The sequence below is a fragment of the Acomys russatus genome, chromosome 11 (assembly GCF_903995435.1).
Source record: "Acomys russatus chromosome 11, mAcoRus1.1, whole genome shotgun sequence".
NCBI lineage: Eukaryota > Metazoa > Chordata > Mammalia > Rodentia > Muridae > Acomys > Acomys russatus.
The window spans coordinates 62,593,571-62,664,066 of NC_067147.1; the positions used below are offsets into that span (position 1 = coordinate 62,593,571).

Below are 70,496 nucleotides of genomic sequence, written 5' to 3' on the forward strand. Positions count from 1 at the left end.
CACAAGAAGTCAGGAAGGTTCCTAAAAAGTGAAGCCATGCCAGCAGACCCAAGTGTAGACAGGAAGTTCGTACAGCCTTTAGAGGGTATTAAAGGAGGTAAGCCCAGAATACCCGCTTCTGGTGGACCCCACAGGGCTGGTGTGAGCAAGCTTACCTGCATGGCTGGATGACAGCTGGAGGAGGAGGAGGAAGAGCAGGGAGGGGAGGCAGCTTGGCAGAGAACAACTCCAGAAACTGGTCATCTTCATGGTTACTGGGGACTGAGTCCCTGGCAGCAGGGTCAGGCCACGCTGAGGGCCTCCAGCTGCATGTCCCTTACTGCAAGAAGCCTGAAGGGAGATTCTGGGAGGGCACTACCGTCCAAGCCCAACCTCCATCCACGCATTATCACAGCTGGGCTCAGAGGAATGGCCCCACATCACCCCGGCCGGATACTGGCACAAAAGGACTACAGAGCCACTGATGACCAGGGTTTGCCTCCCCACCCCACCCATCATAGCATTGGAACAGTGGCTGCCTGGTACTGGGCCATTTCTCTCCCCCCCCTCCCACCCCACCTCTCCCTGGATCCAGTCTTGGGAAAGACATGTAGTGGCTGGTCAGTGGCAATCAGAGGGACTTGTTTGTGGGTCTGTAAAGCTTGCTTAGTTCTTGCCACCAAAAGAACTATCTAGGGGAGAGTGATGACTGAAAGCTCTTAAAAAAAAAAAAAATTCAGCCTTGACTCGCTATGCCTATTGTCTTTTTGTGTGTGCAGCAGTTCCCTGTATACCATCCTGGTCGCAAACTAGTAATAGCACAGGATGACCTTTAACTATGGCCTCCTCCATCGCCATCTTTATATCCTGACTACTGAGATGATAAAGTGGCCTGTAACCACCACAGTTAGCCCAGGCTCCTCTTCCTCTTCCTGTACTCCCACTCCCCCTCCTTAGAGTTGGCTGCCCTGGAACTTAACATGTAGACCAGGCTAGCCTTGACCTCACAGAGATCCACCTGCCCCTGTGTCTTGAGTGCTGGGACTAAAAGTGTGCCCCATCATGTCCAGCCTCTTCTTGTTTGCATATGTATATACACACATTTGTAGCATGCTTCTGTCTGTTGTTTGTTCAAATGTGCGGGGGCTGGAGAGATGGCTCAGAGATTAAGAGCACTGGCTGTTCTTCCAAAGGTCCTGAGTTCAAATCCCAGAAACCATGTGATGCTCTCTTCTGGCATGCAGGCAGAACACTGTATACATAATAAATAAATCAATCTTAAAACAAAACAAATGTGTGTGCATACACATGGAGGCTAGCTGCTGACATCAGTGCTTTCCTGGGCCATGCTCCATCTTATTTACTGAGATAATGTCTCCTGCTGAACCTACCTCCTGAGCTAGGATTATAGGTTTTCATAACGTTTTAAATGTTCGTGCTAGGGGTCTGAACTCCAGTCCTTATGCTTGCTTGTATGGTAAGTGTTTTCTCCCCTGAGTCATCTCCCCAGCATCACCACTCTCTCCTGTGGCAGATCCAAACCCATCTTTATGCTTAGACATGGGGCAGGTCACCTGAGTTTAGTTAGCGTCTTGTCACCAAAGGATGTCTGTGATTTTGTTGTTGCTGAGAGTTGAGTTTTTGTTTTGTTTTGTTTTGTTTTGTTTTGTTTTGTTTGTTTGTTTGGCTTTGAGGCTTGGGTCTTACTCTGTAGCCCAGGCTGGCCTCAAATTTTCAGGGATCCTTTATAGTGCTGGGATTTCAGGTGTGAACCGTTAATGCCCAGCTCTCAAAGGTTATATTGAGAGAGTTACAAGGTAGACATTAGAGAGACAGCACTGATTAGAAAGAGAAGCTGTAATTGTCGTCCGTCAACATGGGCTTCAGGAACAGATCCAGTGTGCAGATACCTGCCCAGCCTTGGCGTTGCTCACAGCTCAAAATGGTATCTGTATTGAAAATATGACCTTTTTGTTCTGTTGTTTTGAAACAAGGTCCAGCCTGACTTGTAAGCCAGGATCTTCCTGCTTTGGTCTCCCAAGTGACAGCGTTATAGGCCTATGCCATCATGCCAGGCATGGCCTGGTTTCTTTTTTACACATAGAATTGGTCTGGGTTGTTGTTGTTAGTATTGTTGTGTTGTCTGTGTACACATCTCTTTCTTGTATCCTAGACGGCATGCTGCGTTTGTTCCTGATGATGGCCTTCCGACTAAAGGGAGGTAGAAGCTCAAAGTCATTTTAATTTGCATTTATCAGGACTTAAATAGCACCCTTGTTATTTCACACAAGTGCCCAGTCTCTCGTTACACAGACTTTCCAGACGTATCTGACTAGGCATTTCACAATGTTTAGGTTGCTTCCATTAAAAAAATAATCTGCTAGACTGAAACATAAAATGTATTTAGTTAGTCTAAACTAATAACTATTTAACAGCATGGTGTGTGCTGGTCTTAATTAGTAAAATGTAATAATAGTATTATAGTGTTTAGGGCTCCCCAGAACCAGAGTAAGGAGATATGCATTAATGTAGACAGGGTAGGACACACAGTCTCCTCCCAGGGACACAAAGGGCTCACGTCCTCTGACCAGTAAGTTGAGTCTTGATGTTCCCAGTCCTGGCTTCATAAGATGCCGATTATGAGGAAGGAGCCCAGGTCTAATGTTTGACTCTGCTAACAGCTGCCTAACAACGAAACCCCGAACGACTTCCCTGATCACACGCCGATGAAGGTTACTCTGCCTGTATCACAGTGGTGTGCTTGAGTTAATCCGAAGAGTCCACTGGGACGCCATGACTGCTAGACTGTCAAAGGCCCAGGTGGCCACCATTTAGTGAGAAGCTTCATAGGTCTGCAGGAGAAACAATGCCAACACGAACCAGCCTGATGCGATTTCCTATCAAATGGGTGCTCTGAGTGCCACAGGGCACCTGCAGATAGAGAGCATTAACTCCTAATTCTGGCTTTCCCTTTAGCTGTCAAACTCTCACTGGCTGGCCTAGAATTCACTACATAGCTGAGAATAAACCCTGGTCTCCTGGTTTTACTGCCTCTGCCTCCCAAATGCTGAGATTACAGAAATGTTTCACCATGCTTGGCAGGCAGGTACCTCCCCCCACCCCACCCACACACTTAACAAGAACGGAGGGTCTGGGCCTTGAAGCTGACCTTCAAATAGAAGACACAAAGATTTGAGCTCTCCAAACTCCAAACAACTCTACTAGGCCTGGAAAGGGTTGAAATCATACATCCCACAAAAATGGACTCTTTCTGTTTTTCTTCATCTAGGACTCAAATAGGAAAATTGTCTAAGTGACCAGTTACTTTCACAGCTAATTGGACATTCTTAGCCCATGTCCCATGGCTTTTATACATTTTAAGATGGCCATAAATGTACTTTGGCCAAATTGTAAATTAATCTATTTTCCTTTTATTGGTCTGTTTCAAATTATTTTTTTAAAGATTTATTTATTATTATGTATACAGTGCTCTGTCTGCATGTACACCTGCACATCAGAAGAGGGCATCAGATCACATTATAGATGGTTGTGAACCACCATGTGGTTGCTGGGAATTGAACTCAGGACCTTCGGAAGAGCAGTCAGTGCTCTTAACCTCTGAGCCATCTCTCCAGCCCCCTCAAATTATCTTTAAAAACATGGGGAAGCTAGTTGAGGTGGCCTATAACCCCAGCACTTGGGAGGCAGAGCTCTGCGAGTTCAAGGCCAGCCTGGTCTAGAAACTGAGTCAAGGACAGTCAAAGCTACACAGGGAAACCCCGTCTCGAAAAACCAAAAACCGAAACAAAACATAGGGAAAATATACAGTGAGTCTAAAAGGTGAAAGAGCAGCGGTGTGGCATTTGTGTACTTGCTGCAGTGTAAGTATGGTGGGTGGCTGCACTCTCATTTTCTTGTGTTTTTAATAAACACAATGTAGAAAAACAGTTATATTCTGCTGTGAAGAGACACCATGACCACGGCAACTCCTGTGAGAGGAAACATTTAATCATGACGTGCTTGTAGGTTCAGAGGTTCTGTCTATCCTCAGAGTGGCGTGTAGCCTGGCAGCACAGAGGCAGAAATGGTAGCTGAGATTTTCTACATCTGGATCCACAGGCAGCAGGGGAGAGTGAGGGAGACACTGGGCCTGGCTTTAGCATTTGAAACCCCAAAGCCCACCCCCCAGTGACACACTTCCTCCAACAAGGCCACACCTCCCAATGGATTATTACTATTATTATTATGAAAAGCTACTGCATTTTTGTTTTGCTTTGTCTCCTTAAATCACGTAGCCGAGGGAGTCAGGAGAGCCAAGCACGTGCTTGCTTTCCATTATAAATGTGAGGGACAAGTGCTGGATTTAAGCAGAACCGAGCAGGGCCTATCCTGTGGAAGGAGCGTTTAGCTGTAGGTGTGGGCGGGTGTGGCGGAAATGTCCGGAATAGCTGAAAACTAGAACTGAGATAGCTGAAGTATCCGGGATAGCTGAGAATTAGAATTAGAATTAGGCACATTTTATTATGCCTTCCCCGACAGGTAAAGGATTTTTTTTTTTTTTTCAGTTTGGTCTACAAAACAGGTTCCAGGACAGCCAGGGATACAGAGGAAAGCTCTGTCTCAAGAGAAGGAAAACAAGGGATGGGATAACAACTGAGATGTAATATGAATAAATTAATTTTTAAAAGTTAAAAAAAAGGAAGGAAAACAAACAAACAAAAACATGTTTATTGGCGCTGTAGTCACCGTGGGAAAAGACTGCTAGAAGGAGCATCCCGATCTGGATCGAAAAGCCAGCATAGAGCGTTTTCCTTCAGCATCTTTCCCCTCTCTTCTCTGTCTCTGCATTCCCGGGATGCCTTTGCAGCCGGCCCTTGCCGTGGGAGGAGGCAGAAGAGGCTTCCAGTCTTCCTAGCAACAGTGACGCCACGGCCTGACGCCAGGAGCCTTTCGGAGAGTGGGCCTGCCAGCGGCTGCCAGCGTCGCCGTGACTTCGGTCCCCTCAGGAGAGACCTTGCTAGACTTTTCGCTTCAGACTCACCGCTCTGCTCACCTGCTTCTTCTCCTCGGCCAGCTTCGCCTCTGTTTCTGTGCAGTGTGGGATGTCAGTCACCACCATGCTCTGACGCCAGCGACGCCCGGGGCGGGCTGCTTCCGAGCTGAGCAGCTGTCAGGTTGCAGACCTTCTTGGAGCCTCTCTGCTTTGCTTTCTTTTCTGAGGAATCAACCCAGGACCTAAGAGACTAAGCAGACACCCTACCTCTTAATTAGGGCCCCGTTCCAGTCCATTTTTTTCCTATTAGAGAAAACTAGAAAACGGTGTGATTATGTGGCCTGGAATTCCTAGAGCTCTTTGAATTCTTATTCTAGTATGATGGCCCTCATTTCTTCCTCTGTGTCAGGAGTGGACTTCGCAGATGTGGATTCTGGGTCTACATCTTCCTGGATGACTGAGGATCCTAATCCTTCTGTCATTTACCAGACGGGAACTGTGAAAGAACCAGCCTCCCTCCCTCCACCTTAGGCTTAAAAGCTCTCACATACTAAAGACAAATCTGGGCTACTCCCCACCTGTAACTAAGGATGGGTCTGCACTACCTGTTCCATGGAGCTGCAATCCTGCCTTTGTTCCAAAAGGTTACATGACCACCGATGACTCCCTGTTGTGATTACTTTGTTTTGACCACCTGTTCCGCTTTGCTTGTAACCCTGTCTGCTTTCCCCCATTTGGAACAGCCACCCCCCACACACTCCCACCCCTCGCCGCCGCCCCCAGACGCTGAACTTTGTCTTCTCACAACCAGACCACTCCAACCCTGCCTTAGAGGGAGGCCATATACATGAATTAAAAGGCTAGCTTTAATTTACCCGTGATTTGGGTCTGCTGTCTTACTTCTCCCATCTGGGACTAACCTTAACCAGTCACTTCATGAAACAGAGGGCTCGGTGAGACAAGGGACACAGAGTGCTGAGTGCTGAGCCTGGCTCTCAGAAAAGCAAACACATACTATGCAGAGCCGCGGCACAGACTGTTAGCCTGTGAGGGTAAGACTTTGTCTTATTGCTTTCTGGATGCCAATCCAACGCCATCCTCACCTTCTACCAGGCATGTAATAGTAAGGACGTGTAACAGGATGTTTTTGAAAATAATGAACTACAACCTAAACATGTAAAAAAGAGTGAGGGGAGGGGGGTGTAGAGGGAGGAGTGGGGGGGGTGTGAACATGGCCAAAATACACAGAACGAATGTATGAAATTCTCAGTGAATTAACAAAGATATTATAAACATGAATGATTGGCAAGGGGCTGGGACGTATAATAGCTCAGATGTAGCCTGCAGAAAGCCCTAGCTCTGACAGACATTCAGTGCCGGCCTCAGAGGGTTGAGGCCAGCCTGGGCTAAGTGAGTTAATTTCTCAAACAGATAAACAGTCAGACAAACCAAGGACAAAATTTTCCACCATCTCATCTCTAACACTTCTTTTTCAGGCAGTGATTTTTTTTTTGTCCTCAGATACCTTCCTGAATTCTAACCCTAGGTCAACAACAATGCTTTCACTTGACCTGGATCGCAGCTGACTTATGCTTTCCCAGCCTCCTCTTCCCTATTGTACCCCCGAGGGCCTCCAACATGCTAGTCACATGCTGTGCTACCTGTCCACACCTCCAGCCATAAAGAAGGTATATTCGAGCCGGGCGTGGTGGCACACGCCTTTAATCCCAGCACTCGGGAGGCAGGCGGATCGCTGTGAGTTCGAGGCCAGCCTGATCTACAAAGTGAATCCAGGATGGCCAAGGCTACACAGAGAAACCTTGTCTCAAAAAACAAAACAAAACAAAACAAACAAACAAAAAAAGAAGGTATCTTCAATACATTGGGTGGAGGAGAGTGCGGGAGGGAGGAAGAGGTGTCTGATGATATAGCAACTTTGGTTACCTTTCAGGGGCCAGGTACAGAGGTGGGGTACCCAGAGTTGGTGCTTCCTCACCACGTCTTTCCTCTTTCCTTATTTTCCACATCCATTTCTACAGCTTCCAAGACTCGCCAGTCGGTTCTTACACCCTTCTCCTTGAGTCATTTCCTCTGCTACTCCAGGAAGAAGACATTAGTCTCCCCGACAGGTGGCTTCCTAGCCCCAAGGCTGTTCAAGCAAGGAGCTTCAGAGTTCTAGGCCAGTCTAGCTATTTGGTGAAGAACTTTAAATTAAGCCTAGGTACTTGGTGCTTTTTTGTTTGTTTGCTTTTGAGACGGGGTCCTAGAACTCTGAAGCTGATGTTGAACTTTTGATGCCTCTACGTCCCAAGTGCTAGGATTTCAGTCATGCATCACACATCTGGTTTATCCAGTGCTGGGGGTAAAAGAAAAATAAAACAGAACACGCACCCCTTTAGCCATGCTAAGGACAACATGCCAACTGAGCCACTCTCCCTCCTGATTTGTGCGTTTGACACTGGGTCTCACTCCATAGCCCAGGCTGGCCAGGAGCTTGATTTGTAGATCAGGCTATCCTCAAACTTGTGCCAGCCCTCTTGCCTCTGCTTCTGAATACCTGGAGACACTGTTCTTTGCCACCATGCCCAGTTCAACATGTCTTGCTGAGTAAATTATATGACTGCCATCTTGGCTAAGGAGAGCAGTATAATCACCGCTTGTCCTTGGTTCTCAGCAGTGCTCTCTGAATGCCTGACGTTACCAAGGTGCTAGAGTAAGCAGGTACATTGAGCTACGGTTGTGCCCAAGAAAAAGTCACATTAAAGGAGAGAAAACCCCTATATGAACATATTTGTATTTATTATTAGGCAATTTTATGTGTGTGCATACAGTGTTTTGATTGCTCCCATCCCCTACCTCCTCCTCCTCCTCTTTTTCGTTTTTAGATAGGGTCTCTTTATTATGTAGCTCTGACTGCCTTGGAAACTGCTATGTAGACCAGGCTAGAAAGCAGTGATGAAAGATACAATCTGGCTAACAAGGTGAATAAAGTTAGTATAGGTTGGACATTAAATATCAAGATCTCTACAACAGATGATGTCACAGATGGCCTCACTGTCTACCATAAAGGCACAATCAGAATTATTCAAAGTTGTATGAAGTTGGTAAATATGAAATCAGAGGGCTCTACAACAGTGGTGGAGGTCTGCGGGTCTGGGCAAATGGAGAGTGCCAGCTTGGACTTCTTTCTACAATTGACAGAAGGCCACTCCATCAGCAAGAAGGTGGACCCCGAGCCACTTCCTCCCCCAAAGCGGTGGAAAACCAAGAAGCCGTGAAGAGCTGTGCACTGGTCAGCCTGCATGCAAATTCAGGCCAAGACAGTCAATCTTCTCTTTGACGTCGAGGCATTGCCATGGGCATAGTTACTGGCAGCTGCTCAGGGAAGAAAAGCTGATAGTAGGAACCAGGCAAATTTCATCAAAAACTGTGAGTTCCAGGTCTAGGAACAATCCCCTGGGCAAATGTTCGCCCACGCCTATCTTGCCGGAGAAGATGTTGAAGGAATCATCTCTTCCCACTATGGTCTTCTTTCACTTGGCATGGGGACATCAGGCTGCATTTCCATGTTCCAGGCAGTAGAGCTCTTAGCAGGCACTGACAATCTGGACATCAGCCTGCCCAGTTCCGGCACAGAGGAACTCATGGGTAGTAGCTACAGTTTAAGATGTGTGGGTGACAGAAGCAGACACAGTCTCAGTTACTATCCCTGACAAGCTAAGGTAAGTAATGCGATAGTAAGATTCTTATTTATTTATTTTTGTTTTTTGTTTTTTCGAGACAGGGTTTCTGTGTGTAGCCTTGGCTGTCCCAGACTCCCTTTGTAGACCAGGCTGGCCTCAAACTCACAGAGATCCGCTTGCCTCTGCTTCCCCAGTGCTGGGATCAAAGGCGTGCGCCACCACACCCGGCTATTTATTTATTTATTCGCCTGGTGAAGATTCCTAATGTAACTCAGGACACTGTTGACTTAGTTATGGACTCACACCACAAAGGTTGAGATGGCTTAGCCTGCTGACTACGGTAAGCAGGGAGCCTTCGTAAGAACCAGCAAACTATAAGGACTCTGGGACCTTAAGTCCAGCTGAATGATGGGACAGTAGGAGGAAGGGCTGATGTGGCCCCAGGGACCCTGAGTTACCCTGAACAGAATAGGCATTTCAAGTACAACCCCCACTGCTTCTCTGTAGGGTCTAAGTGCAGCCTCGGCAGCCTTGAACTCTGACCTTCCTGTCTCATTTCTCAAGTGCTGGGATCACCGGTTTTTGTCATCATGTCCAGCTTCTAGTACAGAGCCTGCTAAACCCGGGTTTAGCTAGGAGTTTACACCTAGATAATATTGTACTCCAATCAGAGCCAGTAGCTGTCTTAACGCTTACCAGAAATGAGAAATTTGCTTCATTTTAGTGTTTTTGATATATTTTCACAGTGAGCATATGGATTTTACAATAATAATTTTCTAAAAAGATGTTACACAACAAACAAAACTGGAAGAAAAAAAGAAAACATTTGCTCTTTAGACTTGCTCCACTTCTAAAGACTTAGAGTTGCCTTGTAACTAATGCCATCTAATGGGCTAATTAAGCAATCAAGCTGTGCACACAACGGCACACACTTATAATTCCAGTGTTCTGGTGGCCGAGGCTGAAGGCTCGCCTAGAGCTTGTGACTAGTGTGATCTATATAGTAAGACCTTGTCTTACACACACACACACACACACACACACACACACACATTTTCAGCTGTATAAGAACACAGAGAAAAATGCATGGATGCTGGAAACGTCAAGGGAGAGGGTGAAACATTGCACAGCCAAGTCACCTACTGAAGCTGCACTGAGTTCATACTCAACGAGCTGTCAGATCATCAGTTGCTGGGGAGATGACGACATGCCAACATTTGCACGCCGCTCGTCAGAAGGAATATCGGGAGACATGCCAACATTTGCACGCCGCTCGTCAGAAGGAATATCGGGAGACATGCCAACATTTGCACGCCGCTTGTCAGAAGGAATATCGGGAGACATGCCAACATTTGCACGCCACTCATCAGAAGGAATATCAATCATTAATATGTGTCAGAGTTTTACATCCTTGGAACATTTTTCTGTTGTTGTGTTTATTTCTCATAATAGTATGCATAATGGCAGATAAGCTGTATTTATTCTCATGTCACAGATGAAGAAATAGAGGCCAGAGGGACTGTAAGAAGACCATAAGTGCAGTGATCACTGTCCTTCTGAGGTCAGGGCCCCCGCCTTAGGTCACTAGACTAGCCTTCTTCCTAAAATGTTTTTGTGGACTTCTCTTCCGTATCCACTCTTAGTGCCTGAGCCAAGATTCAGGAAAGAGGAGTTAAAATATTCTCTATCACATGATGTGATAATAATACCACATAATTCTCTATCCCAGTTCTTTCCTCAAGATACTTTTACGTATATACACTCATGCTCACCATGTCTGAGATGCAGTTTATTACATCATTGTCAACACTCGATTTAATTTTTCTTATTTATATGTATATGTCACCAAATAAAACCTCAAGTGCCAGGGATGGGTTACATTTTTTTTCTGCTTATTGGCCAAAGGGGTCCTGTACACCACCCCCCAAACATCACAGGTTATTGCCACTTTCTACTGATTGATCCCCACAACCTGACGGTAAGGCTCTGATGGGGAAGACACTACTCGTGTATTTTGTTGAACATGGAGAAATCCTGATGGTGCCCAGCTAGAAATTTCACATCTACTGACTAGCATTCACGCTGCTGGAAGGTTCTCTGCATGCTACTGGGGGAGAAACGTATTTACTGGTATCACCCAGCTGTAAACCTTATGACCTACAACAGCAACCTGTGTGTGAAACAGAGCAGTGCGGCAGCAGCACAAATGTTATGGGAGTAACTGTTGGCTTGAAGGAGGATAGCCTTCATGGGCTCATCTATTTGAATGCTTAGTCACCAGTTAGTGGAAAGGTTTGGGAAGGGTTAGGGGGCATGGCCTTGTTGGAGGAGGTGTGTCACTGGGGTGAGCTTTGGGCTTTCAAAAGCCCACCCACCCACTCCAGGCTCAGGCTTGCTCTTTTTCTACCTGTTGCCTGCAAATCAGGATGTAAAACGTTCAGCTATTGCTCCAGTGCCTGTTTATCTGCTTCCTGCCATGTGATTGCTGTTTGCAATTGATATCTGAAAATTGATGCTGAGAAAGGGAAAGCCAGTTTTCTTCAATGGCATCAAGTGGGTGTATCACACTCCATGCTCAGACGTAGTTGGTGGACACAAAACAGGATCCTTTTTTTTTTTTTTTTTTTTTTTTTTTTTTTTGGGTGTACCTTTTTGTTACTTTTATCTTATTGAGTTTTGTTTGTTTGTTTGTTTTAATTGAGAGAGAGAAAGAGGAAAGAAAATGAAATTTGGTGAGAAGTGAGGTGGGGAGGATCTGGGAGGAACTGGGGGAGGGGGAAACAGTATGGTCGAAATATATTGTATGAAAACAACGATAATAAGGTTAATATATAAGAGGAAATTACATGCATGGGGTTTGTGCACTTGTATGCAATGTTAAAAGAATATGTGAGAGCCAGGCGTGGTGGCACATGCCTTTAATCCCAGCACCTGGGAGGCAGAGGCAGGCGGATCGCTGTGAGTTCGAGGCCAGCCTGGTCTACAAAGGGAGTCCAGGACAGCCAAGGCTACACAGAGAAACCCTGTCTCAAAAAAACAAAAACAAAAAAGAAAGAAAGAAAGAAAGAAAGAAAGGAATATCTGTCCCTCTTTTCTTTTCTTTTCTTTTTTTTGGTTTTTTGAGACAGGGTTTCTCTGTGTAGCCTTGGCCATCCTGGACTCACTTGGTAGACCAGGCTGGCCTCGAACTCACAGCGATCCACCTGCCTCCGCCTCCCGAGTGCTGGGATTAAAGGCGTGCGCCACCACGCCCGGCTTGTCCCTCTTTTCATAATTAAAAGCATAGTAATACTACGAGAAAAAAGTCCCAAACTTTTTTTTTTACAGCAAGGTAGTGAGTGGTACCTTCAAATATGGGTTTCCCCAAAGTTTCAAACATTTTATTCAATAACTTTAAGGTAGTGTTTAGATACAGCATGGCCCTTTAATGGCCACAGGAAGAATCAGTCAAAAGTTAAAACTAAAAAGAATGCTTCAGGAGCCTAGGTTGAAGCATTTGTCCTATCTTTGCCCAGCTTACCTTCTCAGCTCTCACACATTAACCAGCACTGACTTTGCACTGTTGAGTCATAGACTTGTAGAATTAGGGGCTTCATCACCTCTAATCCCCTTAGGGAAACGGCAAGAGGATGATCCATGGACACTTGTTCATCCTGCAGTTTTGGCAGACAGCTCTTTGGAGGTCCATCTGCTCAAGGCCTCCCATTTTTTCCTGACATTCCCTTATCCCCTGGCTGTACTTAATACACAGAGAGTGAGAGTTGGACGCTGGCACAAGTGAAAATTTACTACCCATGTACCTGGTTTTGGAGCAGGAGCTTGGTATAAACTCAAGAGCCACGATCCTTTGATGGGCATTTTAAAGAGACAGCAAGCGGATGATAATAGCCAGCCAGGCGCAGTGGTGCACACCTATAATCCCACACACGGGAGTCTGAGGAAGGAGGGTCTTCAGTTGGAGCCGAGCTGGGGCCACATTCGACCCTCAGAACCAAAACAAGAAAGGAGAAGAGAGAATGGGAGGAGAAGAGGGAGTGGGAGGAGGGAGAGCAGGGGAGGGAGGAGGAGCAGGGGAGGGAGGATTGGCTATGCTCTCTTCTTGGTAGGAGATGTCTCACTGTATTGTAATCAGACTTGGGCCACAATTATTAGCACGGCTGTGTGGAGTAGAACTCGTATATGTACCTGAGATCACACAGTGTGACCAGGGCCAAGAGATTCTGCTATTTCTAATGCTGGAAAGAAATTCCAGTTTCCTAAAAACAAGAGCTGCTGGGCAGGAAGTAAGGTACCTGGCATGACAGCATCCTGGTTGGCATTTATAAATGAGGCCAATAGGCAAAGAGATTGATTGATAAAAGATGGCATACAGCAGAGGAATCTAGTAGAGAGGAGCTCTGCCTACCGCCCAGCCACACTGCTGGCAGCTCTACAAAAAGATGAATCTACTCCCAGAAGAACCGTTATCCAGGTAACCATGACCCTAGTGGTTTATCTATAGCAGTGCTACCGAAACACAGAGATAAGTCAGGAAGACACAGACCAGGAGCCTTGCCGATGTTTCCCACAGCTGCACCTCAGGTCAAGTAGGGTCTTTGGAGTCAGTGTTTTCATTTTCCAATGCCACATGATTCTAAGTTTCTTGTTAAAAGAATAGAAATAGTAGTATCTATGTCAGAAAAAAAATCTCTCCCTGCCTGGGGGCTAGACTTACATGGAGTAGCTCCCACAACTACCTTCTGCAGTCAATCTTCCTGGTATGTGTAATTATTAATTCATTTATTCATTTTTACGTGTGTGTGTGTGTGTGTGTGTGTGTGTGTGTGTGTGTGTGTGTGTGTAGGTCAAAGGACACTTGTGAGGCTTGTTTCTCTATTTCAAACATGTGCATCCTAGACACCAGTCTTAGGTCTTCAGGCCTGGTGACAGGTAACTTTACCTGCTAATCTATCTCACAGGCCCCGTTTAAAATTTCTGAACCCCACTTTTCTCCCTTGACATGTGGAGATATTATCATGAAGAAAAAAAAGAACAAGACAGAAAGGCCTTGGTGTGGCTCACTGCTAGGGTGCTTGGCTGTATGTTTAAGGCCCTGGGTTCTGTTTCCAGCAAAACACACACACACACACACACACACACACACACACACACACACACACACACGAGAGAGAGAGAGAGAGAGACAGACAGACAGACAGACAGACAGACAGAGACAGAGACAGAGACAGAGAAACAGAGAGAGAGAGTAAATTATGTACCATTAAGGTACTCTGTTTTCACACAGATTCAAGTGTAACAAATATTGAAACCATCTGAAGGTGTGTGTGAGTCATACTGTTGTTCCAGGGTGGCAGTTTGAAAAGACAGGCAAGGAAGAGTAAACCCAACAGGTGTTTGTTTACTCTCAGCTGCTAAAGCACAGCTAGTGGCACACCTGTTCCTGGCTGTCTCCTCTGCTGGAATCCCAGCGGCTTACGCAGCTTATGCGGTTCTCTGGGTCTGGGCAGGACCTGCTTGTCTGCTTTGCTGTGATAGGCTCACCAGCTCGGACTTGGTCAAATTCACAGACAAAGCCTGCGTGGAATACCTGCGCACGTTTTTTAAAGGTGTTTCCATGAATAGGATTTTTAGTCTCTTTTCTCAGCTTTCCTAACTTGACTCCTAAAATATCCATTTGCAAATAACTTCTCATATTTATAAACTTAGTTTCACATGTCGTTTTCTGCAATTCCAAACCTGCCAATAGTCTAAAAGAACCAAAGTTTTGTTTCTCACTCACTTGCATTTTGTGGCAAAATTGGGAATGAGGCTACTTACAGACTATTTATTCCATGCAAAGTGAATACGTTTTACATTTAATGCAGAAATATAACTGTGCAGGTTATGGGCTTCAGATTTGGATACACATATTTATTTATTTATTTATTTAATTTGGAGACAGGGTCTCATTATGTAGCCTTGACTGTCTTGGAACTCACTATGTAGACCAGTATGGCTTTGAACTCACAGAGATAAGCCCACCTCTGCTTAAGGAGTTCTGGGATTAACGGTGTGTGCTACCATACCCAGCTACTTTATTTTTAATTACATATGTGAGTATGTGTATGCCGGTATCCTTGGAGGCCAGGAGCTGGAGTTACAGGGAGTTGTGTGCATGCCTGATATGGGTGCCGGGAACCAAACTCGGGTTCTGTGCAAATGCTCTCAATCACCGAGCTTCCCTCCAGTTCCCTTGTATGAGGGTCCATCCACCCACCCCACCCCCCCCCCCCGCCACATCATTATGTAAGCTTCTAATAGAAAAACGTAATAGGGAACAGAGAGAGTCCTTCTACATTTTCTATACGAGCGCACACTTCATACTGTAGGACAACCTTTAACTCAGAAGGACAACGGAAGGCTCAACAGCTTCTGAGATTCATTTCCCTCCTAGTATGCAGGGCCTGACTTCAGCGACTGAGAGGATAAAGAGGGGAGAGTGTATGAATTTCAGAGACAACCCCCTGACCAAAGGTACCAGAGTAAACTTTGGGATGATTGGCTTGCGTGTCTCTGTTCCCACTGTCTACCAAGTCGGCTAGCTGGAGAGGAGCTGCAAGGTAGCACTTTAGGGTGTTAATCTGCAGCTTTCTCATAGTACCTGTTCTCTGGACAAAGCACAGCTTAAAGCTCCTGTCTATGTCCACTGGTGTTGGTGGTAACAGGCAACGGAACCTCGGGGTTGCAGGTATAGACTGAGGTTGACCCGTCTGTATAGCCAAGTACATGCTCAGAGCCTCAGGAGAACACACTGCGGTACAGGGGTCCTTTTGGACATTGTACGGTCTCATCCCTTGAGGGTGCCTCATTTTACTCTGTAATAAACTCTGTACATCTTCTATGCTTAGAAAAAGAAAATAAAAGAACATAGTAATTCTTTCTTTTTTACTCTTACTCGGAGTATTCTAAGTATTATTAGCCAGGTGTGTCTAGTTTTATTAACATTTTAGTTATAGTGTCTCTCTCTCTCTCTCTCTCTCTCTCTCTCTCTCTCTCTCTCTCTCTCTCTCTCTCTCGTGTGTGTGTGTGTGTGTGTGTGTGTGTGAAGAGAGACCCTGCTGCCTGCCTCGGCATGTGTGTTGAGCTCAGAGAACAACTTTTGAGATCCATTTTTCTCCTAATATGAAGGAACAGGGAGTTGAACAGAGGCTGTCAGGTTCAGCAGAAAGTGCCTTTATTCATGAAGTACTTACTGGCCTTAGCTATGTATATTTAATATATGTATTTCTTAGTTTATTTTGAAATACTTAAAAATCTGATAATTTCACAGTTCTGGGAGTATAAATGCTCACTAAGTTTGCGTTGGTAAAAACTGAGCCTGGTAAAAACTGGTCCAGGTCAGTTACCTACACTTACCTATCCCGAAAAGACATGCTTTGCTGATTTATTATTGCTTTGGTTACTCTAACACTTAATTACATCAGCTCATTCACTTATTACATAAGAGCTTACGTGGAGACATTATTTATAGAGAAGCTTCACTCTGCCAACTTGGTAACCTGGTTATTGGCTCCGAGTGTCCCCGAGACAGAGAGACGTGAGCTGGAGAAAGGGTTTCACACTGAAGTTTTGTGAATTCCAGCCTAAGCACAACACTTCTGTGTTCTATGCTGGAACAAAGTTGCAAGGTCAGAAGTGTCAAGGACACAGACTTGCTGTGTCTGAGCGTTCGTGACCTCTGCTTCTGCAGTTCACATGCTGAGCCTAAGGCATGCAGTATGGTAGTATTCAGAGCTGGGCCAGTTTTTGGAGGGGGTTAGGGTTCTCATAGAGAAAGCCCACTTGGGCTGGAGATTTGGCTCAGGGGGAGAATGACCACCTAGCAAACTCACGACCTGGGCTGGGTTCCTCAGCATGAGGTGGGGGTGCAGCGAGTAGGCAGGGGAGCTTGTGTGTCCCTGCCATAAGCACACTGTAGGCAAGTAACTAGGAGGCTGCTGTCCATGAGGGAGCAATGGGACCTCAAGGTTGTACTCTTGACTTCCAAATATGTCACCAATACATTTCTGGGACTTTTTTGCCAGGCGTGATAGCGCATACCTTTAGTCCCAGCACTTGGGAAACAGAGGTAGGTGGATCGCTGTGGGTTTGAGGTCAGCCTGGTCTACAAAGCAAGTCCAGGACAGCCAAGGCTACATAGAGAAGCCCTTTCTTGAAAAGAAACAAAAAACCCAAACAAAAACTATTTCTGGGACTTTTTTGAGGACTGCCATGGGGTGAGGGAGAGGGACACTGTTTCACACTGAAGTCCAGCAGCCTGGCCTGGAACTCACTGTGTAGGCCAGGCTGGCCTCAGACTCTATCATCTTTCTGGCCTCAAGTTGCCAAGTGCTGAGATTATAGGCACTAGTTACCACACACCTCTCTGAATGTGTTTAGTTTCACACACACACACACACACACACACACACACACACACACACACACACACACAAAATGATGCCCAGAGTGTAAATAAGACCAATGCTTTAATTCTGAAGCCTTAAATAACACAAGTGATATGGGACAGAAAGCTCCCGGAAGACATGTCTTTCACCTTATAGATGAGAATGCTTCCCACTCCTCATCAGGCTAAAGAAAGCAAAACAGAACAGTCAGCCTTTGGAGGAAAATTCTGTGGAGAGTGGGCTTTGGAGGAGAGCAATGCATCAAGACCAAGCCAGAGTCTCGGCGTCAGTGGCACATGCCTACAATCCCAGCACTCAGGAGGTGGAGGCAGGGAGGATTAGGAGTTTAACGTTATCCTTGGCTACCCATCAAATTTGAGAGTTTGAGACCAGCCTGGGCTACATGTTCAAGACCCTCTCGACAAAACAAAAACGCCAAAAAGCCAATACTTCAAACCCAACAATAACAACACAACCCTACAGACAAACAAGCACAAAACAAATACTAAACTCTAACTTAAAGCTAAAAAAAAAAATTTTTTTGTAGGCCACCTTGGCCTCAAACTCTATGTAACACGGACTAGCTTTGAGCTAGTCATCCTCCAGCCCCATCTTCCTAACCACCAGGGTTACAGGCATGTACTCGGGCAAAACTAAAGTTGGAAATGTAATGTGAGGAATCTGAATGCAAGGCTAGTCATGATGGTACATAACTGTAGCCCCAGCACGTAAGAGGTAGAGGCTGGAGGATCACCACAAGCCAGGCTGTCCTGTTCTATACGACAAGTTCCAATCCAGACAAGGTTAAACGGTGATACTGTCTACAGAATAATTAACTTGGAGGCAGAGTAATGAGCTGAAGGCCAAATTACTGCCTCTGCTGATTTCTGGTTGTGCTACCCTTGGCTTGCTTTTTACTTTCTCTAAAGCAGTTTAGTTCAGTCGAATATAAGAACATCGACAGTGACGTCTATTTACTACATGTGGTGGTGTGAGGGTTAGATGGCATCTAACCCAGAGCCCAGCACTTTGTAGATCATCAACCAATTGGGCTACTCAGGGTTATTGTGTTTCCATGGCTTCTGATACTGTTAAGCTTTATGCTCTCTGGGATGGGCAGAAGGAGAGAAAGAATGGGGAGAAAGAACTAGAAGAGGGAATATGGGAAATAAAGTAAACTAGAGCGTTGGCCATTCTCAGGGAATCTAAGTAGAAACTCCTCTGTTTCCGTGGAAAATGCCGGAAAACCGCAAACGGGAGCTATAGCACTGCAAACGCACACCTGGTGTAGAATGGACTGTGCCCAAGATTTTTGCAGAAGAGAGAAGTTTTTTATACCTGTTGTAGAAGGGAAAGGAGGAAGTGGAGGGCTAGAGGTATCCTGGAGCTCTTAGCATGCGTGAAGTACTAAGTTCATTCCCAACATTGTGGCTCCTGCTAAACACACTATCTGCAGGAAGAGCAGGGCTAGCACGCTGCGATTTGGGGGAAGGTTCCAAACAGATGTTTTGATGGACAGGGAATTCTGGAAATCATCCTGGAGAACAAAAAGGTATGAAAGGAGGAAATGGCAGCTACGGAGTGTTCTAGAGGTGAGCAAATCAGAGTGCTCATCCAAGGGTTTGGAGAGCAGTTTGTGATCCCAGAGGGCACGCTTGCTCAGATGTTCTATCTACTGTAGCAGTGTCCTGCTGGGTCTGGCCAGGGGTCTTGTGAAATAAGCTTTGCCAGGATCACGTGGTAACTCTCAACATGGGTGGTGTATGGCTAGACAGAAGAACTAGCCTTCAGACCTGGCACAGAGTCAGGTAGCTCTTCTTTCTGACTGCCTGGGAGACTTCTCTTACTGGTATCCATACAATGTCAGTTGGCCGCCGGGTGTGGTGGCGCATGCGCCTTTAATCCCAGCACTTGGGAGGCAGAGGCAGGGGGATCGATGTGAGTTCAGGGCTAGCCTGGTCTACAAAGCAAGTCTAGGACAGCCAAAGCTACACTGAGAAAGCCTGTCTCAAAAAACCAACCAACCAACCAACCAAAAAACAAACGTAGGTTGGCCAAATTTCTTTGGCTTTGTCCTATTGAGAGGGCAGGCCACTCAGAGAAGAGTGTCTGTCATCTCCAGGGGTTAGAAACCTTTCCTGCGCTCCTGTTGGATGTCTAGCGCAGTGGTTCTCAGTCTCTCTCCAGGCAATATTTAAAAGCTTATGGAATTTCTTTCTTCTTGTATTTAGTGGTGTGAGAGGTGGTGCACTCACAGGCAGAGGCGGTGTAAAAGCTATTCTTCTGTCAGATAAAGAGTTATCTCTTATGCAGGTTTTCAGAAGTCCCCTAGGACATTCATGTAGGTGAAAACTTGTGTTTAATTATCCGAGCTTAGAACGTAATAAGGTTTTTTTTTTTAATGGTCTGAATATGCAGTGAACTTTCTAGGAATGCAATTACCGTTCAGTATGAGTTTACAGAAGCTTGACTTTGCTACCAAGAGGTGCTCGGCTTTTTCTGAAGTGACTTCATTGAAGGCAACATGCCGGAGGTAGTTGAGTCACTGGCTGTGCACCTGTACCAGCGGGTGTTGGTAGACGTTCCATTTCTGTGGTTCTATGGAGAGGTGTAGGCATCTGCCTGCTTCGAGGGAAACTGGGCACTCATACACTAAAATACTGTTGTTACAAATTGCTATACTCCTCCTTAAAGATGAGGAAATATTTTGATCTTTTTAGTCACGTGAGCAGGGAAGTGATGTAATCTGTGATTATAAGTTCTTGGTATAGGAGTCGTTACAAATATTTGTTCTAACACAGGGTTGAAGACTGAGAGCCTCGGTTCCCCTGGGTCTCACAATATCTGGTTTCCTCCCACCTTTCTGGAAAAACTAGTCAGCAAAGGAGTGTCCTTTCTTCCTTTTTTTCCCTCGTCTTTCCGTCCATCATCATTATTAATGACTATCGCCTTGGCTGTCGGACCTCTCAGCCAGGGTCTCCAGTTAAAGACCCGCCCGGTATGATAATACAGACCCTCGCTCTCGTAGAGGTTCTTTCTTTCTTTGTGTCCCCTCCTTTCTCCATCTCCCTCAGTTTCTCTCCTTGATGCCCCTGGTCTTTTGCTTCCCGCCATAAGCCGGCAAGTAGTCGCCTACTGCAGGACCACAGAGCCACCCTGGGCTCCCGGTTCTGGCTCTCCCATTCCTTTTTCCTCCTGCTTAGGTGCCTCCCGGCGGCCTCCTCCACCCTCGGCCGCTGCCCTTCCGACCCTTGCTTCTCCTTTCTCTTTCAAGGTCTGTTCTCCAGGTATATGGCATCTGCTTCCCTCCTTTCCCAGCATCCAGGTCTGTCTGCTTCCTTTTGGACAAACATCCTTTTCTCCACCTTCACCCAGGCTCCGGTCCCGTCGCCAGCTCCTCTGCTTTCGGGTAGAGTCCGGCCCCCACCCGCTCCCCATCCCAGTCTCCAGCAGTCTAGACCGCAGGTCTCTGGGCAGCGCTTAGTCCCCGCCCGCGTGCGTGAGCGCTAGTGTTCCCTCCATCCACCTCTACGCCCTCCCGCGCCGTGGGCGGTCTAGGGAGGGGCCGGGATCCGGGGCGGCTCCATGGGCTCGGGTTGTGGGAGGCGCCCTCTCCCGGTCTCTTCCCCCCTTCCCCCCGCCCCGTCTTCCCCTGCACCCTCCTTCTTCCCTCCGCCCGAGAGCTTTCCCGGTCCCCGGCGCCGCCTCCTTCCCTCCCGGCACCGCGCTCTCGCGGCCGCCGTCGCCCCGGGGAAGGAGAGACGGGGGTGGGGTTTGCGGGTAGCGAGCGAGGAGGGGAGAGACCCCGGCCGGGCTGGAGCCCGGATTCCTGGGGAAGAAGGACAGGGGAAGGGGAAGCTGGAGGGCCGGGAGGGAGAACCGGGATCAGCGGCCCGGCCTGGGGCCTTGAGGCCCAGGGAGAGCCGGGGAGCCGGACCGGCCGCCGAGGTAAGAGCAGGGCCCCAGCAGCCGGGTTTGGAGAGGGGCGCGAGAGGAGGCCGGTGGACGCTGGGCAGGGACAGGGGTGGTGGTGACCGATGGGCCCGCGGGACCCTGGAGCGTGGGTAGGTTGGGCTAGCGCTAGCCACAGGGGCCGCGGAAAGGAGGTGGAGAGAGGTGGAGTCCCGGGAGGGTGGGGGGCTGAGGGAGGCCGGAGGAGGGTGGGGACAGGCGCTCTCTCCTCCTCTCCCCCAGCCCGTGCGGCTCCGCCTCCGCCTCCTCCGCGGGGCGCCCTCCGCGTCCCGAGCCGCACGGTCGGAGCCTGTGAGGCACGCAGAGCGAGATCTGTCCGTCGGCTGGTCCAGGCCGCTGCCGGCGGGCTCCGCCGTGCTCTCACGGCCGCCTTTTCCTCAGATGCTGCTGCTGCTGCTGTTGGTGCCTCTCTTCCTCCGCCCCCTGGGCGCTGGCGGGGCGCAGACCCCCAACGCCACCTCGGAAGGTGCACCCTCCTCCGGCGCCCCGGACCTCTTCCACCCTACAGCTCCTAGTCCTGCACGTCTCCTTTTCCTCACCGTTCTCGCGTCAGGACAACCTCCCCATTCCACCCTCCTCCGACAGCCTGGCCCCTCAGCCACTTCACTACTCCTGACCTCCTTTCTGTCACCCGGCATCACCACCAGCATCCATTTCCTCCGCCTCACGTTGCTACACTACACCTCTCTTCTGTGACCCCGAATTATTTTCTTAGCCCCACCTCCCTTTCCAGGGCCCACATTACTACAGCGCCTCGCGTTCCTTGCTCCACCTTGTTGCTCAGATGGGTTTGTGTGGTCTTACTCCCCTTCAGACCCCGTTTCCTCATTTTAAGCACCGAACATATGATTTCTCCGTAGCTATTTTTCTTGATTACACTTCGCTATAGGTGTAGTCCCGCATCAGCTTTAGCCCTAACCCCCGACTCTAGGGTTCTGCAGCTTGGGGTTCTTAACTCTTCCCACTCCCACCTTCCAGTTGTGCCCTACCCCCTTCTGTCCCCATCCACGACCCTAGCATTGACCACGCCCTGCTCTCCCCCCACCCCCTCACTGCGGCTCTGCCTTCCCGCTCCCACGGTTCCCCTGTGCCTCCCCCATTCCCTCTCAGGTTGTCAGATCATACATCCACCCTGGGAAGGGGGCATCAGGTACCGCGGCCTGACTCGCGACCAGGTGAAGGCCATCAACTTCCTGCCCGTGGACTATGAGATTGAATACGTGTGCCGGGGGGAGCGCGAAGTGGTGGGGCCCAAGGTGCGCAAGTGCCTGGCCAACGGCTCCTGGACGGATATGGACACACCCAGCCGTTGTGGTGAGTAGCCTGGGAAGCCACCCCACCCCCCACCCTTTTCCTTCCGGCCATTCCTCTCTCAGTTGCAAGGCAACCTTAGCTGTTTTGCAAGTCAGCAATTTTAAATCCAGTGGAACCAAAAGTCACAAATACGTTTAATGAATGAGTACTAGGTAGGAGGAGGGGTGCTGCTGTGAGCAGCTAGTGGGAGGGAGCAAGCTAGAGCCGGCACACTCACGTCATTCTCCTCATTGGGGCATTCATCACTGGATGAAATAACTTTGATTTTTTTTCATCTGAGTTGTTCTTTGAGGATCATTAGTGAGAGATTTTTTTAAGTCATAAAACGATTTTTTATCACATTTTCTGACACGTTTGTCTCTATAAGCCAGTCAATATAAGCCAATGTCAGTATAAGCCCGTCTTGTAGTAGTCTAGACCAGCCATACATAATAAGAAAATTATGCCTGACCATGCATCCAAATTAACATACATCTACACATTTCAGAGGCAGAGAACTACCACTTTACTGTGCTGTGAGCAGTTCCTATTTTGTGTGCTTATAGCTCCATCTGGGGTTCCTACAATAGAAATGCTGTGTCTTTTTTCAGAAGCTGGGAGGAAAGGGGGAGGTGGGGAGGCATACACATTGCACCCCTGATTTCCAGCGGAGCAGCATGCTTGTGAACCCAGACTCAGACCTGAGTTCCCCGTACTCCCCAAGTGGAAGGACCCTCTACATCTCGCCTTTCTTCTTGTTTTCCTGTCTCTCCACAGTCCGAATCTGCTCCAAGTCTTATTTGACCCTGGAAAATGGGAAGGTTTTCCTGACGGGTGGGGACCTCCCAGCTCTGGATGGAGCCCGGGTGGATTTCCGGTGTGACCCCGACTTCCATCTGGTGGGCAGCTCCCGCAGCATCTGTAGTCAGGGCCAGTGGAGCACCCCCAAGCCCCACTGCCAGGGTGAGGGGAACAGCAGCTGCCTGCCTGCAGCTGATGAGGGTGCTTGTACTAGAACGGGAGTGGGGTGGGGGAATGGACAGGGGGAAAGGATGGGTGCCATGAAGAATGTCCCGGGAGGACTTCGGGAAGATGGAGGTGAAAGCCCAACTCTTTATACCTCTCACCTGCCCAGACTTGGCTCCGCAGCCCTTTGTAGTCACTTCGTTGGGTCTCCCTCCGTTCCCTTTTCTTTTAGTGTGCTCTTCCTGCTTTCAAATCTTGACCCCCCCCCATTCTCCTTTCTTTATTAATCTCACCCTCCCTTGCCTTCTTAAAGTTTAAAGACTCCCCCCGTAGACTTAGGGCATCACTCTTCTAGAATTGATCCTTCGCTTCATTCTATAATGGGATTAATGCAAATATTCAGAATTAAGTAATGCATTATGTTTAGAAAAAAACTGTCAGTGAGATCTGGGGTTGGGAACGTATGGAAAAGGCAGAAGTGGCGGTAGAATGGTCAGATGATTAAGACAGCTTTGGGAAGACTATGGGTCTTGTGTATACCTTTTATGCCTTAATCGTCCCTTGAAGGAATAATTGCTTCTGTGTTTGCCACCTTTTTGCCATCTGGTTCTGCAAACATCTCCCATTTCTGGGCACCCAAACTCTTGTATATACTCTTCTCTCCTGGAATGAAAATGAAGCTTTAGGGTCCCCCCGTTTTGACTAAGTCTTCATTTTGAGCTCTTAAGAATGTGTTCATGTGCTAACCAACTTTAGAATTTACTAAATTAAGGTGTTTAAACATCAGTCGTTTAAACCCAATTATATTTGTAATTTGTAATGTTTAACTTAAAGAGACCATATATATATATAATATTCAAGCTCTACAAACGCCGACCCCCCCCCCCCCCTTTACTTGCTGGCACAAATTCTGTTGGCCTTTGAAAATTCGAAGAAAACACTAAGTCCTGACTCGCAGCCCCGCCTTGCTCTTATCCCCAGGCACCCTTCCCTCTACGCAGTCTCCGCTCCGCATGAACAGGTGTGGGAGGGGGCTGGGGAATCAGGCCTGGGAAGCTGGGCGCCACTGGTAACTCTTCTCTGATCCCCGTCTTTCCTGCTGCCAGTGAATCGAACGCCACACTCAGGTGAGATCGGAAACCCCGCGTGCACTGCCGCCCCAATCCCCTCACTCCCCACCCTCCACCGGCAGGAATTCTTTCCATTCATCTCCCCATCCCACCCCATTCTAGTTTGCGGTCAGGCCCTCCTCTCCCTACCACCAAATCGCGGTTTTCCGCCCCTTTCCCTGCCTGGCCACGCTCCTCCCCGGCTTTGTGCTCCTCTCGGGCGGGCGCAGCTTCCAAAAGCGCGAGGCCCGGTAGGGGGCAGTCGCGCGCCGGAGGACCCAGGTCTCTCCTTCGTGGGGTTCAGGGACCTGTTCCTGACGCCCCCTACGTAGGTTTTACAGTCGAGGTCCTCCCATCGATCGAGCTCACCCCGCCCACTCGGGGCCTCCCATCCTCCGTAGACCCTTCCCTCAACCGCTCTATCCTTCTAATCCTTACTTCTCCCTACCAGCCTTCTCTTTCTGTACACGTATCTTTCTGCAAAGCCTTTCCCAGCGCTCTCGCTCTTCCCACCATTAGTCCTTCGCTCCGTTTCCCTTTAGCCCCCTTTCAGAACTGTCACCAGCACCCTCCAGCCCCCATCCTACCCACCTCGCTTCCCATCTTTGCTCTGTGTTTAGCCTCTCATTCCAAATCCACTCCGTACCCTCCCTTCCAGTCTCCTTAGGCCGAGACCCCCTCCCTTCCTTGCGCTCTCCCTCCTCTTCCCCTCCCCTCTGGGCCTCGGCACTGGCTCCTATCCCCGCCCCCTTCCCGTGACGTCAAGGCCCCCTCCTCGCTCCTTTTCTCCCTCCTCCCTTCTGTCGGTCGGTCAGTCGGCGAGGAGAGTCCGCGGTGGCGGGAGCCAGCGCCGCCTGGCCCTGGGAAGCCCACGTCTCAGCCTTCCCCGGGCTCCGGCCCCCTCCTCCCCATGAGACCCGGGATGGAGGCGCCTCCCCGACACCCTCCCAGCAGCCTTCCCCAGAAGAAGTGTCCCCCCTGAGCTGCCCCCACCCCAAGGAGGCCTCCCCCGCCCCTCCTCACCATGGGCCCGGGGGGCCCCTGTCCCCCGGTGGGGTGGCCGCTGCCTTTTCTGCTGGTGATGGCGGCTGGGGTGGCTCCGGTGTGGGCCTCTCACTCCCCCCATCTCCCGCGGCCTCACCCGAGGGTACCCCCGCACCCCTCCTCAGAACGGCGTGCGGTATACATCGGGGCGCTGTTTCCCATGAGCGGGGGCTGGCCAGGGGGCCAGGCCTGCCAGCCCGCGGTGGAGATGGCGCTGGAGGACGTTAACAGCCGCAGGGACATCCTGCCTGACTACGAGCTCAAGCTTATCCACCACGACAGCAAGGTAGCTGGGGTGAGGGACAGACCGGCTGGGGTGGTGGGAAGATGGGGCTGTGCATCCTCTCTGGGATTGCGAAGCAGACCCCTCCCGAAAGTGACTGGCTGGAGACGCGCAGGAGGTGCAGGGGCTTAGGGATGGCTCAGTGGCTGCCAAGGCCGATTCTTGTGCAGGCAGTAGAGACTCACAGAAGTGGTTGGGGGGTCTTAGGTTCTGCTCCTCTGGAGTAAGCTATCCCTGGCCAAGGTTGGGGGCTGGAAGAAACGTCAGAGGTGGGCAGTTGGCTCAGGGGTTTACGTTTGCCATGGTAACAAGGTAAATCTTGGCGTAGGTTGGGGCTGGAAGGAATAGGGAGAGAGGGGGGCAGGATTTAGAGACAAGAGGGTTCTACTTTCTACCAAAACAAACAGCGAGGTAAGGCTGCCTGTCTCCTCTTATCTACCTTGTGGGGGATTCCTTTGAGAATGCGTGGCCTACAGCTTGGGGAAAGCTTTAAGAGATAGACTGAGGCACTGGGAGGGTATTGGGGGTCCATAAAGAGCCCCTACCACAGCATTGGGGATGGAGAGTCAGTGTTCAGGGAGGTCAGAAAATAATGGAGCCGGAAGGGGTGGGGAGGAGGGTGGGGACAGGGAAGACCCTGGACTTCCTGTGGAACTTGAGGGTCCTGATTTTAGCTTCTGGTTTATTATGGCCTGGTGGGTCTGAAAAGAGAAACAGGATGTAGGGTTGGGAAGAGAAGGACAGCAGAGGGTCATGGTGAAGGGAATCTCGGTGTTAGAGGATGGTCTATCATAAGATTTCCTTACCAAGTCTCTCCCCAAGTGGGACCTGACATGTCAGAAGGAAGAAAGGTTTGGGCCCTTTGTGACATGTGGCTACAGGGACTTGATGTTGGGAAAACAGTACAGGTGGGAGATTTGGCCATTTTATTCTTGAGGGGTGTGTGTGTAACATTGGTATGCACCTAAAAATAGACATGTACCCCCAAAGGGGGCAGAAGGGAGCCTGCGGCAGGGTTCTAGAGGAGGGTTGTCAGGGGCTTGGAGAGGAAAACAAAATACAAAAAACAAAAAAACCAACCAAACAAAAAAACAAAACGAACAACAAAACTTCCCTTGGATTGTTGCCTTTTCTGCGGTTCTCAAACAACAGTGAACAAGACTCACTACTTGTGAAAACACTAGTTTTACACTAGTTTTCGTCAGGAAGGAATCCCAAGTAGCGTCTTCATTTTTATCCACAGAGACCCTGCCCAAGGAGATGCCTGCATATAGCTTACCCCAGGATGCCAGGGAAGAGAGTCAGGGTGCAGGGGAAAAAAGAAAAAAAGAAAAAAGAAAAAAAAAAGCATTAGTTGTGAGGGTAGGGAGGCAGGAAGAGGAAGAAGGGTCTTGATCTATTCTGCGAGCAAAAATAGATAATTGGCTCTGAGGGGGAGACTGTAAAGAGAGCAGGAAGACAGGGGAAGCCTGGCTCGAGCTCAAACTCATCCTCCATGACAATTGATTCCCTAGAGGTGTTGGGGGAGCAAATGGGGTGGGGGGACCTAGAAGGAGGTAGAAGTGAAGGAGGGGGCCATGTGGCAGAGGGTAGGTCTAGATCCTTGGCCACTGTGGGAACTCCGTGGAGGGGGGCTTTGCTGTGATAAATGGGGTGTGGGGGGGATGTAAGAACAGGTGGAGAAGTGAAGCAGAAGATGGCACACACATTAGGACACACACACATTAGGACACACACACACACAGTTTTATGTAACTGTAGGTTTCTGAGTATCCTGTTAAATCTTTCTTCAGAAAAATAGTGGAAGGGCATTTATTGGCTTGGGAGGAGCCGGGCTCTGTATCTGCTCTAATGGAAGTTCAGAAGCTCCCCACCAAATGGTTAAAAAAGGAAAGAAAAAAAAAAAAAGAAAAAGAAAAAGAAAAGGTAAAGATGCTAAGTAGGGAGGCCTGAAGTGTTCCAGACCTACAGGTGAGCCCTGCGCTTAATAGGGCGGGAGAGCAGAGCTGGCGGTGGCAGGGTTCAGAGTACATTTTCTTTTGGATGCTCAGATTTGCCAGCTCCCTCTGGGCCCCCTGGGCTCCGTGTCTCCAGCTTCTCACAGCGCCTCAAATGTCAGGCCTCAGTGGGGGAGCAAACAGACTCCAGGCATCTTTATTTCCTTGCTAACCCCCTGCACCAAGTTCACTCTCTCCAGTCCCCTGCACCTCCTGCCTGTCCTCTCTGCTCTGACTCCTCGCTGGCAGTCGTTTCTTCTCCACTTCTTTGGGGGGTGTTGGGGGGGGGCTCCAGCAGCTTCTGAAATGTCATGCCTCAGCAGGAGGGGAACAGACAGCGGGGGACCCACGGCTGGCCCCCCACTTCCCTTCCTCCTGCCTCTTTTTTCCTCCCCAGCTTCCCCATTGCCCTTGTGGTTCTTTCAGGTGCCTCTGACGTCATCTGGCTTGTAGAGTTCCATTCTATTAATTTTTCTCTGATCTTCCTCATTTTTAGGTTCTTCCTCACTGCCCCTCTCCCCTTTTCCTAATGGGCTTGTCAAATGTCAGGGCTCAGCAGGGAAGGACAGGGTTGCTGAGCAGACCTCCCCCTCCCCCATCTTGTTTTTCTTGTTCTCTCAGATCGGAGGTGGGAATTTCCTTGAGGAAGCTGTCTGGGGATCTGGAAAGGAAGCATTTGTGTTCCCCGCAGACTTTCTGGGCAGACGTTCAGGGCCTATGAACATGGGACAGGACGGGGTTGAGGGGGCAGAGATGGCAGAAGATAGTGAGCTCAGGAATGGCTGGGAATGGGAGAGGGCAGGGCATGCGCTACCCTGGAAGGGCGGGCACGCGGTAGGTGGTATGGCTAAGGTGCCAGATGGAGGACGAGAGAAGGGAGCGCAACGAAAAGAGAGAAACTTGAGCGGAGATGTTCAGGGAGGAGAATGTGACGGTAACAGTGGAAGTGAGTAACTGAGGAAGGTACTAGGTTATCCAAGGCAGTAGGCCTTGCAGGATGTGAATATAGAGGGGGCGGGTGCTGGGGATATGGGGGATAGCCTCCGTCTCCTCCTTCCTCCCTCAGTGTGACCCAGGGCAAGCCACCAAGTACTTGTACCAGCTGCTCTACAACGACCCCATCAAGATCATCCTCATGCCCGGCTGCAGCTCTGTCTCTACACTCGTAGCTGAGGCTGCCCGGATGTGGAACCTCATTGTGGTATGGAAGACAGGGTGAAGGGGAGGCAGCGTCTTCTCTTGGGGCTGTGTAAAGTAGAGAGGTTGTGGTTACGTTTAAAAGGACTAGTGTAGTGAGAGGTACCACTGTCGGGACTCGGCCTTCTGGTAGCATCTCCTGAAGGAGCTACAGGGACCCATTGATGGGGACTCAGATTGGGGTCTGCGTGTGCATATGTGTGCATGTGCGCCTGTGCGCACGCGTGTGCCTATGCGCACGCATGCATGTGTGTATGTGCTTGGTCTTGAAAATCACTTTTCCTGGGACAAAGGTGAGGACGTTTGGAAGTAATGAGAGGGAAAGTTGCAGCCAAGAAAGGGCTAAAGATCCCTAGTGTCTTCTTCATTTTTTTTCATGGACACCTCCCATCCTTCTGCCTCAGCTCTCATACGGCTCCAGCTCGCCAGCCTTGTCAAACCGACAGCGTTTTCCAACCTTCTTCCGAACACATCCCTCCGCCACACTCCACAATCCCACCAGGGTGAAACTCTTTGAGAAGTGGGGCTGGAAGAAGATTGCCACCATCCAGCAGACCACAGAGGTCTTCACCTCCGTGAGTCCAGACAGGGGACGATGGGACGTGAGGTCCCAGGGGCATCTGCTCTGCTGGGGGGGATGTCTTGATGCTTTTTATCAAAAGGGAACACATTCCAAGTGGGCGGAGGTGCTTGTTCGTTCTGTAGCCTGGGGAACCACAGGAGCTGAGAGTTTTGTAATCCTCTCCACTGTTGTGTTTTGTTCCCCAGACTGATAGGACTCTGTTCTATGAAAGCAGGTTTAATTCCTGGTTGAGGCAAGAGGGAATAAGAAGTCTGGTTTTAGGGAAGCAGCGGGTTTCCATGCCTTCAGGGGTGGAGAGCGGTTGGCCTCTGAGTGTGGAGCTGCTAAATGGGGTGGGATAGAAGAGCGTACAGGCAGGCAGATAAGAGACAAATGGCGGCCGGGCATGGTGGCACACGCCTTTAATCCCAGCACTCGGGAGGCAGAGGCAGGCAGATCACTGTGGGTTCCAGGCCAGACTGGTCTACAAAGTGAGTCCAGGACAGCCAAGGCTAACACAGAGCCCCTGTCTTGAAAAACCGAGAGAGAGAGAGAGACAGACAGACAGACAGACAGACAGACAACTGGCAAGTGTGTGCATTTGGGAGTTGACACAGGGAGGTGCTTACAGACTAGAGGAGGGAGAGGGAGGTTTGCAGAGGTAGAGAGGAAATGGCAGGGCTCCACACTTGAAGACAACAGTCCAGTTCTTCTCTTTGGGTCTTCTGTGGACTCATTACGTTGAGCGGCCCTTTAATCCTTCCTCCTTTTCCCTCAGTGACTCAGTCCGTTTTCCTGTGATCCTTTTGTCTGTCTGCCCACTTGCCCCTGCAGTTAGCATCATAATGTCTATTCCAGAACCTGCTGTGCTTTTTTGTTTCGTTTTGTGTTTTCTTCTCAGTGTCAGGAATGGGGCGGGAGGGGCGTTGTCCCAGGAAACAGACGCTGAGGAGGGGTTCTTCATGCATCGTGGGAGTCGCCTTCTCAGACTGGGGGTGCTTTTCTTTCATCCTCTCCTTATGGGGTGCAAGATAAGGTTCAGACTCTACTTCTTTGCTGTGAGTGTTCAGCCTGTTCTCACTGACGAGCTCTGCTTTGCCCCTTGTGTCTCCCACCCAAGACACTGGATGACCTGGAGGAGCGAGTGAAGGAGGCTGGGATTGAGATCACGTTCCGACAGAGTTTCTTCTCAGACCCAGCCGTGCCTGTGAAAAACCTGAAGGTGGGTGGGCCAGGGTGGTGGGTGGGCTCAGGCTGCCGCGGGGGTCAGTGTGGGAGGTGGGTCGGCTGGAGAGGAGCGCCCGGTAGAGGCCGTTGCTCATTCTGTGTGGCAGCTAAGTCTCCCGGGAAGGCTTAGTTAACATCTTCCAGTTGACATTTATCCACTGCCCATTGAACGTTTCTTCTGCGCGCTAAGCGCTTGGAAGCGGCGGAAATCAACGCTTCCGAAGCTGTGGCTTAACCCCTCAGGCGCGTTCAGCGTCCCTCGGGAGCTCTGGCTCTGTCTCTGTTTTATAGCGTCAAGACGCTCGAATCATCGTGGGACTTTTCTATGAGACGGAAGCCCGGAAAGTTTTTTGTGAGGTGGAGATGGGATCTGGACCAGGGAGGGGCTGGGTGGGCTCTCTCCTGGGTCCTCCTCACTGCCTCTCTGCTCAAATTGATAGCAAATGGCCTGAGGTGATAATGAATGCCAGGCCTGTCTGCAGGCCTGTGGCTCCCTCGCTGGTCTACACGCATGTACTTTCTTGTTTTGCTCCTTTGTGTTTTAACCCCATCTTTTCTGAGTGGGTGAGGGAGGCATCTTGCTGAGCCTTTGCTATGATTTGAAGAGTTTTTTAAAAATACTGTTAAATTTTTAGATCAGCATGCAAAATAATAGGCTTCACTGAAGATTAAAAAAAAAAAAAAATCCCGTTCTTTGATTCTCAAGAGACCAAACAGTGTTTAGTGAGAGATAACACTACCTCCCCAGAACCAAACCGAGTCCCTTCGACTGCCTCCCTCCCGCGTTGCGTGCAGGTCTACAAGGAACGCCTCTTTGGGAAGAAGTATGTCTGGTTCCTCATCGGCTGGTACGCTGACAACTGGTTCAAAACCTATGACCCGTCCATCAATTGTACGGTGGATGAGATGACGGAAGCCGTGGAGGGCCACATCACTACTGAGATTGTCATGCTGAACCCTGCCAACACCCGGAGCATATCCAACATGGTGAGGGTGGGAACTTGAAAACTGGCACCGGGGTGGGAGGGGCTGTGAGAATGTGGAAGGGGGGCAGGGCACAGGAAGTGAGGATAGCCCTGGAGTTAAGTGACAGGAAGGGGCCGGTGCCCATCCCGTGCCTGTTTGCGTCATGTTTCTCGTGGGTTCTACCTGTGCTGTGATTTCCTTGGGCGAGAGGGAAAAAGAGTGGGATGTACAGTAGGCTTCTGGTGAGTGGAAGGACTGTTGCCATGGAAACAAGCAGTTAGCGAGGAGTCAAATGTGGAAGGGAAGTTAATGGTGATATAAGCGCACACCTTTTCCAGAAAGCTTCTCTTGGGCACAGATGTGTTTTCATTATTATTATTGTTGTTGTTATTTGTATGTGCGTGGCTGATGTTCGCACCTCAGAGGGTTGGTTAATATTCACTTTCTGGGTTTTTTTTTTTTTTGAGACAGAGTCTCTCTACCTCTGGCTGTCCTAGAACTCAGGCGATGTAGATCAGGCTGGCCTCAAACTCTCAGAGACCCTTCTGCTTCTGCCTCCCTAGTGGTGGGATTAAGGCATGTGCCAACATTCCTGGTTTTAATATTCACCATTAATCGATGTGAAATTAGTTTTTAATAATTCTCTCCCTTGCTTTTTTTTTTTTTAAAGGAATTTTGGGTGTACATGGAATGTCAGAACTCCTTTAGCCCTAGGTAGGCACTGTGAAGGCACACTGTCACTGTCTTGATTTGAGAGGGAGGACCAGGGTAGCGCTGTGTCTGGGGCCATGAGTGAGTGTGGGTGTGGGTATGTGGGATAGAAACGGTTGACCTACGCTCAGCATCATACCCACAGTGCAGGGGTCTCGGTAGCTCCGTAGGTAGAGTAAGCTGTGCGTCTCTTTATTATCCCTGTTGTGACTCCAGCTGTGAAATACTTGCTTTCAGAGAGGTGAACTAATGATACTTTTAATAATGGTTGGTTTTATGAGGAAAATCAGGACTTTTTTTTTTTTTGATGTATAATTTGAGGATCCTAAGAACAGTACTCTAAAATAGGTCTGTTATTTACATCTTATGAACTAGAAAACTGGAACCAGGAGGGCTTAGTAGCGACCTGTCCTGGGTCATGCATCTCCTAGTACCCTGCTGAGTTGAACTCCAACCTGCTCTGCATCATCACTTGCCATGGGAAAATACAAAGCCTCACCAAAATCGTTATAATGTACAAATGCTGTTCAGATAACGATGGTGTCTGATCAAAGGAGAAATGAGATTCGGGAATCTGTTCCTGCACTAGGTTGTGATAAAAGGTGGACTGACACGTGGGTTCTGGCTATAAACTGTGTTCTGGAGTGATCTAAGGGGGTGTTATGTGCAATTTACTTCAATTAAAGACTGCGGTGAGGAAACACTAGAGAAACACTTTCCTACACAGGACAAGCAGTAGTTCTCCCGAACCCAGGGTAGTGGAGTAGGTGACCAAAGTCAGAAAGGCTCACTCGTGTGTGCGCCAAGCTCCCATCTCACACTGAGACAGAACTGACACGAGAGCTTAGAGGTGAGTGAAGGTGTTGATTGATAGTTGGGCCTTGGGGTAGGATGCTTTTTCTGGCTTTAAAAGCACCTTTACAAAAATGGTGCACGGGACCTTCGGGAGACCCCAGCTGAAGATGTCAGGTGGAAAAGCCCAGGTTTTTCCATAGAGGGGGAAACAGCCTTTTCAGGTGACTAGGGAAGATTATAGGTGAGTCAAACAGCACTAACAGTGGGTCAGGGCAGGAGTGGGACTGAAGGGGCAACGAGCAGAAGCCTGGGGATGTAGAAAAGTCGCGGAGCTGCCTTCATCCCAGAAGGGTAGCTCAGGTGTGTTTGGCTCAGTTCCCAAACTTGCATCAGGGCCACCTGGTAAACTAGGTTAGCACATGGGTTTCTGAACCCTTTCCCTGGAGGTACCTAGATCCCTAGAGGTGGAACTGGGGCCTGAGCATTTCATTTCTAGCAAATTCCTGGAGTTTGTGATGCTGATGATCTGGTGGACCATGAGAACTATAGGGCAAGGAAGGACAACGGTGCCTCTAAATATCTCATGGTGCACAGTTCAGTCCCCAGCAACAAGACTCTCCTGCATAAGATGTCAGCAGCATAGGAGTTGAGAAAACTTGGTTTAGAGAAAGAATCTTAAGGAGAGTTTGAAGCCAGCCTGGGCTAGTGTGAGACCGTATGCACCCCCACCCCACACCCTCTACCAAAGAAAATAATAATAGAAAGGAAGAAAAAGTATAACCATTGTCTTTGTCGACTCAAGGGAAAGACTGGTTTTTTGTGGGTTTTGGTGGTGTACTTCTTGGCTGGCTGTACGTCCTGAGTGAACTGAGACTCCGGGGATAATATCACGCCAGCCAGATTAATCCCTTCCCAATATGGTGATTTTCTGATGTAATCTTTACTTTGAACTGAGGATTGGCTAGACCTTAAAGCTGAAGGACTTACTGCTCAGAAAGTGTTAGCTCGATGCTGTCTGTGGGCACTTGTCTCTCAAGTGGCTTTCAGCACAGCAGAGGCTCAGGGTAGTGCACAGTACGCACAGCAGCTGGTGCCAGACGCCCTGGGCTGGAATCCCAGCATCACCACTCAGCTGCAGCTACAGGAGCCTGTGTCCCTGTTTCCTCATCTCTAAAACAGAGATGATCATACAGTCCATTCGTTGAAGTGTTTGTGGATTAAATACATTGCTTATATGCCTGGCACAAAATGGATGTTAGCAGTCACCATCACCCCATTACCCTCCCCAGCACCATCATCATCTTCCCCAGCAGCAGCAGCATCCTTTTTTCCTCCTCCTGTATAGAGAGGGGTGGTGTTAGTGAAACATTAGAACAAATAGTTTAAGAGGATTTGCTGAATTGGAAATGTGTAGTTGCTTTCAGTCTTAAGCACTGGACAGTGTGGGAGTATGAGGAAAAAGTGAGCTAAGTTTTGTATTGTCTTCCTGTCTTTGCTTTTATTTTATTTTATTATTTTTAAGCATGTTTGAGTATGTGTATGGAGAGTGGAGGTGAAAGGCATCACATCCGCGGCAGCTGGCAGCTGGAGTTCCGTGGGTCCTCTGCAGTGGCATCTGCACTCTTCACCTCTGAACCGTCTCTCCAGCCCACCTGCCTCCTTTTGTTTGTCTTGAGATTAGCGTGTTACTTTGTAGCTCTGGTTGGCTTTGAACTTCTCTAAGTACGCCAGAAGCATCTTAAACTTGAAATCTTGACTGTTTGTGTCGGCCTCCTAAGTTTGATATTATAGGCGTGCACCATTGTGGGCCCCCCACCCCCTTTCTCTCTGAAGTAGTTCTTACCCTGTTGCCCAGGACACTCAAGACAGACTTACGTGACCTCAGCCTGCTCGGTAGCATGGTAAGCAGCTTGGACTGCAGGTGCTGCCTGCCTGTTTTTCTTTGCATCTGAGAGCGGGGGTCATGTATAGCTACAATGTGTTAGAGTAAATGGGGCCTGTAAGATGGAAGGTATCAGGCCAGAATTACAGGCCTGAGCATTGGGAACAAAGCCAGGGTGCAACCAGGGAAACTCACGGAGAGAACGTGTGATGTACTTCATATCCAGCGTTTTATGTGTTCTTACTAAATCTTTACAGGAGCTCTTTAATGCAGTATTATTCCCATTTTAGAGCCGAATAGCCAGTTTAGTGAGATTTAATAACTTGCTTGAGATTTCTTAGGAGGTAAGTGGTTCAATTAGAATTAGAACCTATTCATCTACTTATCCATCCAGTGGACTTCCTTTTCATTTAAAGACGTTATTGTTTAAAATTCACAGCAAGATTGAATGGAAGGTCCCGAGTCCCCATAGCGTCCGTGTATGACCTTTCTGTTTGATCTCTACTGTCAGATTCCACCACCACATGAATGGATCTTCATCAACAGGGCATTGTCACCCAAAGCCCTTGGCTTATATCAGGGCCAGCTGTTGGTGCTTTGCACTCTGTCCATCTTTGCAGTGTCATGAAGTGCATAGAGTCCCAGGGTGTTTACAGTGCGTCCGCTGTGAGCTGTGTACAGTGCTAGATACCCATGCTTGCGAGAGGGATGCAGCCTAGTTCTTCCCTGGCGCAGCTGAGCCTACGCCTTTGTGTTTCAAGGCCCAGGCTGTTCTAGAAAGCTGAACAGAGGGGCCTGGAGAGATGGCTCAGGGGTTAAGAGTACTGACCGCTCCTGAAGATCCTGAGTTCAAGTCCCAGCAACCATATGGTGGCTCACAACCATCAGTGATCTGATGCCCTCTTCTGGCCTGTAGGTGTAATGCAGGCAGAGCACTATACATAATAAATAAATCTTTAAAAAAAAAAAAGAAAGAAAGAAAGAAAAAGAAAACAAAAAAGATAACTGAACAGAAAAAAATGTTTTGGGGAGGAGGGGCATGGGAACAAGGCTAAATATGTTTAAAATTACATCTTATCCACTTATTTTGTATATGTGTGCCGCACCAAGGCTCACAGAGGTTACTTTTGGGGGTTGGTTTTCTCCCTCCACTATGTGTGTTCCAGAAACCCAACTTCAGTATGTGCTTTTGTGTGCTGAGTCATCTCACTGGCCAGGAGCAAAGATTCCTCACCACGTACCATTCCTCCGTTAGAGTATGCCTGTGCACGTTCTAAATCCAGCCGTCTGCGTAGCGACTCCGCGCCGTACACATGTGTTGCCAAGAAAAAGTTAAATGTTTTCCTGTGAGTCTGTGGTGGTGAGGAAGGGGAGGTGTGATGCTCTCTGTTACATGGAAGGCGGTTCTGAGAGGGTCGGGAATCCATCCGCTCATAAGTAGAAAGCCAAGCATGGTTACTATTGTAAGATGCTAGGTCTCCTCCACCCATGAGAGTTAAAGGGATTGTCCCTCTTCTGGATTTCTTAGAAGGCTGAGTGCTAAGCGGGTTGTGAGTGGGACTGAATATGGACTTCTGTGTTGTGAAGGGTCTTTCCGGTTTCTGTCACCAGTGTAAGGAGGAAGCAAATGGAAGTCATACCAAGATAGCAAGCAGCTAGCACCCTAAGGAACAATCCTCTCAGTTGGCAGGCAGAGTGCAAAAGGCCTTTTCTGGATCTTTAAAATTGGAGGAGCTGTTAGCTCCTGGGTCAGCTCCGCTGTGAAAGTCTGGAGGTTGGGAGAGCGCCAGCACTGCTGCTTTTCCTTGCAATTACCCATCTCTTCCTTGGCTCTGTTTCTTTCTCCTTTGCCGTTCATTTTCCAGAGTGTTTATTCATCAGATTTCTCTGTTGTTTGTAGTTCTGAGCTAGCAGCTGTACACTCTTAAGACCATTGGACTCAGCTAAATCCCCGCTTTAGTCTTGTAGCTTCCAACCCAAGATAGACACATGGGTATAGCTAACGATTTTGTCTGTACATATGGTCTACCCGACAACACGAAACACAAACCATCCGCTCCGAGTCACAGTGTCTGAGCCAGAACCGAGGCCTCTCCCCCCTGCACCCACACACATTTTCAGTGCTTTCCTCTTGTTCTTCCTTCACCCAGACATCCCAGGAATTTGTGGAGAAACTAACCAAGAGACTAAAAAGACACCCCGAGGAAACTGGAGGCTTCCAGGAGGCGCCGCTGGCCTATGACGCTATATGGGCTTTGGCTCTGGCCTTGAACAAGACCTCGGGAGGAGGTGGCCGCTCGGGTGTGCGCCTGGAGGACTTTAACTACAACAACCAGACCATTACAGACCAAATCTACCGGGCTATGAACTCCTCCTCCTTTGAGGGTGTTTCTGTGAGTTACAGCAGCTTCTGTCATGCACCCTATGGAAAGGGACACTCCCCCCCCCCCTTTTTTTTTAGTTTTTAGTTTTTTCAAGACAGGGTTTCTGTGTGTAGCCTTGGCAGTCCTAGACTCGCTTTGTAGACCAGGCTGGCCTTGAACTCACAGCGATCCACCTGCCTCTGCCTCCCCGAGTGCTGGGATTATAGGCGTGTGCCACCGTGCCCGGTAAAAGGGATCCTTTTGGAGAACCTCCAGATGCGTGCAATCTCCCGCTTTCTTGGTTGCTTTTCTGTAAAAGTCGGGGTTAGACTAGGGGAGGAGGGAACCCTCGAGCTGGAAAACCATACAGAAGATGACAATGGAAACAATTGCTGTCGTCTAGTGTTTTCCAAGCTGCGCCAGGTGTTTATGGGGCAGATGAGAAGTGTAGGGTTTTTAAAAAAAGAGATGGCATCTTGAGAGTTAATTTCCTTCCTTTAAAGTAAAGAAATTAAGCACCCAGTAGGGTTTGGTGGTCGCTCCTAGCCCTTTGTCTGGGGACTCTCTCGTTCAGATCTCAAGGGCTGAAGCTTCTTCTCAGAAGAACTCTGTTTCCAGAATCTAGGGTATGTGCATCTGGGGTGTGTCCTACATGCAGCAGATGCCATAAATAGCCTTCATTCAGAAGCTCAATTACAGCAAAACCAGAAGGTTTCTGAGTCCCCTGATCTCTTCTCCTTCTGCTTTTATCCCTTCCCCCCTTCTTCCTCCACATGTTTCTCCTCAGGGCCATGTGGTCTTTGATGCCAGCGGCTCCCGGATGGCGTGGACACTTATCGAGCAGCTGCAGGGTGAGCCCAGGCTGGGAGGCTGGGAAGGGGCAGGCGGGGTTTGGGCTAAGTGCTCTCGAGAGCAGTGAGGAGTCTCGCCCAGACAGCCACAGCCGGATACCTTTTGGCTACAGTGCACTGTGTTCATTGGGCTTTAAATAATGATAAAAAGAACCAGTGTTTCTCAGCGATTCTGTTCTTTCAGAGGGGCATGCAGGTTAAAGAAGAGATGTTCTTTTCTTCCCAGTGGCTTCCGTTTTAGTCCCAGAAGTTGCTTGTCTGAGGCTGGGTTGGGGGTGCTAAGAGAGCTGCTGGTGTGCCCTGAAAGATCATGGAAGCTGGGCCTGGGAAGCTGGCTCCTTGCCATGTGAGAACAGCATTCCAGGCAAACAGCCGGCTGGGCCTTTTCTAGATAGCACTTCCCTATGACTTAACCCTGAGGGCCTACTGTGAGCCTCTGTGAGCAGTCTCTCAGTTCCTCCCGACTCAGCCTCTTGTGCTGTGGCCAAGAGGCCCATTTCTCAGCCTCCCGTGAAAAGTTTCGTTCTCTGCCACCAAATCCTCTCAGATCACTTTGTATCTGGGACAAGTGCGACTGGACTTCAGCCAGGGTGAATGGGTGTGAGTTGGGTGTTTGAAAGCAAAGTTGTATTAACTGTGGCCATTCTGGAAGGGAAGTCTTAGGAGTGGCTGCATTTCACTTAGTGGCACTTTCAGATGTATCTTATCCAAGGTATCAGAACCCATGCCAACGGGAGAGAGGTTTCTAAAACTAAAGCCACTGTGATGGTGAGGGGCAGGGACTGTGCAATTCTGTCTTTCACAAGAGGGAGAACAGGCAGAAATTGTTTAAAGCTTTGGAAGTGAGAGACATGTTGCTGGGAGAGGCTGTAGAATAGGTGGTCAGGGTGCCAAGGCGCCTTCCTCTGCGAAGAGCCTTAAAGGCCTCAGGGTTAGGCCACTTACTCAGATTGCCTTGGGATCCACCTTGCATTGCTGCGAAGTTAGGTTGCCCATCGCAGACTTGGGTCTTTATAGCATCCTTGAGTTGCTTCCGTCAGTGACATTATATGCTACCACGGGGAGCAACTCTGAGGGAAACAGAAGCTTGAAAATGCCTAGGGTGGCGTCTCCCTAGCCATGGTAGCTCCTGTCCTTTGCTCAGGTGGTGTCTACAAGAAGATTGGCTACTATGACAGCACCAAGGACGTTCTCTCCTGGACCAAAGCAGATAAGTGGATAGGTGAGTTCTTCCTCGGTGCTTCTGAGTGAACATCACTGTCGGTCGTTTGAACGAGGGAGCGTGCTGTTGGGTTGACATGGCAGATGATGGGTCAGGGCAGGGGTTTGGGAGTGAACATAGCCTCCAAGAAGGGAGGAAAGGTGAGTTGGCGTGAAGCCGGAACAGGCCACCAGCCACCCTGTTTTTTAATAGTGCTTTGTTGCAGCAAGTGGAAATTAAAGGCAACACGGAGGCGTCAAGAAATGGACACTGTCCTCCAGCCTTGATGTGTTAGAGCCAGGGATGTCAGGTTCCCTATCAGGAAAGCAGCTGCTTAACTGTAGGAGATGAGGCAAAATTTCACGTCGTCCTCACTGGCTGTTTTGTGCTCTGCTTTTGTGTTTTGTTTTTCCCTCATGTACACGCGGAGGTCATAGGATGACTCGTGGGAGGCTTCTCCTACCACCACATAGGTCCTGGCAGTCAGACTCAGGTCACCAGGCTTGGTAGCAAGAACTTTTACACCCTGAGCCAACTCACCAGCTTTTGTTTCTGTTTTACACACACACACACATACCATTTTTGAGTCAGGCCTTCATCCTATAGGTCAGGCTGGGCTTGAACTCACCATGTAGCTGAGGCTCATCATCGCCTCAAGTGTTAGGATGTCAGGTGTATATCGCCATTCCTGAGTTACCTTGCAGGTTTCTGTTTTCTTTAGGGCTTGTTTGTTTTTTGAGTGTCTTACTATGTAGCCCTAGCTGTCCTGGCATTTGTTATGTAGACCGGGCTGGCCTCCAGCTCTCAGAGGTCCGCCTACCTCTTCCTTCTGAATGCTGGGATTAAAGGTGTGTGCATGCCTGGCCTATCATGCATTCTTTAAGGAGGAAAAGAAAGCAGTCGTTTTTGCCGTACTAAATGACAGGAAATGGGAAAGGTAGGCAAAGAAGAAGTTCCTACTGATGAGGAAGTATGGGAAGACCCCTGAAGGCTGACCCAGTAAAGTGTGTGTGTGCGCGCGCGCGCGTGTGTGTGCGTGCGTGCGTGTGTGTGTGTGTGTGTGCGTGCGTGTGTGTGCGCGCGCGCGCGTGTGTGTGTGTGCGCGCGTGTGTGTGTGTGTGTGCGTGTGTGTGCGCGCGCGCGCGTGTGTGTGTGCGTGCGTGTGTGTGTGTGTGCGTGTGCGCGTGTGTGTGTGCGTGTGCGCGTGTGTGTGTGTGTGTGCGCGTGTGTGTGTGTGTGTGTGGGCGCGCGCGCGCGCACCTGCTGCCCTCTGAGGTTATCTATAGGCACCAGAGTCCCTGGAGCTGGAATTACAGAGGTTGTGTCCCACCACATGGGTGCTGAGAACTGAGCCCAGGTCCCCTGGAAGAGCAGTGAGTGCTTTTAACTGCTGAGCTGTCTCTGCAGTACCCTTTTTTTTTATTTTATTTACTTTGAGACAGACTTTTGTTTTGTAGATGAAACTGACCTCAAAGTGGTGTCGATCTTGTCTCAGATGCCCAAGTGGTGCCCCCTTTACTGTGTGAACTGGCATGCCTAGGCTTCGCTTAGTCTTTTTATTATTTATTTATTTTTGTGCCTTGAATTTAGGGCAGTGTTCTGTGTAGTTATAAATGTGCTGCATGGCCTAAATTGGCTTTTTAATTTTTTTTTTTTAAGCTAAGCAAATTGAAATTAAGTAGGTGTTTTGTGTCTCCCCACCACCCTCCACCCCCTGACAAATTTGAGCTTCCTTTTAATAGTAACTGGAAAACACTTTTGGGGACTACTTACCCTGCTAGGGCTGTTCTTGTGTCTTTTGCTGGAGATTAAAAGACCACTGGGTGCTTCTGACTTCTGCTTACCCTAACCCTAATCTTTTACACCTTTTAATGGGGTGATAGGTAGCCCTGTATAGGGTTATTTCGGCTGTTCCCTTATTTCCTCTTCCCCTTTTCCTTTGCTGTAAGACAGAAACAAAAAAGAACAAGAAACAAAAGCTGCATGTAGTGGCACATGCCTTTAATCCCAGCAGAGGCAGAGGCAGGCAGATTGATATGAGTTCGAGGCCAGCCTGGTCTACAAAGCGAGTCCAGGACAGCCAAGGCTACACCAAGAAACCCTGTCTTGAAAAACCAAAACAAACCAAAACAAGAAAACCAAAAACAAACCACAAAAATCCAAACCAACCAAAACCAAAACCAACCCCACCCCACCCCAAACCCCAAAACAAAACACCCAAAAGGAACAAGCAATCACAGAGCAAGACCCTCCTATCTTCTGATTTTCTGGTTGTTTCTCAAGGTCCCCAGTGTCCTCCGCCATCCTGTCCACTGTAGCCTCTTAGTGTCTTCTGCCCACACTGACTACCCCTCAGCAGCTTGTCTCACTTTCTCCCGTCCTGCCTTCATGCCACCGTTTTCTCCTCCTTTTCTCTTTTTCCCTCCCCCTCCCCTGTGCCGTGCAGGAGGGTCTCCTCCAGCTGACCAGACCTTGGTCATCGAGACATTCCGTTTCCTGTCACAGAAACTCTTTATCTCCGTCTCAGTTCTCTCCAGCCTGGGCATTGTCCTTGCTGTTGTCTGTCTGTCCTTTAACATCTACAACTCCCACGTTCGGTAAGTTTCTCTTCCACCTTGACCCTTGGCATGGCTGCCTCTTCACATACTGACCTGTGCTCCCCGGAGAGTAAGAAAACTCACTCTTAAGGTGATTTTGTCACAGAGAGTGGCATAATGACTCAGGAAAAAAAAAAAGTAAGGGGAAAGCCAGGTGTGACCCCCTACCCTTCAAAGCAGTCAGCTAGAAAAAACAAAACACTCCAGTAGAGGCTGTGGGCTGCAGAGGCCCTGTGGCCCAACAGTGTTCTTATCCTGAGTGTTCCGTTCTGCCTATCCCCAGCCTGTCTCCTTCATCAGTTCTGGGCTTAGGGTCGTGCCATTGGTGGCATTTTTGGAGAGCCAAGCCTCCCTGGAGGAGGTGTGGGGGTAATTCTGCTCTTTCTCCCACCCTCTCCACCCCTGTCCTAGTTATATCCAGAACTCCCAGCCCAACCTGAACAATCTGACGGCTGTGGGCTGCTCACTGGCACTAGCTGCTGTCTTTCCCCTCGGGCTGGATGGTCACCACATAGAGAAAGGCCAGTTCCCGTTTGTCTGCCAGGTAAGTGGGCAGTGAGCCAATACAGTCTTTGCAGAGTACAGCTTTGCTAGCCCTCTCAGGAGCACCCACCCTCCCTGTCTCTGCTCTTTCCCTAACGAGTGCTTCCTTTCCTGCCTCCTAACATCACCCTTCTGGTCTCTCTTTGGCTCTGTCCCTTCTTTCTGGGTGCCAGGCCTACTCCATCTGCAGTTCTCTGGCTGGCTGCAAGGCTGCTAGGCATGCCTCACAGGGGAGAGGGGTGAAGTACCAAAGAAAAAGGAAGGGGGTCTGCATACAGGATTGTGAACAACGGTGGCTTGTCTCTGGTTTGCGGGCTAAGAAATAAAGCTGGGCTTTCCCGTGGGAGCCTGGGTTAGGGTTTGAAAGAAAGTAAGCTTGATGCGGGGGCGGTGGTGGCCCATGCCTTTAATACCAGCACTTGGGAGGCAGAGGCAGAGGCAGTTGGATCGCTGTGAGTTCGAGGCCAGCCTGGTCTACAAAGCAAGTCCAGGACAGTCAAGGCTAACACAGAGATCATGTCTTGAACAACCAGGAGAGAGAGAGAGAGAGAGAGGTGGGGGGGGGGGTGTAGGGGGAGAGGGAAGGAGGGGAGAAGAGAAGAGAAAGAAAGTAAGTTTGAAAGGCAGAATCTAAGCAGATGGAGCTGGGGCAAGAGACATACCATCACAGAGCTGGAGCAGGGCCTTGGAGACTCAGCTCATGGAGTTTTGGGGACTATGACAAGAGGCTGGCTTCAGCCATGGTTTGAATGTTCCTCTGCTGTGTGGAGTACCCACTCTTTCCCTGACACTGTCTTTCCTCCCCTGCGTGTCTGTCCTGACTATGCACTGTGTGCACACAGACATGCACTCACCTTTTCACAAAGTGCCTGTTCCCAGTGAGATTAGCGTGCAGCAGGCGAGGTAGACAGCTAGCTGCGGTACCACAGGAGGTACACCCAAGGAGGGCTCTGTGGAAACAGCTCACAGTGTGTGTTTGAGTGGGCCTCAGGGAGGAGGTGGCGTTTGTGCCTTGAAGGATGCACGAGATCCAAAGGAGAGTAGGCGAAGGAGACTGTGCCTGCTTGAGTGGGTTCAGTGTAGCTGTTTGGGGCACAGGGTCAGTGAGGGCCTGGGAGCTGGGCCAGGCTAGTGGGTGGACCATGCTGTGTCAAATTCAGAGGTGTGCAGGTAGTAACTGTAGGCTGAAGGAGAGATGAACGTGTTTTTTGTTTAGATCACAAGTGGGGGATGAGCAGGTGATGTTTATCCCCTTAGAAGTCCAACCACCGTGTGGTTATTAACCAGCTGAAAAACATCCTTGAACACATTCAGAGAGGAGGTATAAATGTGAGCCACAAACAGGAGGCGGGACCTTTGGAGACTGTTCGTCCCTCCACTTTGAGAAGCTCCTAGAGAGAATCACTCGAGGGAAGGCTTTTGGGGGCTCCTGCTGAGGTTCCGGGTTCTGGTTACTCCAGGTTCCAGCAGAAGAAATCCTGCTGACTACTCCAGGAGAATTTTTCCTCGGAACTGATATCCTTAATGGTTTTGCTATTGTGTTCTTTAATCTCCTTTTCCTATTGTTTAGGTTAGTTGGGTTAGAGGTGAGGTCCTCTCGGTTAATAAGTTGGTAATAAAATATATTTCTTAAGAAAAGAAGGTGCTAGATTAGATCAGTGGCCACAGCAAGAATACTGTGGTGCTGCAGCAGGAGTTAGAGAGGTATAGAAGGAATGGAGGAATGCAGTTTCCCCTTTCCTCCTCTCCCCTCCCGTCCCCTCCCCTCCCCTTCCCCTCCCCTTCACTTCCCTCTGTACTCCCCTTGCTATGTCCGGCCTGCGTTTTGTCATCTGGTCACTATTCCCACTGCCTCCTTCAGATCCGCCCACCATGGCCCCTGTCCCGCCTATTTCCAGTGTCCTTTCTCCCCTTCTAGGCCCGCCTTTGGCTCTTGGGCTTGGGCTTTAGTCTAGGCTATGGCTCTATGTTCACCAAGATCTGGTGGGTCCACACGGTCTTCACAAAGAAAGAGGAGAAGAAGGAATGGAGGAAGGTGAGCTAAGCCCCAGACCCAGCCTTTGGCCCTGGACAGAGAAGAGAAAGCCTGTTTCTGACCTGTGTTCTCTGGCTGCCTACTCAGACCCTGGAGCCCTGGAAACTGTATGCCACTGTAGGCCTGCTGGTGGGCATGGATGTCCTGACTCTTGCCATCTGGCAGATTGTGGACCCCTTGCATCGAACCATTGAGGTATCTTGTCACTTAAGAGGAGTTGCTGGGGTCAGGAAGCTGGACACCAGCTTGGCATCTCCATGGCTATGTGTGGTCTTGAAGGAAGGCAGGATGTGGTGGCAGATACCTTTAATTCCAGCATGCCTTCAACCTAAAACTCAGGAGGCAGAGGCACACAGATCTCTGTGAGTTTGAGGCTAGCCTGCTCTACATGGCAAGTTCCAGGCCAGCCAGGGCTACATAGTGAGAACCTGCCATTCAAAAGAAAAGGAGACTACTCAGAGAGTAGAACTTTACAGTCTTCTGTATATTAAGGGGGCGCTTCTGTTACTCCCAGATGGAGCCTTATCGGAAGCTTTCTAGGCTATCTAAAGAAGGGGCGTCTGGGAGGATGTGCAGGGTTTGCCAGCGTCAGGGAAGGTGGGAACAAGCCGTTCTAGTACGGTCAGGGGAATGACCCCAGGCCTGGAGCAGGGCCCAGCATAGCACTGAGCCTCATGGGGAGGACAGGCAGGGCTCAGGGTTTGGGAGCTGGAGAAGGGTCCAGCCGCTCATCTTGCTCCTTTTCTCCCTCAGACTTTTGCCAAGGAGGAACCAAAGGAAGACATCGATGTCTCCATTCTGCCGCAGCTGGAGCACTGCAGCTCCAACAAGATGAATACATGGCTTGGTGTGTGGGATCAGGGCAGGGGGCAGGGGAGAGGGAAGGGAGGGGGAAGGAGTGGGGGAAGGGAGCAAGCGCAAACGGGGGGGTGGGGTGGGGGCGGGGGGGGGGGAGCAGCAGCAGGCTAAGGGAGAAGGACCATTCAGAGGAAACCGTTTTGGTGCCTTTATCACTGCACTAAAGTCTTCGAAGAATAGGAGTGCTTTGGTCTTCTATTGTGAGCTCACAGAGGCCAGTGCCGGTAGGTGACTCACTCATCTGGGTCTGAGAGTAAGTGGCCAAGGCTGTGATGTCATGGGCTTAGCCAATCCCATCAGCTTGGCTAACATTCCTTGGATCTCCAAACCAGTACAGTGAACCAAAACCCTTAGCTTGGACCGCACATTCCTGCCTGGAGGGAAACGGTTGAAACAGTGTAGCATCTATTGGTTCATTACTAGCTACTCTCTAGGAGGCTGTGGTGAGGTCTGGGCCAGATGGTGGTCTTATGGGTGGGGCCACACTGAGAATTTGCTATGTTAGAGGGTCTGGGATGGAGAGGAGGGCTTTCTTTAGACAGAGGAGCTACACCGAGCACTAGTAAGGTGACAACAGGACTGAGTTGGGAGTGTGATAGTCTTTGTTGCCCGGGTGACCCTTTCCTGCTGTCCTAGGCATTTTCTATGGTTACAAGGGGCTGCTGCTGCTGCTTGGAATCTTTCTTGCTTATGAGACTAAAAGTGTATCCACTGAGAAGATCAACGACCACCGGGCGGTGGGCATGGCTATCTACAATGTTGCGGTAAGCTCCCTTGACACCTGGTGTTGGTCCTGGAGACAGACCCTTTTAAGGTGGTAGGACTGGAAGAATCAGAAAGTTAGATCTGAGATCATTTGTGTGGAAAAACATTTCTGATTTATAAAGTTATTGTTTATGAGTTTCCCGAGGAGACGTGAGCAGATGTCGATTCACCCTAGATAAGGCACCACACAGACAAAAAAAAAAAAAATTATTCTACCGAAGTCTAACTTGGTGCTCTACTTTCATTTCTGTTGTTGTGGTAAAATACCCTGAAAAAAAAAAAAAGCGACTTAGGGGAGAAAGGGCTTGTTTTACCTCACAATTCCAGGGTCTAGTCCATCATTGAGAGAGTCAACACAGGACCTTGAAGTAGTTGAGAGCAAAAAGAAAGAAATGCATGCTTACTCGTGTCCAATCCTGGATCCTCTTCCTAGAGATTGGTGCCTTCTGTGTTGATTGAGTCTTCCCACGTCACTTAACAATAGAAATCAAGATAATCCCTCTCCCCGCTCCCCCCCCCCACGAAATATGCTCTCATGCCAAGCGAACATGCTCCGGACAATCACCTGAGCAGTCCTAGAGTCTAGAATCTCGACTGTCAAGTTGGCAAAGCTAACCCTCAACACTGGGTGAAACTGCATCTGTTGGAGTTTGTACAGGCACATGAGGCCCTCGGTGGCATGTGTGACATCTAAAAATTCCACCACAGCTTGTAGGCAGTTCCGCAGGAGACCACTCTCTGACCAGGAATTGGCTGCTGTTTACAGACTTTGGGGATGGTCCTCCTTGTGTGCTGTAACTGACTTGAGTTTCACATGTCTCCCTCCTTCTTTGGGGGAGGGATGTTTGAGTTCAGAGGACATAAACACACTGTAGGCTCACTTTTCTTAGCAAATATATTTTATTACAAACTTATTAACTGAGAGTACCTCACTTATAACCTGACTGACCTAAACAATAGGAAAAGGAGATTAAAGACTACAATAGCAAAGCCGTAAGGGTATCAGCTCTGAGGAACGATTCTCCTGGCGTAGTCAGCAGGATTTCTTCTGCTGGAACCTGGAGTAACCAGAACCTGGAGCCTCAGCAGGAGCCTGGAGCCCTGGAGCCTTCCTTCCCTTAAGTGGTTCTATCTAGGAGCGTCTCAAAGTGGAGCTATGAACAGCCAGAAGTAGCCCAAGTCTCCAAAAGCCCCGCCTCTTGTTTTTGGCTCACATTTATACCTCCTCTCAGAATTTGTTCGAGGATGCTTTTCAGCTGGTTAACAACCAATCTCCCCCACATGGTGGTTGGACTTCTAAGGGGATAAACATCACCAGCTCTCTCACAAGTCTTTTTCTTATCCTCCACTTGTGGTCTAAACAAAAAACATGCTTATTTCTCCTTCAGTACACAGCAGTTTAGAAAGCACACTGCATTGAGGGTTGGGTGATAGGTCCTGATGTCCACAAGACAACCTCAGAACCTGCATCAGGAAAACTGAGTATCATGGCATGTGCTTGTCACCCCAGCGCTGAGGAGATGCAGACAGGTAGATCCTCCGTTCTCAGTGGCCCGGCAGCCTCCTGACTTAGCCGTTTGAGGCTGCGCATCGCCCTGCGTCTGTTTGTGGGAGATGCACCGTGAGCCTGTCTTTACTGGCTCTCTCCTGGGGAAGGAAAACCCTGCACAGATCCGAGTCTCCCCCCAAATGCTGTCTTCCCAGGTCCTGTGTCTCATCACTGCCCCCGTCACCATGATCCTCTCCAGCCAGCAGGACGCAGCCTTCGCCTTCGCCTCTCTGGCCATCGTGTTCTCGTCCTACATTACATTGGTTGTGCTCTTTGTGCCCAAGGTAAGGCCTGGCTCTCCCCCTGCGCTCCCTAAGTGGGTGCGGGGACTTGCACTCTGTCCTTGCTCTGCCCCGGCTTGTCTTTTAGTTTGGTTTTTTATCATTGCCCGTACTCCAGCCCTTTACCGGCTGCACAGCCCCCTCGCTCAGCCGCCCTGCCCATGCTCCAGCTCGCACAGCCCCCTCGCTCAGCCGCCCTGTGCCCAAACCTCTGCCCCCAGATGCGCAGGTTGATCACCCGAGGGGAGTGGCAGTCGGAAGCACAGGACACCATGAAAACAGGGTCGTCTACCAACAACAACGAGGAAGAGAAGTCCAGGCTGTTGGAGAAAGAAAACCGCGAATTGGAAAAGATCATTGCTGAGGTATGTGGCGACAGACGTTCAACCCCCACCCCCACCCCGCCCCCCCGTCTGAGGTCATCTGTAGCCTTAGGTAGCGGTTCCTGGCAGTAGTTTGGGGGAGGCTGTTGTGAGCCCTGACTCACACAGTGTCACTGTGTCCAGGCTGTAGTTAGGGACCGTGCAGTTCTGGGGGTGGAGCATGGCACTCCAACTTGTCTGATGCAATCTTCCTGTCTTCTATTTAGTCTCCTTTTTAAAATTTTTATACATTCACTTATTTGCTCCGTCCTCTTGCTGGTGTTAGGTTCTGTGGCTTTCTTTGTTCTTGTCTTGATTCACATTTAATTTCTCCTCCTGTGTACCCCGTTTCCACGTCTCCCATTCTACGCCACCCTCCTCCCACACTCCCAATTGTGTTTCTTCCTCCAGAAAGAGGAGCGAGTCTCTGAACTGCGCCATCAGCTCCAGTCTCGGCAGCAGCTGCGCTCACGGCGACACCCCCCAACACCACCAGACCCCTCTGGGGGCCTTCCCAGGGGACCCTCAGAGCCCCCTGACCGGCTTAGCTGTGACGGGAGCCGAGTGCATTTGCTTTACAAGTGAGGGGGTACCAAGAAGGATAAAGGCCAGTGGAGGAGGGGAGGGTGTGAGAAGAGGGCGGGGGACTGGGCGGAGGGCAAGGACTCTTACCTCCAACCGGAGGACATGCTGCAACCCCCCTCTGATAAATACATGTCACCTGTGCATCTGGGGCTGTTGGGTCTCCAGTGCTGCAAGAAACAGACTGTTTTCTCTCTCATTCATTCATGTAAGTTTATGTTGCTATTTCACAGTTTAGTCTGAACCCTGCTTGAAGCTTCACACTCACAACTCCAGAGGGGCAGCTCACTACAGTGTTTTCCCCCCTCTCATAGCCTGTCTTGTATAGTTACCACAGCAACTTCTGCCATTTCAGCAGCAGGGGCCACCCCACAGGTGTTCTTCCCACACTAACAGGGCTCTCCATTTCTCAGCACCAGAAACATCCCCATGTTTTCCTCTTCTTAAATGTTACTCCTTCCAGGGGACTCCTCACCCAGGCTCACATGCGCCTCGCCTCTGCTGTGTGTGCTCCTGATTCCCGGCGCGCACGCGTGCACACGCACGCACACACACACGCACACACACACACACACACACACCATCCTCCCCTCTCCTGAGGCAGCTGGGTGTGGTCCTGTGCAAGTGGGATTTTTCCTGAGTGCTTCCTCATGCTACCATCACTTGTGCTCTCTGTACACTGTGCACAGTGGCTACGGGTGTGCGCTGTGCTGTGGTGTGCTTGGCTAGGTGTGTTGAACACACGAAGCTGTCTCTTCATGTGCACGCGTCATGTCTATGTTTTATATATGTGTGCCTCAGGGCATTGTATATATTTTTTGCATCTTAAGATCATTGTGTGTGCGCGTGTGTGTGTCAGAGAGAGAGTGTGTGTGTGTGAGTGTGTGTTGTGTTGTGTGCTGCTCTGACTGGCTTCATGGACAGCCTTCCTGCCTCAGCCTTCCGAGTGTTGGGATTACAGTTGTCTGCCTAGCTGATGTCATGTCTTCATCCAGCAGAGCCATGTGCACCCAAAATGCCCAATGTTCATGCTTGCCGAGCCGTCCGTGCCCTCTCACTGCCGTCACGCTTACTCTCAATGTCCCCACTATTCTTCGCTCTCACGTGCGCCACCCTCAGTCTCACACGCATGTGTACTCACAACCATCTCTCAAAAATGCTGCACTTTACTTTCCTTTATTATCATCATTATTATTTTTTTCAGAACTAAGGGGAAAAGAAATGGGGTCAGTGGATAGTGGGTGCACATCCTAACCAGATGAAGGCGTGGACAGATGGACTGATGGGGCGGGAGGCGGTGTCCCCTTCACACTGTGGTGTCTCCTGGAGAAGGGTCTCCCTGAATCCCAATAAACCAGTGTGACTCAGCACCTCCTCCTCCTCCGTCCTGTGAACTGAGCAGGCTCCAGGCCAGAAGGGGAGAAGCCCAGACTCTCAGGCTTGGAGTTAATGAAAAGGCTTTGAGACGGAGAGGGGCAAAGAGCTGTGTGATTGATCCGTGCAGGGATTAGGAGGGCAAAGCAGGACAAGACCAAGGCGCTGATTAGTGACCGATGACATCAGTGGTTGCAAGTGTGGGCCCTGGAGTGAGACTGCCCCTGACAGGCCTGCACCACATGCAGAACGGGCCCCTAATTTCTATGATCTAGCAGTAATGATGCGTTTCCCCATGGAGTGCGGACGAGAGCTGGGCTAAGTATGCACCCAGTGCCTGGATCTGCTTGGGCCTTGGTCGCCTCTGTTGCTGCCTCTTCCTGGATTCCCTAACAGTGCTGGGTGTGCTTTGGGAGCCTGGAGCAGGTGGCTAAGCAGATGTGAGGAGTCCCCTCAGAAAGGGAGCACTGCCAGGTTCTGGATAAATGCCTCCGAACTTGAAAGTCATCATCCAAAGAGCTCTGAGCATCTTGGGAAGGGTTTTTCATCAAGATGAACGTTTGAAAGACCTGGAGGAGAAAACCTTGAATTTTCATAATTCGTAGTGTTCTTTTGGTGATAGGGTTTTGGGGTTTTTTTGGTTTGGTTTTTGTTGTTGTTTTGTTTTTTACACTTTCTCATGTTGTACTGTGCCTCACCTCCACTCCCCTTTGAAGGCGATTCTTCCTCTCTGCATGAAAGCCACCAAGGTTGGATGGGCCCTGTCATTTTACTGTCCTGTTGATGGCAGGTTAAATCTTAGGCCTCCGTTGAAGACAGGCCATACTGATTATCTACCTTGGGCCAATTGAATTTAATTTGAGTTTCCCTTCTTCCTGCAGTGGAGTATTCTCAGAGAACGGAGAGGCCTGTGGAGTAGAGAGACCTGCAGTGTAGAAATTAACTGTTGGCCTCAGAAACAGACCGGCCCCACGTGGACTAAAATTACCTCCCAAGCCTGCACTGCGTTTAGGTGGGACATGAATAGCAAACCAAGGGTCAGGAGTTCCACCATAGCCAGCGGGGAGGTAGGCTGCAGCAGGAGAGTGCAGGCAACCAGCCAAACAGCAGAGCTCACAGAACTTCCGCCATGGCCAGGGGTGAGGTAGGCTGCAGCAGAGAGTGCAGGCCCTCAGCCAAGCAGCAGGGCTCACAGAAGTGCTTGGCCCAGGGACCCAAGGGAGCTAGGGAAGCATCTGCCTCTGTTCACTGGGGCGGACTGCACCCGCAGCCTCGCCTCGGTCAGCGTGGGCTGCACTTGAGACTACCTCAGTGCCCTGTCACATACCTGTGGTCCTTCTCTGCCCTAGCCCATCACTAGAGCCCCCTTCGAGTACTGCTGTGTCACTGTTATTTTTGTGGTTTAAAAAAAAAATATTTATTTTATTTGTATGAGTACACTGTTTTCATGCACACCAGAAAAGGGCACCAGATCTCATTACAGATGGCTGTGAGCCACCATGCAGTTGCTGGGAATTGAACTCAGGACCTCCTGAAGAACAGTCAATGCTATTAACCACTGACCCATCTCTCCAGCCCGACACTGTTATTTTTGTAATCCACTTAAGATAGGGTTTCATCTCCAGCCCAGGCTAGCCTCACCCACACTATGCACTACATGCTGTCCTTGGGCTGTTCTCTTGCTTCCCAAGTGTTGAGATTACAGGTATGTACTACGATGCCTGTTAACAGGTATGTTTTTTATTTTGTTTTTTGTTTTGTTTGATACAGCCAGAGTCAGCCAGGAGGTGGTGGCGCACTCCTTTAATCCCAGCACTCTGGAGGCAGAGGCAGGTGGATCGCTGTGAGTTCAAGGCCAGCCTGGTCTACAAAGCGAGTCCAGAACAGACAAGGCTACACAGAGAGACCCTGTCACAGAAAAAAAAAAAAAAAAAAGAAAGAAAGAAAGAAAGAAAAAGAAAAAAAGAAAAGAAAATTAAGTCCTTCATAACCTCTATTGGTGGGTTTTGTTTTGGCCTGGCAGGCTCCTTGGCTGGGATGTAGCCTGAAACCCCTACACAGGGCTTTTCCAAGGGATCTTGTGAGTGTCCTTGGAGGTGGTGGAAGAGACAGGCACACACAGCAAAGGCTTGGGAAGTCACCCCGCACGTGCTCTTTGCTACATTCTACTGTGTTCAAGGGGTAGAACTGCACTGTTACTCCGGGAAGAACATGTAAAATGGAGTAATAAGTATATCATTGCAGCGTTATCAGGAAATGTGACCTACTACAAAGACAGTGTTCATAACCTGACCGTACCAGGTTTCTCTCCCCAACCCTGACTGGCCTGTGACTCACTGTGTAGGCCAGGCTGCCCTCAAACCCAGAAACCCGCCTACTTCTGCCTCTATGTTGCTGGAACTGCAGCTGTGTGTACCACTGTACCCAGCCTGCGCAAACCAGTCTTGCTCATCTGATATTCAGCATTTCACTAGGGCCATAATTTGGGAGCTTCAGGGCCAGCTGCCACCCTAGATCTGCCCTTTCTGCCTCTTTGAAGATGGCTGTGCTAAATAAAAGTTTCCCCCTGACAGTGCTTGGGAACCTTAGGCTGCCCAAGCCAAACATAGTTTGGTTTGTCCTTTAGCCAAAAGGCAATCATAAAAGTGGGCTCCAGGTTATGCTGCCTCGAGCATGTGATTAAAAACAACCAAGCAACAACACATTAGCTGCCCTTGTAACAGCATTCACTTCATTAACTGCCATTGTAACTGCATTCACTTTTATAGCCCCTCCCCCTCCCAAACAGGAAGACTCTAATGCAGTGATTCTCACCTGTGGGTCATGACCCTTTTTGGGAGGAGATTGAATGAACAATCCTTTCAGGGGATGTGTTTATCAGATACTTACACTATATTCATAACAGTAGCAAAATTACATTTATGGTTGAAGGTCACTATAACGTGAGGAACTGTATTGTATTAGGGTTGCAGCACTGGGGGTGGGGTTGGAACCACTTTAGCCTGAAGGAAGGTGATTGCCAGAGAAGGCAGGTGTGCGAGCCTGACGGTCTGCATCTTCCCATGTGTGCAGAGTATTGAAGAGGAGCGGTCCCCCTATCATGGGTTCTGCAGGCAGGTAAAAGATTAGTGAGCGACAGACGTGAGATTAGGATGCTAGGAATGAACACGCGGAGGCTGATGGAAGTGGCTTTACACAGAAGGTTAGTCCGCCCTAGGGACAAGGGTCTCATTTCTAGTGAGCAGGTGGAGGGGAGACCAGGGAAAGTGTAGTAAGTACTGGCCTGTGAATAGGGGTTTGTTATGTAGATTTGAGTAAAGGCACTCATAGATGTTAGGAATAAGGCCCCTTCAGATGCAAATCTCCTTTAGAAAAGGGAAGTTGTTCCCTGCCAGGCAGCATTCCTTGGGGCTGTTGATCTCCTGTAGCCTCTAACTCCAAGTAATCGCTCCTTAAAAAGGCCTCTTAAAGCCCTGTGTTGCATAGGTTGACGTTAACCCCAGCTCTCAGAAGTCAGAAGCCGGAGGTTGTCTTGAGAGAGTCAGGCCAGGCAGGGCTACATGGTGAGACCCTGTCTCAAAAAATAAATGCAAGTATGAAAAGTAAAACTATGTTTTGAGGGTTTGTTCCAGGACAGGCCTGGGGAAGTGGTTAATTGTGCACAGCCTGAGACTTGGGAGGGTTACCTTTGCTGGAGGCTCAGAAGTCAACTGATGACCAGACAATTCGCAGGTGCAGCCCGGAGCTTTGCCCTAATGACTGACTTGTATTCAGGAGATAAGTGCTTACTCTATGGAGACCCTAAATACTGAAAGTCCCAAAAACTAAAAAGTCCTTTGAAAAATTGCATCTGACTCAGTAGCTTTTGTGTCTACCCAAGTCAGTCTAGCCCCTACTTCATAAGGACTTTATCTTACTCTTTTTTTTTTTTTTAATTTAACTCGTAAGGATTTTATCCTTGCTATATCTAACTCTCTTATTTCCCCATCTTGATGTGCATCATGCAGGGTTCTTCTTCGTAGCCAAGGCCACAGTTCCTTCTCAGATAACGTCAACTCCCAAGTCAGCAGATATTTCAAATTTTATTCTCTCTGCTTTGGGTCAAGTTTCAAGAAAAATGTCTGCCCTGTATGGGAGAACACAGAGTTCCTTCTGAGGGCTCTTGGTCTTGTAGATTAAAAGAATTTAGTTGGGGCTGGAGAGATGGCTCAGAGGTTAAGGGCACTGACTGCTCCTCCAGAGGTCCTGAGTTCAATTCCCAGCAACCACATGGCGACTCACAACCATCTATAATGTGATCTGGTGCCCTCTGCTGGCCTGCAGGTGTACATGAAGGCAGATTACTGTGTACATGATAATAAATAAATAATAAATCCTTTAAAAAAAAAAAAAAAAAGAATTTAGTTAAGTGGTGGCGCACGCCTTTAATCCTAGCACTCGGGAGGCAGAGGCAGGCGGATCGTTGTGAGTTCAAAGCCAGCCTGGTCTACAAAGTGAGTCCAGGACAGCCAAGGCTACACAGAGAAACCTTGTCTCAAAAAACAAAACAAAACAGAACAGAACAACAACAACAAAAGAACTTAAAAGGGGACTCAGGAATACTTGAGGACTATTTGGAGCTGGATGTGAGGGGAAGAAAAGACAGGCAAACCCTAAATCTCAGCTGTTGCCAGGAGGAGAGGTGAGAGAGGCGAGGTGGAATGTCCTTTTATATAGCCCTGGCAGGGCCACGCCCTGTGGCAGGTAGGCAGTGACAGGTTGGCAGACTGAAGCCAAACCCTAAGAGCTATGAGAAGGTTAGGGCTAGGCTCCCTCTGAGTCAGACCTAGAAAGCATGGGCTCAGCAGTGGTTGTTTGAGAAGCTGCATGGGAGGTGTGTGGTGTGGGTATGGCTCTTCAGAGAAAGAGAAACTGCCCAGAGTGTCGGGGTAAGCAGGGTTAGAACTTTGGCTGGCTAATAACCAAGAATGGGAGATAGAGGGCAAACAGAGAAGTTATGTTTTACCGGAACTTAGAAAAGCAGGAAGGATTAGTGATGAGGATTTTAAGTCGCCGCAGGGAGAAGAGATGCTTGTCTGCTTTGCTGGTGCTGCCTCACTGAGACAAACCCCCAGGCTCAAATTTCTTGCCAGAGTTTTCCTTTGCTTCTGACATTCTCACAGCATGCTTTGAAACATTTGGAGAACTTTCTATAGGGTGGCAAGTCTCAGTGTGGACACATCCAGTGAAGATTGATTGGAGGGCAAATTGAGGCCTCTCCCTTGTGCTAGGAAGGCTTTGTATCAAGGCAGGACTAAGAGCTGGAGATCTGTATTCTGCCCTCTTGGCTGCCAGTCCTGGCAGAGAGCATTGAGAGATGATGGCATCGGAACTCTTAGTAGTTGCTTCTGAAAAAGCTCCACGCTGGGCAGTGGTGGCAACCTCCCCATCCCTGCCTCCCCCCAAGGTTTCGTAGCCTTCGATGTCCTGGATTCTCTGTAAACCAGACTGGCCTCAAACTCAGAAAGATCACAGAGATCCACCTGAGGCAGAGGCAGATGGAGTTCTGTAAGTTTGAGGCCAGCCTGATCTATGGAGCAAGTTCCAGGACAGCCAAGGCTACACAGAGAAACCCTGTCTCAAGCAAGCAAGCAAACAAACAAAAGCCAAAACCAGCTTCATAATACTTGAGTGGGCGCAGTGGTGCATGCCTGCAATCCCAGCACGGAAGGAAGTGAGGCAGAGGCAGGTGGATTACTTAGTTCATGAATCAAGGACAGCCAAAGGTACACAGAGAAACCTTGTCTCAAAACAAACAAACAAACAAAAAACGAAAAGAAAAACAAACAAAAAGCTTCATAATACCACAAGAATGAAATGGGTCAAGGGGTGTAAATTATTTTAAACAGTACCTGGAACATCTCAAGTCATATGTAAGTACATTACATTAACTACATTAATTGCAAAAACTTCAAGGATGAAATGGGTTAAAGGTTTAAAATACTGTAAACAGTACCTGGGACATTACAAGACATAAGTATATCACACCAACTACAACGTTAATTACCCCCAGAAGCCCTGGTGTGTCCTTTTGTTTAGAGACGGGACTTAGGGAACTTGGTAAAGCAGTGTAGTTCCAGGTCTGGCCAGTAGATGGCACCAAAATCCCAGTGTTCAAATTGTTCTGCTCGTGAGCAGGAATGCTAAAACTGCTTTTTAGATTGCTTCCCAAGGCTTTTGGAACATTTTATTGTGGTGTGGGACCAGCAGCATACATTCGGGAATGGTCTGACTGCAAGTCTCGGTGTAGATTTTAGGCAAACATTCAAACACTGTTTTCAGTTGAGTTTCTGAGCTAAGTTTCCATTTCCCCTCAACCCTTGCTGATTTTTTGGGAGGATAAAACAGGAAGAGAACAGGAGAGACATAAATAATTACAAGGAAACTCAAAGGAGATGCAACAAAAATACAGTGGGAGATAGGAATAAAAAAATTGTGACAAAGGGCAACAGAGATGGCCCAGCTTTAAGAGCGTCTGTGCTCTTTCAAAAGACCAGAGTTCAAATTAATCACCCATGTTGGGTAGCTCCTGCTTCCTCAGACATCTGCTTACACACACACACACACACACACACACACACACACACACACACACATAGAGAGAGAGAGAGAGGGAGAGAGAGAGAACGTTAGATAAAATCTTTTTAAAAATAGCAACATTGGCGCACGCCTTTAATCCCAGCACTCAGGAGACAGAGGCAGGCAGATCGATGTGAGTTCGAGGTCAGCCTGGTCTACAAAGAGAGTCTAGGACAGCCAAGGCTACACAGAGAAACCCTGTTTTGAAGAAAAAAAAATTAATTCAAGTTAAAAAAAAAAAAAAACTAAAAATAGCGACATGTTGGCAAGGGAATTAGAAACCAAATCAGTGAGAGGAGGACAGAGGGGAATTGATACAATGAAAATACGGATGGAAAAGCCAGCATGGTGGCACACGCCTTTAATCCCAGCACTTGGGAGGCAGAGTCGGGTGGATCTCTGTAAATTCGAGACCAGCCTGGTCTACAAAGCAAGTCCAGGACAGCCAAGATTACACAGAGAGACCCTGTCTCAAAAAACAAAACAAAGAAAAATCAAAAAAAGGAAAATATGGATGGATTACATTTGACTCATGTAATGTTTCACATGGTTAAACTCCTTTACTGAATTTCTTGTGGGTTTTTTTTTTTTTTTTTTTTCTCTTAAATTCTGTCATCCACCACAGTGGCAGGGTAGGGAGGAAACCATAAACCTTTTGATGAAGGCTACAGAATCTTTCTTCAGCCTACTGACAGAGCCTGTGTCAGCTGGGCTCCACTCCCTTCCCCAGCAGCCTCCTCAGTGCCCTCTTTACCTCCTTGTTCCTCAGGGTGCATATGGGAGGGTTGAGTGTGGGAGTGCCCATTGCATAGACGAGACCTAAGAACTTGCCCCTCTCCTGGGCATAGGGGTTTTTGGGCTGCAGATGGACAGCAGTGACTGAGCTGTAGAAGAGGGTGACAGACTAAGATGAAGACACTGGCAACAGCCATCTGGATCTCGTTGTAGGTGGTGTCCCCACAGGATAGCCGAATCAAAGCCGGGACCTCACACACGAAATCATCAACCTGATGGTGGGGACAGAAGGGCAGGAGAGGAGTGGATGGTGTCTGAACCTCTGACTCCACCAGGTCAATGACCCAGGCCACAGCGGCCAGCTGCCGGCACAGGCGAGGGTGGATGATGGTGGCATAGTGCAGGGGCTGGCAGATGGCCACATAGCGGTCAAAGGCCATCACTGTCAGGAGGATGCACTCTGTGGTACCCAGGAATAAGAAGATGAAGAGCTGTATGGAGCATCCCAGGAAGCTGATGGTCGTTGTGGGTCCCCAGAGGTTGAGCAGCATCTGGGGGACACAGGTTGTGGTGAAGCAGAGGTCCAAGAAGGAGAGGTTAGAGAGGAAGAAGTACATTGGGGAGTGGAGCCCGGGGTCCAGTGTGGACAGCAGGAGGATGAGTGTGTTTCCTAGGTGCCCCGGCCCGCTGGGGTTCGAGTAACGCTCGGGAGGAAAATTTTCCTGTATAGAGACAGAACACTAGACACGAAGAAGGGGCAAGTCTGCATTCTGATCAAACCCCGTTTATTGAAAAATTTCACAGAGTTTATATAGGCACAGAGGCTTGGGTATTTGCGTAAGCAAGGGTTGCTATGGATACCTAACTCTGGGATGCTGCAGCAGGTAGGTATCTGTCTTTACATCTGCTAATTGCAGAAGAGAAATTCCAGGAAAGTCGTGAAGGATCTGGTTAGTCAGGAAAAAGCTCCCAGAACTGCTGCTCACAGGCAGCTGGCCTTTACTCTGATCTTATCAGTAGCCCCACCGGAAAAGGAGTAGCCCCCACAATAAACCACAACAGGTGTCTAACTGCCGACCTACGACAAGGTCAGCTAGTTTCTGGTGAATGGCAGACTTCTGGAGAAATAGGAACCTAGGTTCTGACAAGATGGCTGAACATTGGCCATATAGCTCGTCCCTAACACCTAGGAGGGTGAGGAGGTAGGAACACAGGACAACCACAAAGAGGATCTTTTCCAGGTGTGGGTGCTCAGAGAAGCCCAGCAGGGGGAAGCCCACGGGGGGAGCTCTGGTTGCCCATGGCCTTTGTGTCTAGTTGGAGGGACGAGACTGTCAGAGTCGAGAGATACAATGGGCCTGATGAAAACTCACCCTGGCACTTATCAGGACACACAAGCTTGGCTGATGTTTCTCTGGTTTCCTTCTCCAGGCCCACACCTAACAGGTTCTCCTCCTCTGTTGTTCCTCCAGGTCAGATAGTGCCTGATAGCTGAGAGGAAACCAGGAATGTGGTGTGGGACAGGTGGACACTCACCGTGGCTTCCTGGGCAAAGGAGGCTGGTGTCAAATGCCTAAGCACCCTTGGCTTTCTTTTTATACAGTTTTTAGTGTTACTGTAGTGGCACTCAAATCATTCATGCATTAACCACTGTTCTTATTAACTTTCTGTATCTAACTTGGCAACTCCCTCCCTCCTTTTCTCTGCCTTATTTCTCAAAATCTTTATATACTTTAGCCGCCTGAACGACTTTGCCCCCTTTTCTCTTTTGAGCTGTTCCATTTGCCACTGCTTCTCCCAGTTTGTGCCTTCAGACTTGTTTTTGGTTTTTGAGACAGAGTTTTTCTGTGGAGCTGTGGCTGCTCTGAACTTGATCTATAGACCAGGGTGGCCTCGACCTCAGAGATCTGCCTGCCTCTGCCTCCTGAGTGCTGAGATTAAAGGGGTGTGCCACTGCAGCCCAGCTGTTGTCCTGACACTGGTCTATATAAGCTTTGGAGTGTCAACATTGTGCTATGAGTGAGGGCAGGGGTTGGTCATCTGAAGGTGTCAATGAAGGTCTGGAGATCATTCCTTTTTCTATTAGCATTTTATTCCTGCGGAGCATTTCCCTTGGTCCAGTTGTGGTAGACTGCTCTCTGCTCAGATGGTTTCCACAGTATCCTTGCAGTGACCTTTTCTATCAGCTGTATCAGTGACAGAACTGCCTCAGGGTAAATAACATGTTTCAGGTCACCTACTCAACAGACATCAAGACCAGGATTCTAGAGAACATTTTCCAAGCCTGATGTTCTGAGAAACACAGGAAGGGGAACCGTGGTTGACCTTGCTTTGCTCCTGTTCATAGCTTGAAGGAATCAAACCACACAACTACCTGACTCATTATGGGTGATAAAAATTCATCTCGGTTAGGTCAGGCATTGTTGCACATGCTTTTGGTGCTAGCACAGGAGGAAGGGGGATGATGAGCTTGAGGCCAGCGTGGGCCACAGAGTGATAGCTTATTTCAAAAAAGTTGGCTCAGCAGTTAAAAGAGCTCAATGCTCTTGCTAAGGGCCAGAGTTCAGTTCCCAACACCCAACACCCATGTCACACAACTCCAGGGAATCCAATGCCCATTTTGAGGGCCTATGCAAGCACTGACACACACACACACACACACACACACACACACACACACACACACAGAGAGAGAGAGAGACACACACACACACAGAGACACACACACACACACACAAACTGAAATCTCTCTTTCTTTTAAGCAACCTCCGATAACAGTGCAAAGGCAAACAAGCCAAATCCCTGGTTTCATTGGCCCTACCCCATCCTCAGCCCAAGGCTTGGTTGATGAGCACCCATCTGACATTTCACAGATGAGAAACATTTTCCTTACCTTCAACCAGAGAATATCCTCTTTGGCCAGCAATAGCCTATCGCCCAATTCAGTAGGTGCCCAGTCCCCAGGTGGACGTCAAGAAGAAAATCAAATCCTGGGCTTGTAGAAGACTTAGGCTATTTATCTCCCCCTCATCTAACGTAAAATAAGCACCACAGTGGGAGCACAGGTTCCACTAACCCAGTTTAATGAAAGTTGACGTATCAGGGCCATGGTTATGCCTGGGCCTTATTGTTATTTTTTTTGAACTCTGAATGTATAACTCAAATGTGTGATTCCGCCAACTACCAAAGTACCCATGTTCCCGTTACAATGTTTCAGAGTCTCACAGTGGTTCCTTGGTGTGCGTAGCCTGACTTTTGGCTGCTTTATTGTGTTCTTTTTCCTACCTCCCTACACCACCCCATCCCTTCCAAGCCCCCAACACGAGGTAGGAGAGAAGGAAGGTTAGACAGGAAAGGGGCCATCGATACTGTTAGAGCACTTCCTGCTGATTGGGGCATCGACTTCCATGGGGCAAGTTTGATCTTTTTCGTCAAGATCTCTCAAGCCAGCATCAGCAGGAACCATCAGCAGGAACAGCATAGGGCAGGGGCTTTCTCAGTAGGACTCCACTTGCTCAGGAAATAAGGTCAATAATTGGCGAATGAGACCTTACGATGTTCTGCGGTCTGCTTAAATCCAACATAACTCAAGCACCAGGTCGAGGCAGATGATCATTCAGGGCCTCAGAACAGAGGCAGGACCTACACTGCGACCTTGAAAGGACATGGTACACAATATTTAAAGAATGAAACTATAAAGTGATGTGGGCAGCACTGTGGGCTGGAGGATTGCCCAATCATATTTTGAAATAAGGGCTTGAGGAAGGGAGTTTCCAACATTCAGGATAGGAGGAGATTTCTGGTCCTGAGAACATGAGTTTAGTTGACTCAACCAGCAAGATGGAGAAGTTGTCCCTGAGATGTCTGGACTCACACAATTGTCTCCTTACAAGAGAAGCTGTTGATATATTGGTAAGTCTTCAGGTCCCCTAGGGCCTGGGACCTTGAATTTAGTTTCTCTCTATGAATTAGTGGATTTAGAAATCAAAATGAGAGAACTTAGAATAAGTTTCTTTTGCTTGTTCCCAACAACAAAACTTCTGTACAGCAGAAGAAACACTTTCTTGAATGAAGATTCAACCTATAGAACAGGAAAAAAATCTTTGCCATCTATAAATGTATAAAAGATTAACATCTAGGATGTCTAAAGAACACACACACACACACACACACACACACACACACACAAGAAATCAATCACCTCAGTCAATAAATGCACTAAGAAAACTAATAGAAAATCTCCAAAAGATTATATAGAAATGGCCTGTAAATATATAAAGAGAAAATTCAACTTCACTAAGCATCAGAGATATGTCAATCAAAGCAACACTGAGCTTCTATCCACTATCACCAGAAGTGCAGGTGTTAAGAAAGCAAAAACAGCAAATGCTGCAAGGATGTGGACATAAGGGAGCCCTTATCAATTTATTGTGGCAATGTTGATTAGTGTAGACACTGTGGAAGTCTAAAACATATACACATTCCCTATGACCCAGCTAAACACTCCTGGGTATTTACCCAAAGGACTATGAGCAAGTCACGTCACAGAGACTCTCGCGTGTTGGTGTTTGCTGCAGTGCTATTCACAATAGCTGTGTTGTTAAGCTAACCAGGCTGCCCCACAGCAAATGGATAGAAAAGGAAAATGTGCCATTTATATACAATCAAATTTTTCATTCATAAACAAGAATAAGTTACATTCTTTACAGGAAAGGAAATAAACTGTCTTGGGCTCTTTTCCTTCTGTTGGTTTGCCTTGTCCAACTTCAATGTGAAGGAATTTTTTGTTGTTTTGTCTTATTATTGTATTATATTTTGTTGTCATCTCTTAGAACCTTGTCCTTTTCTAATAAGAGAGAGAAATGGAGTGTATCTAGATTGGAGGAAAGGTGGGAGAAACTAGGAGGAATAGTAGGGAGGGTATATAAATTACATGAGAAAAAAATCTATCTTCAATAAAAGTAGGCGACTGTAAGTGCAGCATAACATTTAGAAAGGAAGCCAAGTCAGGGCTAGGAGGTGAGGCAGGACAAATTCATGCAACAGAACAATTGTGGCACAAAATAGGATGGGATATGATAATTGTTTTATCTATTTTCAACTCTTGGTTTTTTTTTCTTTTTGTGGTGGATAAGGGAATGAAATGTAATTGGTAGTGAAAGTGTAAAACCCTAAACAAAGCTCCGTGGTCTTAAAATGGTGCCTCTACCTGCACAGAATTTCACTGAGATCTTCTTGTCTTTATAGAATCTGGGATTGGCCAAGTGTTTTCTTGAAGGGTTACTTTAATCTAGATGTATGGTGTTGTTATTTGTAAGTTCGCTACATTAAAGCAATGTTTATATATTTAAAAGAACTGAACACATTTTGAAAGACAAGTATGTATCCAAAATACATAAAGAACTCAAGAAACTTAGATATCAAAAAATAAATAATCCAATTTTAAAATGGGATACAGATATAAACTGAAAATCCTCAAAAGAGACTCTCGAAAGACTGAGTAACAATGAAATGGGAAGCTTGGTCTTCCTGTGTGTCTCCTAGCAAGTGAAGTGGAGGCTGTTTCTGACATGGACTCAGTTGCCTGATTTGGATCACTTCCCCCCAGTGGGGCTGCCTTACCTGGCTTCAGTGGAAGAGGATGTGTTCAGTCCTGATGTGACTTGGTGTACTGGGGTGGGCTGATGGGGGGGGGGCTTCCTGTCTGAGAATAAGGGGAGGAAAGAAAGGGATAGAGTGTAGGAGGGTGGGACCAGAAGTAAAGGAGGATGCAGGGGGTGGGGTGCATTTGGCATGTAAAATGGATAAGTAAATGAACTTTATATTTTAAATAAAAAGGGAAAAAAGAAATGTTCACATCCTTAACCATCAGGAAAATGAAAATCAAAGTGACTACTTTGATATTCCATCTTATAACTGTCATAATGGCTAAGATCAATAACACAAGTGACACGTCATGCTGGCAGGGATGTGGAGCAAGGAAAACACTCCTTCATTGCTGGTGGGAGTGCAAAGTAGTTCAGCCACTATGGAAATAAATATGGTGATTCCTCAAAAAACTGGATTCAGTCTACCTCAAGATCCGGGTATATTACTCTAGGACATATACCCAAAGGATGCTCCACCCTACTACAGGGGCGTTTGCCCACCTATGCTCATTGTTACTCTAATCTTAATACACCAAAACTAGAAACAACGTAGATGTTCCTCAACAGAAAAATGGACAAAGAAATTGTGGTCTATTTGCACACTGCAGTATTACTCAGCTGTTTAAAAAAAATCACAGGCAAATGGATGTAATAGGGGAAAAAATCATGCTCAGTGAGGTAACCCAGACTCAGAATGATAAATATGGTATGTATTCACTTGTTTGCAGATACTAGCCATTAAGTTAGTAATAATAACTTATCTGTAGTCTCAGAGAGGTTAGGTATACAGGCAGGGTCTTGGGAGGAGACACATGGTTCTCCCTGTGAGGAAGAAATATAATAAATTTTGTGGTATCTTGTGGGGAAAGGAAAGAGAAACAGGAATGAGGGAGGGAATGTGAGAGAAGACATCTGGGACTGAGGGGCATTTGAGGGAGGATATGGAAACCCAGGGCAGTGGAAACTTCCAAAAGCATATAAAGGCAATTTTAATGAGGCCTCCTAATAATGAGGGAGAGAGAATATCAGAAGACCTTCTCTTATTACCAGGCAAGGCTTTTAGCGGTGGGACTGAGTTGTAGTCAGTTGAGTTCTTGGCCAAGGGGGTCCCATGGAAATCTGTGAGCAGCCCAGGCTGTAGCTAAAACAATGGCTGCTCTCCACAGGCTGACAGCAGAGCTCCATTGTCAGGAACAACACCCACACCACTTACTGAACAGGGAGAAGTCCAGCTGGTGCCTCCATGCAGCCTTCACCTCATGTTCTAGTGTCTTTAGTGCAGGAAGGTACTCTGCGGGCTACCAAAAGACAAACATAAACAACAAACCAGCCACAAAACCTTTGAACTAAAGTCTTTCCTGGCTGCAAGATGTGCTCTGGCAATAGTGGCATAGAATTTGTGGAGTAGCCAACTACTGTCTGATTTGACTTAAGTCTGCTCCATGAGACAGAACACATACCTGACACTGCTTTGGTGACCAAGAACCAAAGACTAGATAGAGCAGCGATCTAGGGCGAAAAACAAACATTACTGATCTGGATGAATGAATGAATGAATGAATGAATGAAGGCTATCAATAAAGTGACTCCTAATGATACCGTGCTGTTCTCATAGATAAGTGCCTGAGGGTCATCATTAGAGAAGCTTCATTCTGCGGAAGACAGGGACAGATGCAGAGACCCACACACAGATGTTACACAGGGAGAGAGTCCTTAGGACGCACAGCTTTAAGTGGGATGTCTCCATCAAATCCCATCCCTCAGAGCTCACAGAATTCCTTGGAAGAGGAAGGAAAAGATGCAGAGGGGTCGAAGGGCACCAGAACAAGTTCCTCTAAGTCACTAAGCAAGGCTCATATAAAACTCACAGAGATGAAGCAGCAAGTACAAGGCCCACACATGTCTGAGTTGAGTCCTCTCCATAGATACCACAGCCTTCAGTTTAGTGTTTTTATGGGACTCTTCAGTATGTGAATGAGTAAGTCTCTGATTCCTGTGACTTCTCTTGGAGTCTTTTTTCCTTCTGCTACATCCCCTTGTCCAGCTTCAGTGTGATGTTTTTTGTTTTGTATTCTATTTTATTCTATCATGTTTGGTTGTTTTCTCTTAGAAGTCTGTTCTTTTTTTTATTATTAAAAAAGAAAAGGAGTGGGTCTGGAGGTAATGGGAGATAGGATGGAACTGAGAGCAATGTAGGAAAAGGGAACTGTAATCAGAATATATTGTATGAAAAAAGAATCCATTTTAATAAAATGTAAAAGGCATAACAAATTTATTCTCTTCACTAATATGTATTAACCAAGAGGGTTGACACAGATAAACAAACAAGTACTATCTATTTATCTTAAAAATGGATGGTACACACATATTTGTAAGCTTAATTACATATGATAAAATATTAGAATATATCTAAGATAAGCCAAGATAAATAATTTTCAAACAAATTCAGAGGCAGGATTCTGTAACTAGAGCTATATACATTCAAGGTTCTCTTGTACTGCCTGAAAAAATATCACTTCATATTACCACTTTTCCTATATATTTTCCATTGTCCAATTTTCTCAATGGTATACATTCACAAAATTGAGAAACATGGCTGTTTCTAAACTTCTTCATTGCGTGGTTACTTATGCCTCAGAAGAGGACTTTAGATGTCTTCAAGTCAGAGCCATCGTCTCACCTTCCTATCGAACGCACTCCTCACTTCATTGTTTCTCAAGGTGTAGATGAGTGGATTGAGGGCAGGAGTGACCACACTGTACATGATGGCAACGATTCGGTCCTGATCCAGAGAGCTGTCTGAGGTAGGACGGATGAAAATAAAAAGATCCGGAGCATAGAACAGTAGAACAACCATGAGGTGAGAGGCACAAGTAGACAGTGCTTTGTGGAGCGTGCCGCAAGCCCGGGTCTTGAGGAACAGATGGGTGATGATGTAGAAGCAGGAGAGAAATATGAGACAGAAGGGGACGGAGGCAATGGTGCCCGTTACTGTACTGAGCAGCCAAAGGTTGAGCTCAGTGTTTCCACAGGCCAGATCCAACAGAGGTTTAACATCACAGAAGAAATGATGGATCCGATTGGGACCACAGAAGTGCAAATGAGATGTCACTACAGCGTGAAGCAAGGCATGTAAAAAGCCAGTGACCCAGATAGTAACAGCCATTAGAATACAGACCTGGTAATTCAATCACAGAGTAGTGGAGTGGCTTGCAGATAGCTAAGAAGCGATCGAATGCCGTCACTGGCAGCAACAAGGCCTCTGTGCTACCCAGGAAGTGGAGGAAATGAAGCTGAGTTATGCATCCCAAGAAGGAAATTGCTTTGCTCGCAGAGAGGAAGTTCTCCAGCATCTTTGGCACTGTGACGGTGGAAAAGCAGATATCCAGACATGCTAGGTTTCCCAGGAGGAAGTACATGGGTGAGTGGAGTCTTGGATCTGAAACGATGATCATCAGGATGGCGCCATTCCAAGTTATATTGACAAAGTAGATGGTGAAGAAAATAGCAAAGAGAATAGGGTTTAATTCTTGTACGTCTGTCACTCCCAGGAGGAGAAATTCAGTGACTGAGGTTTGATTTGACATTGCTTAAAAGAAAAGAGAGTTACTGTACAACACTACACTGTATGTTGACCAATCTTTCTGGTGATAGGTTCTCTTTTCAAAACCAAGATGTTTTGAGAGTGAGATGTTGTTTTTCATGATGCCATCTCAAAATTTCCCTAGTATTTACCCATTAGTGCTAAATAACAGTCCTAAGTTTATGTTGTGGGTTGTGACCAAGCACCTTTTAATTTACTACGTTATCACTAATCGTTTCTTTTTTACTTAGTGATTTGGAGTACATCACCAGGCTACCATATTTTCTAGCTGTGAACGTTTACAGTTTTATCCTATTTTTCACTCATCACTTAAGTTGACTCTAAAAAAAGCAGTTTTAAAACACTCCACCAGAAATACATCGCCTGCCAAGTAAAAAGGCTTGAAAGGCTTCAACTTGAGGAGAATAATAAACTACCTTGAGATTCATCTCACCCCAGAAAAACTAGTCATCACTAAGAAAGACGGACTCATTTTAGCCACTGACTCTTTAAAAAAAATCAAAAGAATTGGCACATGTGTTTACATGAAATTAAAACATTCTGCATAGCAAGGATGCTGTCAAAAGCACCTACAGAGTGGGGGAAAATAATCTCCAACTATACTTCAGGCAAAGAGTCAATATCTAAAATATGTAAAGGATTGCAAAAGTTAGCCACAAAAATTACCAACTGATAAAGGAACCAAGTACCTAAATAGATAGCTTTCACAAAAAGATAAATACCTAATAAATAGTTTAAAAGTGTTCAACTTCATTACCTATCAAAGAAATGCAAATTAAACTATTTTGAGATTCTTCTCATGCTGGAAAAAATGACCACCATTAAGAAAGCAGGTGATGGGCAGAGGAGGAAAGCTGCAGAGACTGATGCATCAACCAAGGACCACGCATAGTAAGGACCCAGACCCTCGGCTCAGATGCAGTACACAGGCAGCACAGACTCTCTGTGGTTCCCACAATACGGGCAGTAGGGATACTTCTGACATGGACTCTGGCCCCCATACGTTGATCACTTCTCCCTGACAGGGCGGCCTTGCCAGGCCACAGCAGAGAGGATACAGGCAGTCCAGATGAGACCTGATAGGGGAGGTCAGGGTTAGGGGAGGAGATCACCCCTTTCTTAAGACTAGGTGGGAGGGTGTATGAGTTACGGAGGGAGGGGAACTAGGAGGCAAAGAGAGAGGAGGCTCCAATCAGGATGTAAAGTGAACAAATTAAAAATAAAAATAGGTAAATAAGAAAGAAAGCAGGTGACAACAAATGCTGGTAAGGAAAGTCGGTGAGAATATAAACTGGGCAGCCACTGTGGACATCAGTCCGGTTGTTTCCCCAAAACTTTTACATACAACCACCATGTGACCCAGCTATCCCGGGATATACACACAGGAATTTACATCCTGCTGCAGAGATGCACATCCATGCTCGTTCACATGTATTCACAATAGTCAGAAAATGAATCAGCTTAGATGTTCAAATAATAATAAATAATACAAAGTTGGTACACATACGCAATGAAGTTATATCCATCTGCAAAGTAAAATGAAATTGTGAATTTTCAGGAAAATATAAGTAACTAAAAATGTGATATTAAGAAAAGCAACACAGGCACAGAAAGACAAACACTGTTCTCCTTTATAGTCAGCTCTAGTCTCTAACCTGTAGATCCAAGTTGCTATAAACAAGGGGGGAAGAACAGAAAACTAGGAAGGGGACCATGTGACTAGAAAAAGAAAGTCAGTAAAGAAAGGAAGACAGTGGAACGATGTGGAAGGGAACTACTGGGAACCAACAGAAGAGGAGACAAGGGAAAGACAGGAGGGGGCAGGGCGCAGAATCAACCAAAATGAAATATGTATGGAAAGCATTAGTTTGTAAGCTAATTTGAAAAACAAAAATAAAATATTTTAAATGCCTCATAAAAATAAAAGCGATCTAAAATTTTAATATAATAGCAACTATATTTTCTCTACCTAAAATGTAGAAAAAGAAGAAATGTTTTTGTATAGACTTGTTTCTTATCCACAGCCTAGGAAACACCATGGAGCCAGAGTCTGACATTATCTGTCATAGTTTTCACTACTATATTTGATGTTTGGCTTCATGTTCCCTGAAATCTGAGCCATTAAATATGTCCAATGATATTCCTAATCCTAATCCCAAACCATACACGAGTGCATTTAGAGGAATGGCTTGGTATCAAACATCTTCCTCAGCCTTATTTCTTGAAACAGTGTCCTACTGAATCTAGAACTCACCTGCTCAACTAAGCTGGCTTGACAGAGAGCTTCAGAAATTCTCCTCTCTGCTTTCCCAGAGCTGAGATGACAAACACATTACCACACCCGGTTTCTTATTTAGTGTTAGGGATCGAGACTTGGGTATCCATGCTTGAATAGTAAGCATATAAGAGATGGGGCCATTTCCAGAGACCTCTTCTTCTGTTTGTTTGTTTGCTTGTTTGTTTGGACATGATCTCCATACAAGCACAATTCTCCTGCCTCAACTTCCCAAGTCCTGGGATTATAGTCCCGTGCTGCTATGACTGGTCCAAGTTACTTCTTGCATCAGATATTGTGTCTTATTGTGTTTCTATTCTCCTAGATGCCCTGAGTTTTATTTTGTTGACTCCCAGAGACCCTGGATCAGAAATGCTCTTCCCCTGTGGACTCAGGAGTCTCTCTCATATTTCACCAGGAGAGACTGACAAACACCCATTTCAGGACCTTTGAAATCCTATCTCCTCTTACAATACAAATTCTTGTCCCCCCCCCCCTTTTTTTTTCATTTATCCTAAAATAAGCTCACTCCTCAAACATTACAGAGGCTTGGCTTTCTCTCTTCTAGCTCCATCAATGTGGCAATGATAACTGTGCTCTCTTCTCTTGTAAGGCGCGTCCGCACCCAATAATGGCGGCAACCGTTACCACTCCCGCGCATGTGCAGACATAAGCCCTCTCAATGCACCCTCCGGAACAGGGGCATGCTAATGAAGCACTCAGATGCGGCCCTCTCCACTGTGGGCATGCTAATGAGGCATCCAATTACAGCCTATGAGACCTTGACACGCCATGTACTAACCATACTTAAACGATGTGCTCGCGGGCATTCGAGGTCTTTCGCTTCAGCTTCAAGGGCGCTCCCAATAAAGTGCGATTGAGAAGAATCCTGGTGTCTGCGTCGTTCCTGCCGGCGGGAGGGCGCAACATTCTCTGACTCCAGAAGTCTGTATCCCTCGCCTCAGCTTTTCCCTCGGTTGTTGGAACTGTCCAGTTCTCTCATCAAAAAAATGTTTTCTCCTTTCTTCAAATACAATCCTTCTGTTCCCTTCTTTCAAAGTCCTATTTTCTGTAAGGAATGTATCCTTTTCTTTTCAACTATATACTTAAAATAATAGTGTTTTTTTCTATGTAAGTAAAATTCTTAAGTAATTATGAATAAATTAATTT

At 48.0% G+C, this 70,496-nt stretch overlaps 3 protein-coding genes and 1 pseudogene across 3 annotated transcripts in view; 1 reads left to right on the plus strand and 3 right to left on the minus strand.

Moving 5' to 3' along the window:
• Positions 1-426, minus strand: part of Mog (myelin oligodendrocyte glycoprotein) — a 12,014-nt gene extending 11,588 nt beyond the window's left edge. Inside the window, exon 1 of the mRNA XM_051152548.1 lies at positions 156-426. Coding sequence (XP_051008505.1) covers positions 156-249 — 94 coding nt within the window. The 5' untranslated portion in view covers positions 250-426. The remainder of the gene's footprint in view (positions 1-155) is intronic.
• A 20,454-nt stretch (positions 427-20,880) lies between these two features.
• Gabbr1 (gamma-aminobutyric acid type B receptor subunit 1) lies at positions 20,881-49,257 on the plus strand. The gene is made up of 23 exons (XM_051153649.1): positions 20,881-21,029; positions 21,435-21,519; positions 22,164-22,367; positions 23,124-23,309; positions 24,419-24,439; positions 25,591-25,751; positions 28,812-28,946; positions 29,347-29,517; positions 30,625-30,726; positions 31,023-31,088; positions 31,527-31,718; positions 37,236-37,478; positions 38,236-38,299; positions 39,444-39,521; positions 41,947-42,097; positions 42,509-42,641; positions 44,559-44,675; positions 44,763-44,870; positions 45,429-45,522; positions 46,170-46,297; positions 48,003-48,131; positions 48,350-48,493; positions 48,902-49,257. The coding sequence occupies exons 2-23, from the start codon at positions 21,435-21,437 to the stop codon at positions 49,073-49,075; spliced, it is 2,886 nt and encodes a 961-aa protein (XP_051009606.1). The 5' UTR covers positions 20,881-21,029; the 3' UTR covers positions 49,076-49,257.
• Positions 49,258-57,767: 8,510 nt separating this feature from the next.
• On the minus strand, positions 57,768-61,540 carry LOC127195236 (olfactory receptor 2H2-like; annotated as a pseudogene).
• A 4,569-nt stretch (positions 61,541-66,109) lies between these two features.
• On the minus strand, positions 66,110-67,034 carry LOC127195237 (olfactory receptor 12D1-like). Its single transcript, XM_051152642.1, is given in 2 exon segments — positions 66,110-66,635; positions 66,637-67,034. Coding segments are annotated over 2 exon segments (924 nt in total).
• Positions 67,035-70,496: the final 3,462 nt, after the last annotated feature.

Coding starts and splice junctions, on each gene's coding strand:
- Gabbr1 (XM_051153649.1), top strand. CDS start 21,435: ATGCTGCTGCTGCTGCTGTTGGTGCCTCTCTTCCTCCGCCCCCTGGGC. Junction 23,310..24,418: donor CCCCAAGCCCCACTGCCAGG/GTGAGGGGAACA, acceptor TCCTGCTGCCAG/TGAATCGAACGCCACACTCA. Junction 31,719..37,235: donor CCCGGAGCATATCCAACATG/GTGAGGGTGGGA, acceptor TCCTTCACCCAG/ACATCCCAGGAATTTGTGGA.